The 72,089-nt window shown below is 43.2% G+C and overlaps 1 protein-coding gene across 4 annotated transcripts; it reads right to left on the bottom strand.

Annotated features, from left to right (window-relative positions):
- Positions 1 to 17,360: 17,360 nt before the first annotated feature.
- Positions 17,361 to 43,645, bottom strand: MMD (monocyte to macrophage differentiation associated). Of its 4 annotated transcripts, XM_040497076.1 has the most exons (10): positions 43,361 to 43,645; positions 38,227 to 38,448; positions 36,663 to 36,821; positions 35,630 to 35,711; positions 31,882 to 32,042; positions 28,912 to 28,986; positions 27,055 to 27,156; positions 25,927 to 26,027; positions 25,154 to 25,223; positions 19,134 to 19,246 (listed from the first exon to the last, which is right to left on the bottom strand). In XM_040497076.1, exons 2-9 carry the CDS (start codon positions 38,379 to 38,381, stop codon positions 25,162 to 25,164), a joined length of 897 nt encoding a protein of 298 aa, XP_040353010.1. In that variant the 5' UTR covers positions 38,382 to 38,448; positions 43,361 to 43,645; the 3' UTR covers positions 19,134 to 19,246; positions 25,154 to 25,161. The 4 variants fall into 4 exon arrangements, with proteins under 4 accessions (XP_040353009.1, XP_040353011.1, XP_040353013.1 ...); XM_040497075.1 differs by lacking the exon at positions 25,927 to 26,027 and having other exon boundaries at positions 17,361 to 19,246; positions 43,361 to 43,637; XM_040497077.1 differs by lacking the exons at positions 25,927 to 26,027; positions 36,663 to 36,821 and having other exon boundaries at positions 17,361 to 19,246; positions 43,361 to 43,634.
- Between the last annotated feature and the right edge of the window lie 28,444 nt (positions 43,646 to 72,089).

Below are 72,089 nucleotides of genomic sequence, written 5' to 3'. Positions count from 1 at the left end.
CTCTAAATGCAAATCTGATCATGTCTCTACCCTACATAAAATTCTCCAGTGTTCCCCCAATGCTTACGCAGCACTGTCTACTAGAAATATAATATGGGTCACATATGTAATCTTTTTGTGTGGCTACTAGAAAAATTTTAAAGTAAAAAAAAAAAACAAAATTAAAAATTAATTTGAGCACTGTTACAGAACCCAATATATCAAAAATATTATTGCAACCTGTACCTAATATGAGAGTCATTAATAAGATATTTTATATTCCTTTTGCATGCCAAATCTTTGAAATCTGGTGTATATTTTTATGCTTACGTATCTCAATTCCAGATGTTAAATTTTCAGTGGAGAGACTTGACTTATATTTAGATTTCATGCAATTTACAATGGAGTTGAAAGAGCACATGTGCTTATCCAAGTTGTTCCAAACATACTTAAAAGTTTTCCAGTAACCGAATTGAATCCATTTTTAAATTTAAATAAATTAAAATTAAAGATTAAACTGCTCAGTTACACTAGCCACATTTCAAATGCTCTATAATCCCATGTGGCTATTAGCTACCGTATTGGTCAGTGGGGTTTAGAGGACAAAATTTGATCTCCTTGGTATGGCTTCCTAGGCTTCCTGTGAACTAACTTCTCTCTGACTTCATCAGTATGTCCTATCTTCGTCCCTTGTTGCACATAATGATTCCGTTACACAGAAGTGCATCTCCTAAGATATTCCATGTCATTTTACACCTTGGGCCTTTTCCCATGACTCCTCCTCTTCCTCAATCACTCTGTCCCCCCATTCATGTGTCAAAACCCACCTATTTTTTAGATCCAGCCCAATACACTGCTCAATTGTTAAGCGTCCCACCTCTGCGTCCCAGGACTGATTAATCCCTCTTTAAATGGAATCAAACTCTCTGTAAATTAAATCTCACATAAGATTGTATTTCACTTACTTGCTCACAGGTCTCTCATTACTAGAGAATAAACTAAAAATAATAAAATAAATAATATAATATAAAAAATAAAATAAAATCTTGTTATTCATTTTTTATATCCCTAGCATTTAGAACACCATCCAATGCTAATAGACACTTAAACATGTATGTTGGGTTAACAAATAGTTAATATCCCAAAATTTGCACTCTTTTCTCTGTGACACACTCCCCTCTGTGGCCCTGCAGGGCAGTGGTTTACTAACACTGAAGAATTGGATGTTTTGTTGTAACTGTCACGTCATAACGATTTCCCCAAAGCTCTAGGAGTGAGATGGGCTTTCTGCCTTCCCATTTCTTCCTTCTCCAAACGTGATGATGCACACCTTTACACGCCTCACAAAGGATTTAGAAATAAGACTGTAAGTTCTGGGAACTGCTAGCATTCTCTGGTTTGCTCAGGCCGGGTCCCTTAACCTTTCTGAACCTTGGTTTTCTCATCTGTAAAAGGGGGGGAGGGGTGACAGTAGACACCCTCTTCACAGGGATGTGCTAACTGAATGCACTAAGTGATGTAACATGCTTGGCAAACTGTGACGACTTAGGCAAACCTAAGGGCTTATTCTCATTTAATCTCAGAAGGTCACCAACACAGACCAAAAGAGGAATCACCTCCTTTAGGCAAGAGTCTACACTGCCTAAAGAGGCATAAGAAGAAGGAAGTAAGTGCATGGATGAGGTGCCTGATGGTGAGGGTAGGCTGCCCCCGTCCTGCTTTCTTCATCACATTACATTCCTAGATGGAGAAGATGCTGTTTTACCCTCTCTGCTGGTTCTGGTGTGTCCCTCAACTACTACATCTGGCTTTTTTCCCCTCCAAGTCTTCTCTTATCCTCTTGTGATCTTTCTTCATGCAGGCTGCTAGAGACAAGGTCTCTGGAGTCAGGTGGAACTGAGAAGCAAGAACAACATTGTAAAGCTATTGGGTCTTAAGACTGACATTGCAGTCCAGGTATGAGCTGCAAAGATCTAATGGAGTACTTGCTGAGCCGGGCTCCCCTCTGCCCACATCCATCTCCCAAGAGGAAGGACCTCAGCAGGTTCAAATGAAAGCAGAGGCTGAGTGCACTGGGAAGGGGCCCTCCCCGGAGCCAGCTTCAAAGTGGGTAGGATGACAGTGTTCCCAGGTAAGTGAGAGTATGCAAGAGTAGAGGAACCCTTCCCTGATTCCTGTCTGGGACCGAGGAAGGTGTTTGTCATACCCTTGTGGTCTGAGGGCAGAAGGTAGAGATGATTATGCGAGAGGCTGAGAGCAAAGGGCATCTGAAACAGCCACTGGCAGTTTCCTAGGCTCCAAAGCAGTGTGGGAGAATTCCAGACTTCCCTCTGTCTCCAAGGCAGATGGTGACAGATAGCCAGCAGGTAGATCCGGACAGCGTCTGCGACATGAGGAAGCTGATGGGCAGGCAGCCACTCCACAGATAACCACAGCTGGGGATCAGGAAGAGGTGGGCTCATGGGTGATAGATGACACCCAGGTATTCAGTGCCACCCCCACCTCTAATGCCCACCCAGCACACGAGACCTTGAATGGAGACACAGCCCTTGGAAGTCCCCGGAAGGAGAAGAAAACATGGAATTGACATCCTGGAATTGGCTTGACTGAGGATTTCAGTAAGGAGGGGTCCAGGAGGATGGAGAGATTAAGTCAAGTTACAGAAAATAACAAAATAGGGATGCATTTTTGATACCCATGAGAGATCTCACATCCTCTGTGAATAGTTGTTTGTATGTCTGGATCCCTGCTAGACTATAAATCCCCTGATGGGATGTTCTGTGTCATGCATCCCTGCTTCTCCGAAGCCAGGGTTTGCACATCATAAGCCCACCTGACAAGTCTGTGAACTTGCTCTGAAATGAGCTGAGTTGGAGATCGTATGTTTTCTTGGCAAACCCAGGCTGTGTCCTCTCTTTTCCCTTGCTTATCTGCTGTCACAACTCAGGACGCATGTATGCATTCTTACACTCACGTATCCATCCATGCCTTCACTCAGAGAATATTTATTGAGTTCTTGAACTGTGAAGCTCTACAGATGTGAGTGGGGACGGGAGGCAGAGATTTAAAACGAGGTATTTGCATGTTTTGCTTTGTTTTGTTTTAAATTTTCGAGAGTCCTTTCTTATTACTTTATTCTGGCTTCACAGTCACAGCAGAGGCGAAGGGAAGCAGGTGGTGTTAACTTCACTGTTGAGGCGAAGAAAAAGACAAGTTGAGATTTGACCAAAGTGACACAGAAATTGATGGTAGAGATGAGGGAGGAGGGGGGCGGTAGGGGAGAGGAGGGGAAATTTAGTTCTTCTGATTCTTTGTGCTCTTACGTAAAAAGACACCAGAACATATGTTTGGGTTAAAAGTGCCATCAGCCAATGGAAAGAGCCGCCACCAGCCAGAGCTAGAACATTCTCAGCAACAAAATTAATCAAATAGTATTTAAACCCAAAGTATAAAATAAATATCCATGAGTCTATACCGATATAAATAAATGATTGAATAAATAAATAACCGTGGGAGAACAGCCAGATATCTCTGAAGAAGAACCCAGATCATTTATTTAGATATTCTGCTGTGAAGGAGGTACAGCATAACTCTCCACTCCTTAAGTGTGAGCTGTGCATAGTGACTTCCTTCCTAACAACATAGTATGGAGAGAAAAAAGAGTAACTCTGCGGTGAAGAAACTTGACCTCAGCCAGGTGATCCAGGTCAACATCAACAGTGATAAGTCAGGTTGACAGTATGTACCCTTGGTAGGATGTAATGAGAATGGCACTTGACCTCTGTGACTATTCGTCGCCAAACCTGTAACCTCAGTCTCACTATGAGAAATCATCAGATGAATCCTTGTTGAGGAACGTTAGACATAATACCTGACTAGTACACCTCAAAACTGTCAAGGTTATCAAAAACAAGGAAGTCTGAGAAACTGTCACAGGCAAGAGGAGGCTAAGGAAACAACATGACCTACTGTAGTTTGGATGTGATCCTGGACGAATAAAGGAAATTAGATACAAGCTAAGGAAATCTAAAGTATTGACATTAGTTAATAATAACATCAATTTGGGTTGACTGCACCTCGTATATCTCCTTAATGTAAGATGTTAATGGAGGAAACTGGATGTGGAGTTATAGGGGAACTCCCTACTGTTGTCACAACTTTTCTGTAAGTTAAATTATTCCAAAGTTAAAAGTTAATTAAAAGTTGGAGAGCCTGTCTGGGCTGATGGCTCGGAGCCTGGAGCCTGTTTCCGATTCTGTGTCTCCCTCTCTCTCTGCCCCTCCCCCGTTCATGCTCTGTCTCTCTCTGTCCCAAAAATAAATAAACGTTGAAAAAAAAATTAAAAAAAAAAAAAAAAAAGAATTAAAAAGTTGGAGAGCCTGGGTGGCTCAGTCGGTTAAGCGTCCGACTTCGGCCCAGGTCACGATCCCATGCTTCGTGTTTTCAAGCCCGGTGTCGGGCTGTGTGCTGACAGCTCAGAGCCTGGTGCCTGCTTCAGATTCTGTGTCTCCCTTTCTCTCTCTGCCCCTCCTCCACTCACGCTCTGTCTCTCTCTCTCTCTCTGTCTCTCAAAAAATAAATTAACAGTAAAAAAAATTTTTTAAGCTAATTAGAAGTGAAGTGAATTTCAGGGGTGTCTACATAGCTCAGTCAAGCTTCCAACTCTTGATTTTGGCTCAGGTCATGATCTCACGGTTTGGGAGTTCAAGCCCCACCTGGGGCTCTGCACTGACAACACAGAGCCTGCTTGGGAGTCTCTGTCTCCCTCTCTTTCTGCCCCTACTCCCCACTCTCTCTATTTTAAAATAAATAAATAGACATTTAAAAAGTGGGATAAATTTTTAAAGATAATATTCATTGTACAGTGAAAAAAAGCACAATAAATTTATTGCCAGCATGATAAGGGAAAGGATGGGAGGAAAGAGCTATATGAGATTTTACCCTGCTCTCCCACAAAACTGTAGCGTTTACAGCCAACCTTGGTTGAAGTAACACAGAAAAGGGTCCTCGTATTCCTGTCACAAATATGTGGCTCCTCCAGTGTCTGGCAAGTCTGGACAAACACAGTTTCCATGCCGGCATCTCCACAATCTTTGATTTCCAAGGTCAAGAAGCCCATATATTACTCTTTGGTAATTCTTCTGGTACCTGGAACTTGAATGTCTATCATATCATCCAGTTAATTTTCAGAATCCAGGAATCAGTGAGAGAACGGGGGTCAAAATACCTTTGAGTATCACCTAATTGCCATGCCCCTGACTTGATCCTTCTCAGTTTGTATTCCTTCATCCATAAAATGATGATCCCTGGGGTAGTACAAGGTTAAATGATATAAGGTATGCGAAAGCTTTCTGTGACCTAGAAAAGGCTGTGAAGTCTTATTTTGGAATGTCCTTGTCTTTTGGGAGACTAGGACGGCCTGTGTCTTTTCTTCTTTTAAACCGTGCTCTGGCTTGACCACTCACTTCAGTTCAATAGGCATTTTTCAAGTATCAATATGTTAGGCACATTAACACGTGCCTCACCTGGGTAATGGTTTCCCTGGAAATAGAAGATGGAGACACTTCAGTTTTTCAGAGTCTTCCTGGGAAGAGCTGTATGTGGCCGGATGGATAAGTTGCCTGGGGTGGGGATTATAACCCACAAGAGGCATGCATCAGTTACAACCCCTTTGGTTTTTGCGCATTGAAACCCAAATCAAAATGGCCTGAATGAGTTGTTGGCTTACCTAACTGGAAGGTCCAGAGTCAGGTAGACTTTAGGGTTCAAGAGTACAGTGGCTTAACTATAGCATTAAGGATGCAATTTTCTCCTTTTTCTGTTCTGTTATCTACAGTGATGGCTTTATCCTAGAACTGGCTCCCCTCAGGGTATGGGATGACTGCCAGCAGCAGGCGGAGTTCTTAGCTTCCTTGTTCACAGTAAGGTGGGGTGGGAGGGCACTTATAAAATTAGAGCCACTACCCATGACCTTGACTACCCTATCTTAATCAGACACTCCTACCTCCACTGCCTTGCCAGTCCCTAACTATGTATGACTTCCTTGTCATCTTGAAATATTATTTATTTTTAATTTTACTTATTTGTATATTTACTCATTTATAGTCAGCTCCCCCACTCCCCTGGCTCCGTAAGGTCATGGGTTTCATCTTGTTCACCTTTGGTCCCTTCTAAGAGAGCAGGCCCCTCCTTGTTGACCTACAGGAAAGACGCTGGGTCTGCTGTGAGGGGTTTCTTCTCTGTCCTCCTTCCTAAGCCCATGCTGATTCCTGCCTGAGTCCTGATTGCTGGGGTGGGGTGTAGGGGGCGGAGGAGTGCTACCAATCAGGACTTCACTAGAAACAGAGGACCACAGGTGCCCTGTGGAGTAACACCTTTCTAAACAAAGGCAGCCCGAGTTGATATAGTCCGGGTGGAAAAAATAGGAGGTGAGTCGAACAGCCTGGGAAAAGATGGGAAGATAAGACTGGTGGACAGATTGTCCTCAGGGAATGGAGGGAAATGAGTGGTGGGTAGCAAAGTTGCTAATCCAGTGGGTGAAGAGCAAAATGACATAAGAGGAAGGTTCAGGACCAAGTGTGAACAGAGGGTGGGTATGGCAGAACTCCTGTCATGCGGGCCTTCTGTCGACATTCCTGAGCGTGCTAACCACGCTGTGCATGGCCGTGCTCCAAGAGCCCTGTGAAATAGTAATAAGAGCTCCTCACATTTTCAGAGCATTTCATAAATTACAAAACACATTTGCAGACATGATCTCACTTCATTGTCACAGCCATCCTGGGGGGTTAGTGGGATCATTCCTATTTTGCAAGTGAAGACACCAGCCCTCAGTGTGATTTTCCAAAAGCCACACGGTTCCGGAGAGGGAAAGCTGGGTGCAGATACTCTCTTTCGAGTCCTGAGTTCATCCTATTTCAGTGCAGTTGAAGAAGGATGGGTAACAATTTCCTGAGATGGAAATTCATCTTAGGCTTAGGTTTTTCTGCCTTGCATTATGTGTCTTTCTGTGTAGAGTGGAGTTGCTGTCTAATTCAGTTACACAGCTCCTTCTGTATCAACATGAAATTTCTCATAATAAAAAGTTTAAAAACATTATAAGAATAGAGTCACGTTGTTTGGTCAGGCCCTGGCAGAGAAAATCAAGGGAAGGTCAGGCCCCAACGAAGTCAGGTGCTCAAGGGTTTGGGCTTCAGTGCTTTAAGATTTGACTGAAAGAAAGAAAGAAAGAAAGAAGAGGGAAAAAAAAGAACATTTGGGAATAAGGAATAAGAAAAATCATGTGTGTGCTCAAGCAGCTAAAAAAAAAAAAAAAGGCACAAAGGAATGAGTTGTTCCCTCTGGGTTTTATATTCTCTTGCCAGATCCTTTAATTATGCTTCTATTCTTTTTTCCCAAATTTAATTTCCCCCCAGACTTAAATAAAGAGCAGATGATGTTTCGTAGAAGGCTTAGTTGAGTGGCCGTTCGGAAGTTATTTTTGTCCGGGTGCGTGTCCTGGCTTGATCTACAATTCACTGTGTGGTCTTGGGTTATTTACTACCTAGGAGGTTCACTTTCTCCAACTGTAACAGAGGAATTAGAACATTTGCCACCAAATGGCCTCCCAAAAAAACTGCAAAAGAAGGTGAGGTGATGGCCATGAAGGCACTTAGAACACTTCCAAAGAGGAATGTCTCAAGCTGAAAGATGTTCTGATCACAGCATTTCTCAGAATCACCTGGGTTTGTGGGAGTGGCTATAGTCCAGGGCTGTCTGCTGCCCAGGAATTAAAGCTGGAAGGACGTTAGTAAACCTGGCTGGATCCCGGCTGGCATGGGACTTCGGGTCTTTTGAACCTGTGCTCTTTCTGCTTCTCCAGGATGTCTCCTGGTTGGACTGGCTGGTTTGACATAGCTTTCATCCCACCGGAAGGTGTTATCAGTTGGCTCTGATTGCTTCAGGGAACAGTATTGTAAGAAAGGGATGGGGTCAGTCCTTGATCATCCATGTTAAGGGGTGAAGCACGATCTCAGAGAGCAGGTGATCTCAAGGAGTGTGGGTCCTTTTAATTCAGCATTGCAATTTAAAAAAAAAAAAGTTTTACTCTCTTAATTTTGTTTTGCTCAAGCTGAACTTTACAAGATGGAAGAGGGAGGTGGCCCAGACAGACTCTGGGTGGTGGGAGGGAGGTTATCTAGAGTTGAGCCTGGCTTAAGGTTTTCTCTCTGCTGTCACTTGTGAAGACATCAGGACACATCTGACAGCCTGGTCTCCAGTTTCTTGTCTTCTCAGCACTACTGATGCCCTTTTAACAAAAGGATGTCATTGACCATCAAGTCTCTATTTAATCATGCATTCATTCACTTATTCAATAAGCATGTTCTAAGTAGATCCTATGTGTCAAGAACCTCCCAAGGATCAACAGTACAGGGATTAGTAACCTGCCTTTACTTGATGGTTGTTGTACGGATCAGATGAGCACAATGCAGTAGGATTAATAACTATCACAGTGGAATTCCTGAGGAGAATGTGAAGGAGGAGCCCTTTCTAAGCCCAGCAGAGTCAGAAAAGACTTCCAGGAAGAGGTAACACTTGAATTTGGACTTGAGGGATAAACAGGGATGTTCAATGTGGATGGTGGAAGGTGAAGGCAGGGAGGGCATCCAGGAAGAGGGAAGAGCATGTACAGAGGCATGGAAGCATGATGAAGCAGTGGTATATTTGAGGAATAGCAAGCCTCTTGATTGGCTGGAGGCTACCTGGGAGTGGGGAGAGGTGAGTCCACACAGGTAAGTAGGTACCAGATCCAGCACTAGGCTTATCCTGAAGAAGAGGAATGATATTAGAGAATCAGACCAGATTCTCATTTTAGAAAGAGCCCTCAGGTAGAAATGTAGAGACTAGATGAGAGGTATGTGAGATGGAATGAGCAAGGTGGATGGGATGGGGTGGTTGGGGAGGTGGATGAAGTGGATGGGTAGGGTGGGTGGGATAGATGGGATAGGATGGGACGGGGTGAGGTGGGTAGGGTAGGGCAGGTGGGATGAGGTGGGTGGGGCGGATGGAATGGGATGTGCTGGGGTGGGTGGTGTGGATGACACTGACTTTGAGGTGGGTGTGGGACATCCATGTGAAAATAGCCGGTGGGCAAATGGGTTTAAGAACTTGGGAGACAGGAGAGTGTGAGGCTAAAGATCCTCACTATGCATGTGGGTGAGGCCACTGAGGATTAGAGGGCTGAGGAAAACCCTGGAGGAACCAATATTTAAGGACCGGTAGAGGGGGAGGAGCCAGGGGGGGAAAAAAGACTCAGACCAGAAATTTGGGGAGGTGTGGAGTGGAAACCAAGGCACAGCAATGTTAGGGAGGCCAGGGCTGGGGAGATAGAAGAAGGGAGGACAGGCAGTGCTAGCAAGTTCCTCAGAGAGGATAAGAACAAGACAGGCCCCACACGGGGCCAGGGAAGACCTGGTTGGTAGAGCCAGCGCTTGGCAGCAAATGTGCCCGAACAAGAATCCCAGTTGGGAGCAGGGCCGCCATTCATACAGGATGAACCGAGCTGAGGAGGAGAGCAATCCGCCTGCACCCCTTTGCCCTAATTCCTAGCCAAGGGCTCTTGCACAGTCTTCAGAGCACCTCTGATGAAGGATAGTTGGGAACAGAATTCAGCACTGATCGACTGGCAGGTCCTGTGTTAGGTACTTTATGCAAGTAATCTCGTCATAGCCCTTTGAGGCTGAGAGCACAATCCTCCCTTTCAAAATGACGAAATCAAGGCTCAGCACAGCCAAATCACTTGGTCCTCTCTTTCCTCTCCACTGGTTGCCAGGTCACAACCCCCAAAACACATCGGTGAAGAACCATAACTGTGCTTCCCATCTGTGGAGAGCCAGTCTTCATCTCTGACAGGCTCCAGCTCCTAAAGTTGATGAGTGAAGAAGAGAAACTTGGGCCAGATCTAGGAAGAGTCTTACTGAAGGCAAGCCAAGGTTGTAAGATATCAATGTTGGTAAATGAGGGATTTCATTCACTACTGAGAGTAGGGGGATTTTCACGGAGCTGACACAGCAGGATACTTGCTAAACTTGAACTAAATGGGCCAAGGACAGAGCTCAAGGTCAGGGACTGGCCAGAAAGAGGATTCAAGAAGCCAACTCAAGTTTGGTTGAAGGAGAGAGTCTTTGTTACCCCTGTGTCCTCTTAGCCAAGGCTGTTCTCCGCACACTCAAAATACTCAAGTCGTGCCTTCTGTGCCAGGCATTTACTGTGGCCTCTGCTGGAATGCCTTTGCCAGCAGGTGTCTCTGTGGCCAAGGTCCTTAGCCACACCTCCTCCTCCTCTGTGCAGCCTTCCCCAAGTGCCCTATTTATGAGCTCACATCCCCACCCCTGCTCAGTATCTCCCTTGCCTTTTTTCTCCATAGCACTTATTAAAACATTACGAGATGTTTTACTTAGACATTTTATTTATAGTCTGTTCCCCCCCCCCCCCCGCCCCCAGCAGCCATGTCAGTCCCACGAGGCAGGGACGTATATCCGTTTTGTTCACTGCTGTATCCCTAACAACTGGACCAGCATCTGGCACGTAGGATGGGCTCATTCTTTGCTGAATGAACTGGATGCCCAGATGAAGGTCTCCACAAATACCCTCAGATCTTGATTACCTACGTCAACAGGAAAGGATAATAATCCCCAATGACGGATGATCTGCCCAACCAATTCATAATGTACTTTACCATGTGTTATTTCAATTTTAATACAGGACTGCAGGGATTTGCCTTCCGTAAGAATTCGATGGTGTTACGTGGCTCTGAGGGGTGGAACAAAGGAAACGGAAGCCCAGAAATACTGGGACAAAGAAGCCCATCCGGGATTCAGTTTGCTGCAGAAAAATTCACATGCATACGAGATCATCTTCCATATATATATGCAGACTCCTATATAAGGGACCCTCAGTGGGCACTGAATAGCTATTATCTCCTCTTCCACACATCCTATGCAGCATTTCCCAAGGGCACCTCCTGCTGTTCCTGAACCAGTTCGGCCTCCCCCTGCCGCATGCGCCTGCACATGCTCCTTCCTATGCTTGGAATGTTGTCTTTCCCCTACCCTGTGTCCACCCACTGCCCCCTCACTTCTCCCCTGTCTGTAATTCCTCCCTCACCCTTCAAGTCTCAGCTGAGATACTGCCTAGGAAGGACTCCCCTGGGGAGAGTTAATCACTTCCTCCTCCAATAATAGCATCCAATACAAACACTGTAATTATGTTGCATTATAATTGCTAATTTGTTCCCAGTCTGTCCTTCTCCCCAGAAGACTATAGGAGCCTGGAGGGCAGAGACTTACTTTACTCTGTACTGTAGCCCGGGCAGCTAACGTGTGTGACTCACGGCAGGACTGCGGTGAATGACCAAGGGGCTGTAGGCATCCCAGACGCTGTAAACAGGGAAGGAAAACATCTTGCCCGGAACAGCGATTTCTCAGTCATCATTCCCCGCCTGGGAGGCCAGGTAAACTCTGCTTCAAAGGAACCTGACATGTTTAACACACATGCTGCTGAACGGAGGGCTGTCATTCAGGCTGGCGGAGTATACATTTGAGGGCAGAGTTTACCACAGGGTTCCTTTAAATAAGGAGTTTCTTCAGTGTTCTCCAAGGCAAGAGCTGAATCAGCCAGGGAATCCGAACTCAGCCCCGCAGACTTTCGCACAAGGGCACCCCAGGTGAATGGCTAGCTTGATCATCGTCACTTTCTCCTTGTCTGTACACACTGGCTATGGGCATCTGGATGGTGCCCAAAACCAGATCCAGAAAAATCTATAAGGCCTCAAATCCAGATTAAGAGAGGAGGGGCAGAGATTCACAGCAACAGGCAAGGTTTTCGTTTTGTTTCGTTTGTTTGGTTTTGCATTATAGCATCCCCAATGTCTAGACCGGGTCCCTGGCACATACCTGATACTCCCAGAATATCTGTTGAATGAATGTGTGACTAAGGGACTCTAAAATATCACCAAGAATGGAGAAGACGTGATAGCACTGCAGTTAGAAATAACTCTTTAATGAGCTTTGAAGGGTGGGTCTGGTGGGTGAGTCTCCCAAGAGGCATACTCTCAGAAAAGCAGATGGTGACCAAACTGTTGTCCAAAGAGTGTGGGTCCAATGAACTAAACTTTGGTCTGACAGTGGAGTATGCACGTTCCCATCTGGGCACAAAAGAAGAACTGCCCAGCTTCCTCCTTTTCTCTCATTTTCCATGTAGTGCTCAGCTCCTGTCTCAAGAAATAGTATTTGGGGTGCCTGGGTGGCTCAGTCGGTTAAGCATCCGACTTCAGCTCAGGTCACGATCTCGCCGTCTGTGAGTTCGAGCCCCGTGTTGGGCTCTGGGCTGATGGCTCAGAGCCTGGAGCCTGCTTCCGATTCTGTGTCTCCCTCTCTCTTTGCCCCTCCCCCGTTCATGCTCTGTCTCTCTCTGTCTTGAAAATAAATAAACGTTAAAATAAAAGTTAAAAAAAAAAGTCGTGAATATTTGAGGAACATTTGCTACAAAGGGCATAAAATCATTAGAAAGCTGGGAGTGACCACATGCCTCCTTATAGCCTTGGCTATAGCTTGACCCAGGACCAGTTTTTATTTTTATTTTTATTTTTGAGGGAGAGGGCACAGGGGACAGAGGATTCAAAGCAGGCTCTGTGCAGAAAGCAGTGAGCCTAATGTGGGGCTCAAACTCACAAACTGTGAGATCATGACCTGAGCTGAAGTCGGATGCTCTACCAACTGAGCCACCCAGGTACCCCGACCCAGGACCACTTTTAAGAGCTAAAAGATCACAAGATTTTTTATTGTATTATTTTTATTGTTTTTTGAGTGCAATGAAACTCTTCCTTCAGGTTGACTTTGCATGAAAAATCTCTGCAGGTGGGCTATAACCATAACGTTTAAAGCTTGGCCATATGGGAAGAAAGCTAGCATTTATCCAGTGCCAATCATACGCCAGAATGCATAAACCAGACACTTCTGGTAGATTATTCAATCCTTATGACTGCACTATGAGGGAAGTGCTATACCCCTTTTGCAGATAGGAACTGAGGCTCGAGGGTAATCTGTAACTTGCCTCAGCTCACCCAATCTGTCACAGGCTGGTTGATGAGTCCACGCCAACTCAGCACACAGCTCACAGATGGGCTTCAGAAAACACTCGTGATTTTAAGAGAACCACATCCTCTTGATGAATACATTTTCTTGACCTTTTCAGCGACGGACACGTTTGATTGGGCATACGGAGACTGGCCTGGTGCAGAATGGCAAGAAGGCCTGTGATCCCTCCAAGCAGATGAGGTAAGTCTCCAAAGCGTATTTCCCCAAGGCCCTCTTAAGCCCAGCCAGTCTGAGCTTAAGCCTTCTGACTGCAGCGCAAGTGTGCGGGATAATGAGCTGCGGAGGAAAATGGGAGGTGAACAGGCTCCTGATGAGAATAGCTTAACTCGCCTTGCAAAGCGGCTCGAGTGCACAGTAGCCCTGTTTCTTGGGAAAATAACATCACGGATACATTGCAGAGATGTAGGTGGTAATGGCACAGAACGTAAGAACATGTTGGCACTGTCTATTTAAAATAGCAAGAGGGGGGGCGCCTGGGTGGCGCAGTCGGTTAAGCGTCCGACTTCAGCCAGGTCACGATCTCGCGGTCCGTGAGTTCGAGCCCCGCGTTGGGCTCTGGGCTGATGGCTCAGAGCCTGGAGCCTGTTTCCGATTCTGTGTCTCCCTCTCTCTCTGCCCCTCGCCCGTTCATGCTCTGTCTCTCTCTGTCCCAAAAATAAATAAACGTTGGAAAAAAAAATTAAAAAAATAAAATTAAAATAAAATAAAATAAAATAAAATAAAATAAAATAGCAAGAGCAGCAGAAAGGCATGAATGCAGTAATTCTAACCCCGTTAAACTAAAAACATTCCTTGGGCCCTTTATTTGGCTTCCCAAGGAGGGAGGTGAACCAGCCTCTTTGTGGTCAGTTTCGTTTGGGGATAGTCCTGTTCCACTCTTCACCTAATTGGCATAGGAGAAGAGTAGACATAACCCAGAGACACCCAGTAAAAATGTGGAGGTTTGGAATGAGTTTTATTTGTAAGAGGTCTTCCCTTGGGTAGACCCATTAGGAAACCTTTAACAGGACTTGCGCTCCTGAGAATGAAAACAGACGCCAGGCTTCCTGGGTTCAGTCCAGTTCTGCCACTTGCCTTGGACAAGGAAACTCATTCATCTGTGTTTGTTTCCTCATCTGTAAACTGGGGATAATAAAATTACCTACCCATAAGGATTTTTATAAAGGTTAAATGAGATAATCCATGCAAACAAGCACAATCCCCAATATATGGGAAGCCCTCAGTTGTTTATTATTATTACCTTACACAGCCAATCACAAAGCTATGCACTGCAGCCACTGCAGTACTGTTTATAATAAAAACTGGGAACAATCTAAAAATCCAAAATTGAGGTGCCTAGGTGGTGACTCAGTCGGTTAAACATCCGACTTCGGCTCAGGTAATGATCTAGTGGTTTGTGGGTTCCAGCCCCGCGTTGGTTTCTGTGCTGACAGCTCAGAGCCTGGAACCTGCTTCGGATTCTGTGTCTCCCTCTCTTTCTGCCCCTCCCCCACTCTCTCTCTCTCTCTCTCTCTCTCTCTCTCTCAAAAATGGATAATAAAATGTTTAAAAAATAAATAATAAAGTAAAAAATAAAAATCCAAAATTAAGTCAATTATTAAGCAAAATAGACTGCATATCCAGTCCAGAAAAAAAAGAGCCTTTGAAAATGCCGGCTATGACAAAGCATAAGAGACTCTTAAAAACTGAGAACAAACTGAGGGTTGATGGGGAGTGGGAGGGAGGGGAGGGTAGGTGATGGGTATTGAAGAGGGCACCTTTTGGGATGAGCACTGGGTGTTGTATGGAAACCAATTCGACAATAAATTTCATATATTAAAAAAAAAATGCCGGCTATGAAAGCTATAGAAGAATATTTTTTAAGTGTTTATGATAAAATAAGTGGAGAAAAGAGCGGCATACAAAATTACATATATGGCATGTTTACAATCATATAGAACAAAAACCAAGTCCTATAAATTGGGGGAAGGGAGATTTATAGGAAATACATGAAAATGTATCAGGATGAGTGAACTCTGGGTAATTAAAATTTTTTCCGTGCTCTGTTTTCCCAAGTGTTTTATGTATTTTCAGAGTAAAAATATATGAAATAATATTTAAAAGTTATGTAAAGTTGCTGCTTTTTGAGGGCAATTTACACTAAGGCTTAAGGAACTGAGTGCTATTTTTTTTTTTTTAATCAATACTTTCAGAAAAAGAGGACCTAAGGGAAGTAGGTAGTAAAATAATTTTCCAGGCTTATAAATCGGTGATAGTTGGTTCTCTGGAAGCTTCAGTAAATAAGGTTGGAGTTGTTCCCTTACTTCAGACACACTATCTAATATTTTCCATGACGATTTCTCATCAACTTTTCTGCGTTTGCTATGGACATTCTAGCTGACCCTTGGTCAGGGACGCCACTCAGGCCAAGGGACCTAGAAATAGTTATCTCCAGGGAGTCAGTGAGAGCCTGCTACAGTGTTCATGATGGACAAGAGGTACTTGGTCCAAACCAGGTCTGTCCTAAACACACTTCATCGTCGGTCTTTCTCCTCTAACCCGCCCCTCCCTCTCTCCTTTTGCTCACTGCACCCTTCTGGTAAGCCCAGTGCTAGGCCACAAGTGGAGCAGAGGTGGATGAGACTTGGCTCCTGCCTTGAGGGAGCCCAGCCCCAGGACAAGAAGGAGCAAACAAACTCAGCCCCAATGCAACACGACAGAGGCCACCATATTAGTGCTGTGCAGCCATAGAGGAAGGCATCTGATGGCGGCTGGGAATGAGGAAATGTTTGCCAGGGTAGGAGAAAGGCTGGGATAAAGGCATCCTGGGCGGAGGAACAGCAGCTACAAGGGCAGTGCAAAAGCACCAAGAGGGCATGTTGTTGAGGGGGAAGGTGGTGGGGCTGGTGTCTTGTAGGCTTTAGTCTGAGAGAGAGGATCAGGAAGGAGTCAGCATGTGAAGACACCATGCTTAGGGGTGGACCCAAGTCTTACAGGCTAAGGGTCAGTGGAAGTTTTAAAGCAGGAGAGAGCCGTGCTTAGATTCTATTTTGGGAAGATAATGCCACCTGCAGTGTAAGAGGCTGTGCTTGTTCAAGGGATGGAGTCAGTGGCAAGGGTACATGGGTAGTAGTGGTACGTTGAGGTGGTCTCAGCAGTCTGAGGGCAGCTCACTAGGGCTTGGTAGCTCCTTGCAGCAGGAAGGGGTGGGGGGAGTGGTAAGGAAGCAGATCAGAGAGTGGTGACCGAGGCAGAGGTGACAGCTCTGGCTGGCTGGCTGGATCTGAGGGTGACACGAATCAAGGATGGGCGCGTGGCTCTAGCCATGCCATGAACTAAGATAGGGAACGTCAGAGAAATGGGCTTGGCGGTGGGTGGATAAGGAAAGATAACGAACTCAGTTTGGGACAGGCAGAGTGAAACGTGCTGAGGGGCCATCTGGGCAGTTGATGAGAGAGGTCTGTCTGGTCTTCAGAAAATAATTTTAGGCTGAGGATACTGATCAGGAAGGTAGAGAGCACAGGAGTAGGTGGATGCTCTAGAAACAGATGAGGTTACCCTGGTGGGACTAGGGGACAGAATTATAGGGAATAATAATGTTTCAAGATACTTGGTCTTCAAGATTAGGTTTGATGGAGGGTTGCCTGAGGGTCTACTGAGGCTCTAAACTGCATGAATAGTCTTTTCTTTCCCATGGCCATTGCAGATGGATTTTCAGTTCAAGTTTCTTGACTGGTTTGTTTTTGCTGGCTTTGAAAATGCAGTGGTGTATGGTGAGTAGGAGGCTTTGGAACCAGAGGGACCTGTGTGCCTGTCCCAGCTCCCTGACTCTGGAGAAAGGAGTCGAACCTCTCTGACGCTGCACTGTGGAAAAGAGAGTGAGCTCGGACATTCACACACTTGTTTGCGACATGATGTAGGTTTGGTTGCTTATACAAAAGTGTGTGACCTCAGCCTTGCAATGTATTCCATAAGCTAAACCAAAAGACTTCTCTTCGTAAAGATACATCATTTATAAAATGTATAATCTTTAGCATATTTTAAAGTGAAACGTGTGCTAATTTTAATGTTTGAGCTGGCTCTGGCATTTCAATGATTAAAAAGTGGGCTAGAAAGTTCTAGAGGACAGGGCACATTTGTTTCCCTTTTCATCCTGACTTTTCAAAAGAAAAAGAAAAAAGGCGAGTATACAGATTACAACACTAGATGAGCTCAAGCTCTCAAAAATGCATTATCATCTCCACAGTCATCTAATTCAGAGACAGTGGAACAAATCCAAGTAACAAGTTTATTCTAGTCTACAGCACAATTTTTTACATACATTTTAGTGGTTTTGACAGTGTTACTTTTGAGCAGACTTTAAATTCACAAAAGTTAATATATTAAAAACAGAATACACACAAAACCACAGGCATCAGGATGGTCAGAATCATGCAGGTAGGGGTGGTCTGGTTGGTGTTATCACTGGGCGCCTTGCCTGTTTAAGAATTCACCAGCAAATACCAGTTCTTCCCAAATGAGAGAGTTCTACATATGCACACCCAAAATAAACCCTCTTTTGAAGCCGCATCAGTACAAAACTTCAATGAGTAAGCCTAAATGTTTCATCAAACCAACTATTCCACTGATCAAACCCAGTACTTGCAAACAGTCAATACCAGCACCAATCTAAAGGCAAGGTTATTTCATTTATTAAAACACCAACAGGAGATTAATAAACAAAGCAACTAAGGTTAATCTTAATATAAGACACTGAGGGCAAAAACCAAAAATGATATATTAAATACCACTCCACTGAGCTAGGACATAACCCATGAACTACAGATGCATGGGTTTCTATCTGTCAAACAATGCTTTTAGATATTTTGCTACAGAAAAGAAAAAAGTAAATCAGGAGATGCAGGGGAAAGATAGGAATGTGAATTTGTGCATCTAGTTCCACAATTGAAAATGAGTACCAAACTGATAATAGTAAGCTAAGTGACAGTGACTTAACTGACGGGCACCAAGCAGGCAGTACCACTATTCACTGTAATTCATAACACGCTTCAGGAGTCTCGCGTGGATGGCCCCTCCAATAATACCATCATAACACAGACATGAATGCTCATCCACTGTTGAAAGGGACCCTGAAGAACACATAGCAAAGGCATAGAGAAAAAGTTGAGTCCTTTGAAAAAGTTAATGATATCAAAATACTTTTCTATCACTGGTAAACCAAACGAGGTCAAGTATATGGCCCAAAGCAGCATGGAATTCAGAGTCAGAGGTTGGCAGAAAAGTTTGGAAAACCGCAGTTTTTAAAAATTGGCAATTTCTCTATGCTTAATAAAACTATCAGAAGAGGTATAATGTTTGTTCATTTGTGGAATGTTGACAGCTTGCTGCAAAAATTCACATGAATGAGGAACCGCAGAGATGCGCTTCGATGAAATATTCTTTAAAAATTTACAAAAAACGAAACTTTCTATTTAAAAAATAACCATGTTATGCCAAGATGAAACATGGTAAAAGTAGTGTAAGTTCTGTCCATGATTCTTCACACAGCTAATGGGAAAGTGATAGAAACAATTTTCTCCTAAAAAGGAAGCTTTGTTATTGCACTGACTTTTACAACCTGACCTAGTAATTTAGAAAAATCATGTAGTAAAATCTGTAAAATTAAAATACAAAATTCTGTTTTGTAAACATCAGTTGGCCAAGTCTATCCAGAGTCCTTCATGATAGTGGAATGGAATGAATAATTAATTCACTACCTTATTTATCTGCTGTGAAGAGGGAAATTCCAGAACACAGCTTTTATACTTTCACAGTAATTATATTCAAAAGATATAAAGGAAGTCAGTGCAGTTGTCTTTGTTTGTCTTTTTCCCTCTGTGCAACCTTCGGCTCTTACCCCACTCCCAAGTGCCATAATTGAAATAATACTGGTTTCGAGACCTAGTACAGATTGGTCATAAATGTCGCATAAAGTCTGTAGGACTGCGATACAGGTATTTCCAAATGGCATAGTAATGTACCGCAGCTGCCGTGGCCACAAACAGGTGCCAGATGGCATGGGCAAATGGAATGATGCCATCACTCTTGAAGAACACAACTCCCAGGCAATAAATTAAGCCCCCACAGGCAAGTTCGTGAAGTCCATCAGTGTTATTCTGTCAACAGAGGAAAAAGAGAAAGAGGTTTTGATGTTACTCGATGTGACAAACTAAAGAGATAATTGCAATTCCCCCTGAGCCTGCTGATTTTCTAGACAATGAAGTAGCTGCACAGGCTGAATCCCGGTCCGTAATCATGAACTTAACTTAAAAGCCTCTCATCCATCAACCTGGATTTACCCTGGGGGTTGACCATCTTGGACCGGAGCAAGCAGTCGGGTTACGGAACCCACACTCTACTCATCTACAGCATGTTGAAGCAGATTACAATCACATCCAGACATGGGAATTCATTTTAATAAAGTATAATCCTTGGCTTTCATCTTCTCCTTTAAGAGCTTTCTTCCCTACTAAGGCACGGCCACACCACTCCATTTAGAATTTACATCTGGGCCTGGGGTTTCACTTCCCTTATCCTCCTCAAACGCTGGACCACACCGATTCCTTTTCTGAGACTCCCCCGTGCTTGTGCGAGCTTACAGCTTCCTTATGGCTGACACAGGAAATCAGAGCTACATGTGACCTCGGAGATCAGAGAGCGTGTAAGGATAACATACTTCCTAACCTTCTACATGTTGCCAGGACTTTTTGTCTGTGAGCCTGGGCGTTTCTTAGCTTAGCAGGGAGTTTTGTGCTTTAACATAAAAAAGAGAATTTTTAGGTTGCTCTTGGTTTTCCAAGACCTCAGCCCATCTTCAAAATTAAACTGGTCTGTGTGAATGAGGGAAAGAGAACAGAAGCAGGTTTGGTGGAGGTGGAGGGGGGGGGTGGATTGATGAAACAAGTCAGTCCCCTGGATTCCTGAGGACTAGGAATAGAAAAGTCTCAGGTTCTGCAAGGTGGTGGAAACCTAAGCCAGATTGTGGCGAGGCCCTGGAAAGGGACAGGTGTGTGGGTGTCCCAGAGGCCTGGGCACTGATGACTGCAACCTTGTGAGCCCTGGAGCCTTGGACTGCAGCCAAGTCCAGCAGGGAGCGTGGGAAAACTCTAATGCAGCCACCAATGTGAAGGGGTCCCATGTGCCTAGACAGTGGCAGCAATGGACAACCATGAGCCAAGAACCAGGCATGAGGACCCAGGGCCACAGACGAGGATCAGTCCTTTCTTCAAAGTTCACATAGGCCCCCTGGTTTTTGTAGGATCAAAAGATGGGAAGGAGCCTACCCAAATCGACTGATTCCAGATTTTTCATTAACCTTGGTAAGATGGAAAGTCAGCCAGATTGATTTTTATCAGAACAAACAAAAAAAAACAAAACAAAAAAATTCCAATACCACACATTTATCATTTCCTAAAGGTTACAAAGCAATTAATATCCGTTCATTACACAAAATCCTCTAGTATGTGCATTAGGGGCATTTTTTTTCTAGAAAGTATTCATCACATTTTTAAGGAGGCATATAATTCCTAAACAGTAAAAGCCACTCATCTAACATTACACAACCTCCTCATTTTAGAGATGAAGAGAGTAAAACCAGAGGAATGAAGTAGCCTGAACAAAATCATAGAGCTGGTCACTGCCCAAAAGATACCACTCTTCTTTTCTTTCTGCTAAAACAATAAGCATGAGACCAAGCCAAGTATACAGGTTGGTTCCGACATAACATTCTGTTAAAGATAGCTCCCTAAGACACCACATTTATCAACTTTCAAAGAACTAGACCATAGGTAATCCTAAAACACATTTTCATCATGACCCATGTCATTACTTTGTTACAGCAGGCACTGTTTGAAGCATTTCCGTGTATTTACTCAGTTAATCTTCACAACCCTAAATTAGGTACTATTATCCCAACTTTACAGATGAGAAAACGAAAACACAGAGAGGTTTCATAATTTGCTCAAGGCCACATAGTTTTTAAGTGTCAGAATGGGGTTTGAATCAAGGCAGTCTGGTTCCTGAGCTTATATTCTTTTGGGGGGTGGGGTGGGTGGGTGGGAGGGATGGGTCAGTTTTTGATTGATGATTAATTTACAGGGTGTAATGCATAAATACTACATGAACACCATGGGTTTTGATAAATGCATACACCTATCTAACCCATACTCCTATCAAGATAGATAACTACCCCAACACCCCCTCCCAATCCTGGACAATCTCTTTCACCAAGGTAACCATTATTCTTACTGCATTAACACAGACCAAATCTGTTTTAGAACTTCACATAAATGGAATTATAATGTATGTATATTTTTATGTCTGTTTTTTTGTATTTGTGAGATTCCTGCATGTGCTTATGTATATCAATCATTCCTTCCTTTTTATCACTTAGCATTCCCTTAATTTATTTATTATAATTTGTTTATCAATTCTTCCCATCTGGGGCTTATGGAGGTCTTTCTGTATATGTTTTCATTTCTGATGGGTAGTACCTGTTGAGTCATAAGTTTATGCTTAATTTTATAATAAACTGCTAAACAATTTTCCAAATAGTTATACCATTTTATACTCCCCGGAACAATGAATTAGGGCTCCAGTTATTTCACATCTTTGCTAGAATTTGGTGTTGTCAGTCTTTTTGATTTTAACAGTTCTACGGGATACATTCTGGTAGCACACTGAAGTTTTAATTTTCATTTCCAGGATGACTAATGGTGTTGGGCACTTTTTCAAGGGCCTACTGGATACTTGAGTACATTTCTTTGTGAAGTGCCTGTTCAAGTGTTTTACTCATTTTTATAGGACTATTACTCATTTGTTGGAGTGTTTTATATATTTCATATACATGTCTTTTACCAGATACATATAGAGAAAGCAACCGCTGTATTTTCCCCCAGCCTGTAGCATGTCTGTGCATTTTCAAGTTCATGGATCTCTTCTTTTGCAGTATCTAATCTGTTGTTAAACTCTCCAATGAATTTTTTTCTTAACATATCATTTTCAAATCTAGAATTTCCACTTGGTTCCTTTTTTATAGTTCCATTATCTTTTCTGAGATTCTTCATTTGTTTACTCATTATGTTTGGAAGTCCTTGTATGTAAATTTCAACATCTCTGTCCTCTTTGGATCTGTTTCTATTGACTTGTTTTTCCTTAGGTGTGTGGTGTCACCTTTTCTTGTTTCTTGTTTATCTAGTAATATTTGTTTGAATAAATGGACGCAAGCTGTTGGGAGTACAGATTCTGTGGTCTTCCTTTTAGGAATGTTGAGTTTTTTTCTGTAGGCAGTTTATGTACAGAGGATCAGGTATATTTGTTGTGGCAATTCCAGGGCAGTCCTCACTCTAGACCTAGAGCAGTTCTCCTAAGACATGAAGGTCACCTTTCTAGGTTCGGTTGAACACCTGAGTTTTCAGCATGGCCACTCTGGCTGGTTGGACCCTGATATCTTCCAGCACCAGGCACCTCTGGAATCTCAATAGCTACTCTTGACCTGGGCATGCAGAGTCTTGCCCTGTGCAAATCCAGCTTAGTATCTGGGCAAGGATTCAGGGAAACCCCTTTGTAGATTTCTGGAGATGCCTCTCTGTGAAGCTCCCTCCTTTCCAGGATCCTACCCCAAAACTGCAGCAGGCTCAGTAGCTGAAATGCTGATTTCTGTTTCTTCCACGCTGACTGCTGCTTTCTGGCTCCCCTTTCTTTTGTCGCAGTTTGGAAAGTGTCCCCAGGGAGAAAACTGGGGCGAATTTGAAGCTCATGTTTTGGTTTCTGTTCCCTCAAGGAATACAGTCCTGTGTCTGCAGTCCAACACCAAGAAACAGTTGTTTCATCTACTTTTTCCAGTTTTATATCATTCTTTATGGCATAAGAATAAGTCATTTGGTTCTGACCAGAACCAAAGCTTAGAGTGTCCAGTCTTACTGTTGTTAGTTCATATGGCTTATGAGTTTCTTTTTGATCTGGTCTCTGTCTAGCTCTCCAGCTTTATCACAAGACTTGTGCTACCTGCATACTTACCTACCTCATGCCCAGAGGCACACTCAAACAGGTGCACACCCTCCTGTTCCGAACAATGAACTATTTTCAATTCTTCAAAGGTGTTAGTGCTTTCTCCTCTCAGGGGTCCCTTCATGCTGTATTCTTTCCTATTCCACTTGTATCATCCTTACTATCTCTAGGCCCTTTTTTGTCTTTATGAATCAGCTTGAACACCATTTCCTCTGGTGCTTGGCTCATGTGCTCCCACAGCAGCCTACACTTTCCCCAAAGACATAAAAACTTCAAGATAGTTTCTTATTGAACATGAATTGTAGTTTCCTGCTTGGTGCTAAGGTCTATGGGGGGAAATGCGAGGATTATCCTGTTTGACTATCATAAACATTAGTCACTGACTACTGTACAACTTGTGAAAATGCCAAGATTTAGGCTAGTAAAAATACTGGAGAAACCTGCTCTTATGGTAGCCAGAGGGAATTTATTTGATGTCCTACTCTAGTGATTAGTAACCTACACATACAGACCTTGCTTAAACTGTTTTGGGTGTCCTGATTTGCCCTCCAACGAGATGGCCTGCAAGGCAGATTTTCTCATTTCCATTATTCATCTCCTTCCCCTCACTACTCCCTGTTATACCTTTACCAACTAAACTATATGGATTTCTAATGCTAGGTAATTATTAAAGCTACCATAAAGCTCTTTAATCCTAAAGAAACACAACTTGTGACATTCTCATAAGACATATTACTGAAAACAGCAAGCAAACCTGTAACTCCTAAACCTTTAACAGGTATTTTGGTGACCAGGGCAGGACCTATGTACATTCTTATAACATGCCCATGAGCTCAGGAGTGAAACGGTAGATACAAGTCTTCTGACCTCTATAGACTGAGAAAAGAATTCAAACTGGACACAGTGTGAGTTCCTTAATTAACAACATAGTGGCTAATGCCAAACAGTGTAGAGCGTAGGATAGTGGAGCTGATGGTACTAAGCTAATGGCACAAAGTAACCAGTTGGATGGGATCACAAGGCCATAATGCTGTTTTTCTTTCAAATTGACAGAGGGGTGCCTCATAGTTCATGAGTTTGAGCCCTGCATCGGGCCCTGCACTGACAATGTAGACCATGCTTGGAATTCTTTCTCTCTTCCCTTCCCAGACTCGAGCTGTCTCTCTCTCTCAAAATAAATAAATAAACTTAAAAAAAAAAAAATTAACAGATAGGGCCTCCTGGGCAGCTTAGTTGGGTAAGCATCCAACTTCGGCTCAGGTCATGACCTCATGGTTCATGGGTTTGAGTCCTGCGTCAGGCTCTGTGCTGACAGCTCAGAGCCTGGAGCCCGCTTCGGATTCTGTGTCTCCCTCTCTCTCTGCCCTCCCCTGCTCGTACTCTCTCTCTCTCTCTCTCAAAAATAAATATTAAAAAAAAAATAAAAGAAAATTTCAAGCAAAGTTAAAATAAAAAAGCACTTTTATAAGAAAGAGAAATAATTTGACTTAAAACCAAGTGAAAGAAAAGTAAAAGTGAAGACTTTTGGGAAATATTAAATAAAATGTTCACACAACTGAGCTCTTCTGGTCCCTCTAATTCTTAGGATTTAAAAAGTCAGTAATTTATAGTTTTTTCATTTTAAGACATAAAAAAATTTACCCTCTTCTGTGGATTTAGGGTTAAGACACCATTTCGGGCAGAAATACCCCTCTACCCATAACCTCATGGGTTATGGTTATGGTTATCCAAAAGATAACATAACCCATGAGGTTATCCAAAGAAACACATACAGAAGATTGCCATATGGAAAGAAACACACTTCAGTGTAGAACTTCTCTAAACTCCAAACAGTAGCTAAATCACATTGTTGGCGCTTTGCTATTTACATACTTTTTCTTTGGAGTCTCTAGTTAATGGACACGTCATAATTTCAGAAAGAAAAACTACATATCGTATCTATACACACATGAAGAATCCCAGCAATTAAAAAGGAAATTAGGTGAAATAACTAAAATTATGAAGCCATTTCTTACCATTGATGTCACCACCAAAGCTGGAGAAAACCCCATTGTGAGATAGAAAAAGAGCTCAACCACCTTATACCTGCAGGATAGAAAGGCAGTTCATTTTATGTATTCCTATAATACCTAGTCCAGTCCCATACCAGCTTTCCCTTTTTTCTTTTTAAAGAGAAATGCAAAGTCTTCAACTATCCCAATGAGCCATATTTTCCCAGTAGACCATTTAGGGCTCTAATTAAAACACTATAGTTGAGTGAGTGAACTAGCATTCCTCTCAGGACTGAAATAGCATCAAACTCCATTAGCAACTTGGAAAATGTTTTCTGCCAAAAGGAGTTACTGTTGCATCCGATCCACCATGCATTTTCCCACTTCCAATCTCCCAGTGTTTTCCCTCATTACTGCCCCAATCCACAGCTACAAGAAGCTGAAATTATCATGATGGACAGGACAGGGATGCCATATGGGGCCAGGCTTATCAGTGGCGGAGGGGCAGGAGCCCTAAGGAATGAAGAGCATGTAGTTTTCTGTCTCTTTATTTTTCATCTGCACAAACTCCCAACTTGTAAGGCTCATCCCATGAGGCTACAGAATGTCCGAAAACACTAAGAAATATACTCCACTGAAATTTAACTTGCATTTCAGCCTAATCAAAGGAGGCTCTACGTTCCCTGGAGGCAGGGGCCAAATTTCATTTATGTTTGGATGTGCAAAGCCTACCACAGTGCCTGGCACTTTAGGCACTCCCTAATATCTGCCCAACCGAATGGCCATAGGTGACTCACATCTCATTCTCCATGTTTTATACTCAAGAGTCCACCATGAAGCAACCTTATCAGGGACCTGGGGAAGAATGGGTTTGTGGGTTTGCTTTACATTAGGAAGCCTGGAATAGGAGAAAAGATAGTTGTTTTACTCTACTTTCTATTTTATCCAAGGATGTAAGCTAGGGGTGCAGGCCCAAGAAGCAAACTGTTCTCTTGGATTTATATACACTACATAACACCACTCAGAACTGCTAATTGTAGTAAAAAATGCATTTAAGTGAATTTCAAAGTCAGAAGTTAGTGAAAACTACCATTTTCTTCTGAAAAGAGAAAATAACTTAATACTTTGTGATAAACACAACATGTTCAATTCTGAGAGCCATTCTGCCAACAACAGGTAAGCTAATAAACTGTATTCAAAGACAATGATTTCATGCTTGTGGGTTTCTCAAATTCAGGCATCTGAAGTAATGAAAAGAGCCATGGAACAAGAACTAGGACACTTGGGTCCTAATTCTACATGAATCGCTAATTTGATGCACATCCTAAATGTTCTCATTTTTTTTTTTTTCTTAACCATGAGGCAGGAATAGATGACTTTGCAGGTCTCCTCTAGAGCCATGATGCTAAATCTCAATAGGCTTTCCTTTTTATATTGCTTCACATTTCTGACTATGGGCAATGAATAATGGGTTAAAAAATGTGCCCTGTGATTAGGATGCCTCTCCAAATATCCCCTTTCTCAGGGAAGCTTAGTTTGGAACATCTTCTGGGTTCCTGTCTAGATAAGTGTTGTTCTTATCTGTTATCTTCAATCTTCACAGAAAGCTTGAGAAGCAATTACTTTTCTCATGGGCTAAGCGTAGATTACAGAGAATAAGGCTAAGTTCGCTGATAAGGCCAGTCACCTGAGGATTGTCCCTCAACTGCTTCCTGTCACACGTGTGCCATTCAGTTCTTTCCACAGCAATCTGTCCACCAACAACGAATACCAAATGGTTTCCAAGATTTGTTAAAAGCAATATATATTCTATTTATGTATTTCTACTATTTTGAAGTGCAAATATAAAGCAAATTATGTTGTAATGTCGATAAAATTTAGGCAGTTAATTTTTAAACTATCAAATGTAAATTACGTTCTCTTACTTTTCATGGTAGAGAAATACATAAATGGTTCCTCCAGCTGCCATGAGCCAGATAAACCAACGCATATGAGATGCCAGGGGTCCAAGTTCACGGAGATTTAACCTAAAAAATGTAAACATGACAACAAAGAACAGAAGTGATAAATGAAGGGAATTCACAGGACCCGTGTTTTCCTCTAGGCCTGAACACTGGGGGAGCAAGCGCTAGCATAAAACCAGGAGGAAAAGGCATTCAACATGCCACGGAAGTAGTTAGGCAGTTTGGGCAAAATTAATAAAGATAAAATTGTCAGTTGACCTTTAAGACTTCGAATTGTTCCATGTGGTTTAAAAATAGAACCAGCTAAAAGGAGGTATGAAGTGAGTCCCATCACACCTGTGATGCCTGACTTGCCTTATAAGGCAGACTGCTGTCAGATTAGCTTAATTCTGATAATGTATCTGCAAGCGGACCGCTTACAGAGCTTAATGAGAACCCTGAACAAAATCCTGAGCCAGGATCACATACCCACAGCGGATACCTAATACACAGACCAAGTATCTGCATTACCAATCTCTCGGCCAAGAGAGAACATGAATTAGCCCAACGTATGTTATGAAAGACATTTTGTCAGAATTTTAACTGTGGACTCTTGTAAAGCTTGAGTTTTAAGATGCTGCAAATTCATTTGTACTCATTTCATATTAAGAATGGACATGAGAAGAAAACCAAACGTTATTCTGATTGGCTACGACTACAAAACGATTATTTCCAGATGGAAAAGGCACCACCTGCCTATTGAAAACTACATGAAAACAAGTTCCTTACTGTAATATTTGATTCCTCAGCCAACTTTAAAAAATTTTATTTACTTAAATTGGGGAGCACTTCCCCAAAGCCTGTAACTGTTCTCGCTCCAATATAATACAGACCTATAGTTTAGTGACAAGTATTAGAGAGGGAACACACTTTTTACTCCAACAGACAATTAGGTTTCTTTTTAATGATGGATGCTGCGTAAGTCAGAATGTAGAGGCCTGTTGTTTCTAGTGACTCTAGCAGTTCATGGCACAACATGAATTTCTGAGTGTTTAAAACTGGATCATGTCTTCATAGAGGGAATCGAATGTTCCTTTAATTTAGGTTTCAAGGCAACAACAGATTCTACCTGATCTGTACCAAAAGAGCAGAAAGATTAAAAAAAAAAAAAATGAAGAGAATACTAGGTATTTTTTTTTTTTTTAATATATCATTTAAAAAAAAATAATCTGTATGCCCAGTGCGGGGCTTAAACTCACAGCCCTGAGGTCAAAAGTCACACGCTCCACCCACTGCGCCAGAATACTAGATATTTTAAGCAGCTAATTTGTTTAGTTCTTCTACTCATATAAGCTAAAGAAGTGAGACATGTACTCCATATATAGTAGCTACCGTGCTGTGAAGTGAATTGAAAACGGTAAATTTCAAAAGCGAGCTTGTTTTCCTCACACGTATTTACAGCATTTCCACTGAAACAATTAGATGTCCAAGTATTATGAACAGCAGCAAAAGCAGAAAAAGAATGTGGAATGCAAGGGTGACATATTTCAAAAGACAGAATGCTACCTACGAACAAGTTCTTAGCGCTTCCTCTTGAATAACCCAGTGCCAGGTATGTATTCTGAACAGCAGTAACATTCTCCCCTTAAAATCTGCAATCTGACCCAAGTAAATAAAAAATTTAAAAAAGCATGTATGCATGTGTACTGGCAGGAGGTGGGGGTGGGAGGGGGGGCATATGCATGGGGGCTGGGGCAGGGACCCGAGGAAGGGAGGGAAGGGGGACAGAAATTCTATCCCCAAAATGCTACCTTCAAAAATAGAAAGAAGGTATCTTACCATGGAGCGTAAGAAGCAGCAATGAAGAAATAAATAACCATTCTATCACACATGTGAAAACAATGTTCCACTGTCCTAGTGGGGGAAAAACAAGTTAGCAAGTTTTCAGAAAAGTTTCAGACTGGCAGCATGGGTTATCACTCCAAGGTGTTGTAATTTCCATTCCTGTTCTAGCTCCTTGGGGCAGTTATAACTTGGCTTTCAAAGGTATTTTTAATATTATGAAGCCACAAGTAAAAGCTTTACATTACTCTTAAGCTTGCACATGCGATACTCACCATATAGGAGATACAGTAATCAGGAACTCCAAAGTGGTTAAAAAACAAACAAACAAAACCTGTCTTTTCTGAGGTTTTCCATTTCTTTTAGAGCCTATGTAACTGAGAAAGAAAACTCCTCGAGGGCAGACCACCCCTCAACCCCTGTCATAGTGCAGGATGTGAAGTGGTTTTTCATGCCTTTTTAGAATACCTTCAAAGAATGTTTCACTTCAAATAGCTTAATGTAGATGATAAGTTGTAATAAAGGAAATTCAGAAACTAACTTAGGAACAACAATGACAAAAACAAAAACAAATAAACAAAAAATTAAGAGGCATATTTGCTGCAAGCAGGTAGCCACCTGGATTTCTAAATGAGTTCCTCCTTCCAAAACTGAAAATTCAGGAAGTGTACAAAGATCTGGCTCACTGAGGTCTAGTCCCCAAATGGATTAGACAGAACCTGTCCTTTACTGAAGTGATTTAAAAGTGTGAATGCACTGCATCGTCTTGAATCCATTTTCAGTGTCCAAATGGTGAGAGCTGTGATTTGGTGGAGTGCTACTGTTACATTTTGCCTCACCACACACACAATGTCGACCAAACCAAGTTGAGGACGTTTTAGTCACGGTTAGCGTTAGTCATGTTAGTGAAGGCAAAATAATTTAGGTCACAGGTCTCAAAGGCTTACACTGCATTAATGCTTCTCAAACTTGACTGCGTATCACCATCACCTGGGAGCTTATAAAATAGTCACAAACTCCAGTCCAGAAGATTGTAATGTATAAAAGGGCTAGAACATGGGGTAGGGGATGGAGGGAAGAGAAGAATCTTATTATTATTTATTTTTTTTTTTTTAACTCTTTGGAGGATTGTGATTCCTAGCCAGGTCTGAGGCCTTTCTGATTCTGCTCTCTAGATTATTAGGCTCTTGGTACAGAAGGTAAAGTCAGACCTGTAATGTTATTCAAGATCCATGACCGGCTTCTCTGACCCTTACTCTCCACACAGGGAAAATAGACATAACAACATTTCTATCATAGAGTGTGTGTGAGCATTAAATGAGATCACGTGGACCATGTGTTCATTAGCATAGTATCTAGCACATAGTAGGTACTCAATAAATGCTCATTCCCTTGCCTTTATAAATTAAGGCTATATTTGGATCTATAAAAAAATTAAGACAGAGCAAAAATCCACACGTGGCTCATGATTCTAGCAGTGCTATTTCAAGGTTCAAGAGAGCCTGGTTTCTGTTACACCTTCTTCTCCGGCCCCTGGGAGAGAGCCCTGAATACTCAAGTATGCATCTACAACTCTTTATTGATTCAGAAGTCTAGACATCAAAGCCAAGTCAGCCGAGACAACCACAGGCACTGGGTTGTGCCAGGACAATAACGAAGTGCTCTGGCCTCTGATCTCTGTGACAGTGTGTGCTGGAGAGACGGGTACTTTTGGGGCTCTCTTGTGAGTATGCCTCAGCAAGCCCTCATGATCTGATGCTGTGGTTTCATTTTTGGCCCAAGGACCTGCCACCTTCTAGGCAAAGGTGGCCGGCTGGTAACTGTAAGCAGCACTGAGAAGGGTGTGGTGAAAAACTCCTCAGGACTGGGAGTCAGAGGTCCTGGGATGATCAGACACTGCTGGGGGTCACTGACCTGGGCAAGGTAGACCACTTCTAAGCCTCAGTGTCCCTTGGTGAAAATTAAGGGGTCTGGATTAATGACCCCTAAGAATCCTTCCTGCCATGAAACTATGACTCCACACATAAGGAGACCGGTAATCATCTCACGAACCTCAAACCCTGTTCTTAAATACTGGATTGTCTGAATGTTTGAGATTTTTTTCTTTGGACATTCTGTAAAACCGAAAGCTATATTCTATTATTTTAAAGCACTCTAAGTCTGCTCGGAATACTCCTTTTCTGAGAAGAAGTGTTGTGCTTTGGGGTTGTACAGAATCTATTCCATAAGCAACTGAATGGTGTGCTGCATCTCTTGTATTCCCCCAAATTAATCCTTCACCCAGAGGAGGAATGCTTTTACGTCCTCGTTGGGAGGCTAACGGGCTTGGTATGGTTTGGAAAGTACCTGACAGCTAATCGTAGCAAAATCTGTGAACTCTGTTTGAACAGATACACAGCACCCAATTCTGGAAGCTGAACTTTGCAAGACAATAAACCCAAACTGTAGCAAATCTCCTTACATTACAAAGTCCTGGTCATTTGCAATTTTCAGATGATTCTGGCATGCACTGTCTCATTCACCTATCACAGAACCCTGCAAGTCGGGCATTGTTAGTCTCATTTTAGTAATGAAGACACAGAGGTTCCGTGGGGTCAGGGGACTTCCGAAAGGGTAAGTGGCAGGGCTGGGCTGACTCCAAGTTCACTGTACTCTGTCACTACCCCACAGCTGCTGCGCTCTAAGGGCATCCTTGGCGCACCCGACAACATTAAGAGGTCTCAGGATTCCACATCGTAAGTCCTGGGGAAACAGTGCGGTTTTGTCGGCGGCTTCTGAGAAAGGCCAGCTTTCTTAGATACATATGGGGGTCCTCAGAGTCTGTCCAATCCATAGGTAATTTCCTGAATACAAGGCAAGAAGACATCTAGCTCCTCTACTGCTTCAACCCGACGAAACATGCCAGTACGGGAGGCTAACCTGAGTCAACTATTCTGATCTGTTGAAATAGCGTGCTATCCACAGTACCTTAAGTGGCTCTTTTTCCATGATACAATGTGAAATACTGTGGAAACAATGAAGAGGGCACAGAGGCCCATTCCATAAATCCATGCAGTTATCTTTTCCCAGCAGTCGTCAGACAGCCGATGGAGGAGGGCACTGCCCACAATGGCCGGAACAATGAGGAACTGAGGGAAAGGCAAAGAAAAGTAAATACCCTGGGTTTTCCTAAATTGAGACCTTTGTTAAAAATACACAGGTTTAGCAGGGACAATTTTAGAAAGATAATTTTAGACATTTGCCTCTCCTGGATAATCCTCACCAGAGCCACACTGAGTTGTCAGCTATGGCTGCTCAGGGCCCAGGAACCGTGCCCACCAGCAGGTACTGAAGTCAGCAGTAAACGATGTGACATTACTCAGTTGTTGCAAAGCAGATGTTCTTTATCCTGATTTCATCACGGAAGAACAGATTTCATCCTATTGTCTAATGTGATTTTGAGTAGGTACTTCAAATATTCAAATGCCAAGCATATACCCAGATTTCCCAGGGAGGTCTTGCTTTTAAATGTTCTTTCCTATTTCCCCCATGAACTACTGACATCTCAAAGGGTTAAGCCAATGAATCGAGTCAGTAAGTATCCTAATGCGCACACCACACACACCACACACACACACACACACACACACACACACACACACACACACAAATGAACTGTGCAAGTCATATGTCCCGATTTTTAGTTTGGATCATTCCACCAATTTGGGAACTACTGCAAAGTGAAAGCATTTTTGGGTTATTTCATTTTTAATAGCACCTTTCAAGTAAGCAAGGGTAATCCACTCTCCTGTCACCCACTCGAGTAATTTTAAGAAACCAGAACCTTACAGGGATTTTTGTTTCCTGTACCATAGTTTACACTCCACATGGACACCGATTTCAATGTCTGTCGTAGGAGTATGAGTATGACTAGTGAATTTTTTTCTTTTAAAGACTCCATCTTTTTAGAGACGTTGTAGGTTCTCAGTAAAATTGAAGAGGAGCAAACATTTTATATTAACACACATCCTCAGGAAAAAATAAACTACTTTATTAGATATTAGAGTACACGTACCTGGCAAAGAATACAAAATTTAGCAATCTTCTCTCCACACCCCCATCACCTACTTTTGCCCTCTTGCAACAAAAATATCCTATCCCCTAGATAAGATCAGCACTAAATATTCAAATGCTGAAGTTTTCACTGGCCCAGACAGTATGAGAAAAATCAAAGACAATAAGGTAAGTTCTTCATAAGACAGAACTTCAGAGGCGCCTGGGTGGCTCAGTCGGTTGAGCGTCGGACTTCAGCTCAGGTCACGATCTCACGGTTCGTGAGTTCGAGCCCCGCGTCAGGCTCTGGGCTGATGGCTCAGAGCCTGGAGCCTGCTTCCAATTCTGTGTCTCCCTCTCTCTCTGCCCCTCCCCCATTCATGCTCTGTCTCTCTCTGTCTCAAAAATAAATAAACATTAAAAAAAAATTAAAAAAAAATAAGACAGAACTTCATTTATTCTGAGATTATGTCCTTTCTACTTTTTCACGTTAAAATAAATACCCTCTCTTTAAATGAAATGATGATGATGGAAGAAATGTTACTGCTCTCTGAAATTCAAAAATTAGGGATACAGTTTAGTAAAGTTTAATAAGGTGACATTTCTCTTCTAAAAAATTAACATGGAGGTTTTGTCAGTTTTTCCCTAACTTTGTTTTTTACAAGTATTCCTTAACTTATGACATACCCAGAAGACACGAGGGACCAATCTGGTCTGTCTCTAGCAAATAATATTCCTAGAGGTGAACTGTGCATCCCTATAGCCAAATTATGATATTTAAGTAGTTTAAGTGCTCGATATAATGCTAAGTAAAAAACACTTCGTTGATTACTTTTATTGATCAGTGGTATGGAAATTATCAAGGCACTATACTTGTAACTTTCATCAGTGTTTTGTAATTGGTAAATAGAAAAAAATAATGGATATATATTGGAGCAATGAGTGAAGGAACAGGCCACATAAATTATTATTCAGTCTTTTATATTCCTTATATCCTAATCTTGCCCTAGATTTACATACACACATACAAGCACACAACTTTTTCTTATGGGTCTATGGGCAATTATCTTCAGAAGTAATAATTTACTTTTAGCTGTTAAAGTCATCGAACATCTGGTCAAGAATAAAAGCTGGATATCCTGCAGGTTTGGGAGACAATCAAATTAGGTGTGCATTCTTTAGTCCAAGTTGGTACTCTAAACATTTTGACCCTCTGGTGAAAGCTCACTTTACGTAAGTGTGTCACTAAAGTGAAGACAGGGGTCACATCAAGTCTAGAGAATTCCACTGAATCTTTCCTGTCCCCAGAATCTAAGCCATGGGTCTAAGGAGACTGTCCACTAGAGAGGTTACTCCAAATTTCATTAGTGAAGCTCTTCTACAGAATCCAGGGCAAGCATGTCAGCTAGTAATTTTTCTCATTAGCTAGATTCAAGCATATTAATTATTTAAATAAAAGTCTTTTTAGCACCTAAGGCACAAGGACATCCAGTGATAAATGAGGATGATGTCTCAGTATTAAGTAATATGTGAATTCCATCATTACAGTACATAAAACCAATGCTTTACAAACTTTGATTTATGCTAAGGAATTACCAAATGGTGTTGTTCTATTAGATTATAAAGGAGTCCACTGGAAACCACAAAGTTTATTTGGGGGTTATTTGGCATCATTGTTTTGTTACAGAAAATACTAGAACTATTCTTTAGGGAAGATTAAAGACAAGAAAAGGCACAACTGGAATTCAGGCAAATTTAATTCTTAAGACATATGTATGTAACCTATGTATTGTACTAACGTTGTCTAAAATAGTTACATTAGCCTATTCTAAACACTGGTCATGAAAGGATTAAATTGGCCTCCTTCTCTATTTCGTATCTTCAGACTATGCAGCCACAATCTTTCCTTCAAAAGTCTCAGTAAATGCAACTTTCAAAGGGAATAATGAAGCCATAGATAAAAGGAAATTCACAATGACACAAGAAAATGTCAATAATACATTAACAGGAAAACCATGAAAATACACGTTCCTGAACACAGCACGCAAGTAGAAGAAATGTACCAAAGTGTTAATTTATGTCTGGGTAGTTTTGTTTTTCTTATATATTCTTCAATATTTTATAAGTTTTTTATAATGAGCATGTTTTGCTTTTTAAGGAAAAAAAAGTTCACTAAGAATTTAGGGATCAAATCAGCTTTTCCTTCAAAATGTGAAATAATATGGGCACTGCAGAGGTTGGGACGGTGTGCCTACCTGTTTCAAAGGATCATTTAGTAAGAAAAAGCACCCTTTTCATCAAAACCGTCAACTCTCCTGGCCACACGAACACAGTTGATCGTCTTGAAAGGGTGATTCACTTCATGTCAGAGGTGACAGTCCTCATAAATTAGTTTTCTTTGGTTTTCCCATAACTAGAGTACTTACTACTATTGCTCTTTTAAGGAAGATCTTGTCAGAGAAAGTCAGTTTAGGACCAACATTGCTGACTGTAGATCAGAGCACTCAAAGTGTTCGACATGTTCACAGTTTCTGGTAACATGACCCAGCACCGATATCCTGAGAGCGAAGGTCACAGAGGTAGGCACATCCAACTAACTGGGCTGAGGGGACTAAAGATAATAGCCCGCCCTCCCACCAGGGCCCTTTGGGAAGGATGCAAAAGGCAGACAACGCATACTCACTGCATGCGTGTAACAGTTAGCAGCATGTTCATAACAGGTTGGTTTGTAGCGGCCATTGGCTGGGGCCCGGTGGTTCATGAACCTGTCCAAACAAAAAGACATCACGTGAAAAAGCTCAAAGCGTGTGAAGAACAATGGGGAAGGCTGCCAATATTGTTTGGTCCATTCTAATTGCAGAGGGGACTGCTAGAAATACCTAGTTATGGGAACAAAAACAAAGCCACCAAACAGGTGTAAACTGAGCCAACAACCATGATCTGAAAGCAAATGCCTTAGTTCACTGGATTAAGTATTCTTTCAGTTTAGTCAAAAGAAAAACCTTCTACCAACCAAAAGCAAATAGAAATCCTATCCACCCTCTTCAACTCATACCCCACCCCTATGCTAAAAAAAATTACAAAGAAAAAAAAGGCACAACCAAATCTTAAATCTTAGGGGAAAAAAGCAAGGGAATTTTTCTAAACTTTAAAAGCCTGTAGCTGCCATTCGATGAAAAGGGACACAATACAAGGCTTCAATTTTCTCTCTCAAAATGCATAAACCTTTATACATGTCGATCCTTACATCCTACATTCCACAATTAGCAGGCCCATCCAACTAGTTTCCCTATATTGTATTACCTGTGCCAGCACAGAGAGCTTAAATAAATGATGCTGGGCTGCATCTAGGCTGCCTAAACAAGAGATATGTTTTTACCTGCATTCTTCCTGAATTAAAAGTTTGCTTCCAAATCCAAATATATGACTACTACCTGATACTCTGGCTATACAATTCAGATATACTTGGGGCGCCTGGGTGGCTCAGTCAGTTAAGTGTTGGACTTCAGCTCAGCTCATGATTTTATGGTTCGTAGTCCGAGACGCCCATCAGTCTCCTCGCTGAAAGTGCGGAACCTGCTTGGGATTCTCTTTCTTCCTCTCTCTGCCACCCCCCTCCCCACCCCAAGTAAATAAACTTAAAAAAAACAAACATATACACACAAATATGTGTATGTATCTAAATACCAATATCTGTTATACATATAGACACATACCCATATTCCACACTTCCCTTTGGGCCAACTCTGTGGAAACAAGTGCACAGTGAAAACCATGAAGCATTCTTCCACTTCAGTGTGTAGGTAAGGCTCTCCCCAAATCCAACCCACACCCGTGCCATGTTTTCTGAGGGATGCTGGTTTATTCTGTCTGTTCTGTTGGAAAAGGGGAGATGTAAGTTCAGGCAGATAAAAAAAAGCGGCTGCCTGAAAGAAGCAAGCAGATGCAGAGAAACCAACAGAGGTAAAAGAACCCCAACAGCAGGCAGGTCTCAGAGGCGCCACTGGATTCCTGGGCTTGGAGCCTGCAAGATGTCAACAGCCTTTGCAGGATAAATTATCCTTTTGCTTCAGCTAGTTTAAGATGGGGGAGGGGGGAGATTTTGTTATTTGCCACTAATGAGTTCTGACTAGTCACACCTTATTAATCGCCATGATGAAAAAATGGTACCAGGCTGAACCAAATGGCAGAGCCAGGATGCCAAAAATTGGCTGAAGCACATGGTCAAGGCATCCTAATCAGTGCCTGGCTTAGGAACAAAAGACTAGCATTTTCTCCCTGAATTAAAAGGGCCTGTTATCCTTACAGCAAATAAATAAAAAAGAAGACAGCAGTTCCTGTTAACCCAATATAGAGAGTTCAGATGGAAAATCCACTGGGGAATGAATTTGGGACAGTGAAGATATTTCACTTGCACCACCAATGAGTTAGTTATCTAACTCGTGTGCAGAATATGTACGGATTGAATGGAATTCGCCAGATGGTCTGAAAACTGTTTAACAGAAACGTGCAGTTAACAGCTTCAGATTTTATCCAAGACATTCTTGCACATACATAAATAAATCTTTTTCTCCCCTGATAATCCTTTAAATAATTTTACTAATTTCCTAAGGGGCAAGAGTGTTGCTACAGAGCTGTTATTAGTAAAGGGGAAAATAATTGCACTCTTGGGAAGAATGCTTTCAAAGTGTCCCAAGCATTCAAGGATCTACCTCATCATTACTCCGAGACATAACAGAGCTGTAAGTCGCATAACCTATTAGGAATTTTATATATATATATATATTTTTTTTTTCAATATTTATTTTGAGAGAGCACCTGTGAAAGCGGGAGAGGGGCAAGAGGGAGCGAGAATCCCAAGCAGGCTCCATGTTGTCAGCATGGACATGGGGCTCAATCCCATGAACCATGAGATCATGACCGGCACTGAAATCCAGAGTCTGATGCTTAACGGACTGAGCCACCCGGTCGCCCCCCTATTAGAATTTTAAAGGGTAAAGAACAAGATGGTGGAGGGTAGATTGAGAGTGTTCTGTTTAGGGTGCAGTAAGTAGGGTTTGTCTACCCACCACCAGGCTGAGGACTAAAATAGCAATTTATATCTCTGGCAGCCCAATCTAAAAATAGTCAAGCCATTACACAGCAACAGGGATAGACTTTCACATTTTCTCCTAAAAGCAAAGAAGCTGGGTGGCCACGTTTATGACAGCTTAGTCCCTGCCCACCCGGAATCACTCAGGGTAAAAATAAACTCGTAAGTTGTAGAGAAAAATATCCCACCCATGTGACTTCAGGTAGTCTCTCATGGACAGAGCCAGATTTGCTTCTAAGACCAGCGAAGAGCAAGTCTGCAAGAAGCCCATCACTGTCTGGGGCTCAGTGAAAACCATGGCACAACATGTTCTGCTGGGAAATTGACAGTGCAATTTGTCCATTTGTCTCTGATCTGCCGGGTAGAATCAAGCCTCCAACATAGCCTCCTGAAGAAATCGTTCCTAAGACCTAAATGGAAAGGCAGAAGTAAAATGCAAATCAACGCCCACACAAGGAACCTATTCTATTCTCTTCCTTCAAAAAGAATGAGAAAGGTCCTCAAGTGTTATGGAAAACAGTGCCCATGTATGGAAGCTGCCTCTACTTCAGGCGGAGTAACCCTAGAAGAGAGTTTCCAGAGGGTTTTACTGGGTTTGAGGGAAGGCGATTTAATCCTGGGTGTGGGAACCACACTTCTATAAAGTTTTTAGTCACGTTTGTTCACTCATCTCCTCACTTTCTTTCAACACTCTCTCTTGCTTCTCCCTTACTCAGGGAGAAAGAAAGGTGACAAAACTTCAAAACTCTGGAGAGAAAGAACAGATAGCCCAAAGCACTGGGCCTTCTGAGAGACTAGATCCGCATCTCATCTGTAGATGTCTGAGGCCCAAGGTCAAATCCCAGAAGCTGTCTTTGATTCCTAGGTGTTCCCCATTCTCCAAATACAAGTGCTGTCAATACCACTTCCAAGTATATTCCAGATCAGCCTACTCTAGACAGTTCCACAGACCCCACCCTACATCAAGACATCGACCTCTCTGATCTATAAAACACGAATCTCTTCATCAGTCTCCCTACTTGTCCCCCCTATATACTGTCTTCTTCATTTGGCACCCACAATAGTCTATGAAAACCAGATCATAGCACACACCCCAACTCTAGCTTAAAACCTGCCTTTGGTGGCCTGGGCCCCACCACTGCTGCAGCCTCAGGGTGCCACCTTCCTCCCACTTTCCACCCTCCAGCTACACCACCTCCTCTCTGCTCCTTAAAACACCAAGGTCTTGGGGCGCCTGGGTGGCGCAGTCGGTTAAGCGTCCGACTTCAGCCAGGTCACGATCTCACGGTCCGTGGGTTCGAGCCCCGCGTTGGGCTCTGGGCTGATGGCTCAGAGCCTGGAGCCTGTTTCCGATTCTGTGTCTCCCTCTCTCTCTGCCCCTCCCCCGTTCATGCTCTGTCTCTCTCTGTCCCAAAAATAAATAAAAAACGTTGAAAAAAAAAAAAACACCAAGGTCTTATCTGGCTCAGGGCGTTTGTGTTTGCTGTTTATTTCTGCCTCTAACGTTCTTCTCCAGAAGGTTCAACCTTCCTCACCTGTCAAGCTCAGCTCAAGTGTCAGCTCCTCAGAGGTTTTCCTGACCATCCTACCTAAAGTATCATTTCAGCCCTCCCCACCCCACCAGGACCCTTACCAGAATTAGTAAAAATTGGGCTTTTTTTCCCCACTTTTGTATTTTTTATTTCATCTTTCCCCATGGTAATGTGAATTCCACGAAGCCCTTCCTGTTTACCATTTCTTTCCAATCCCAAGCACAATGCCTGGCTTACTATTGGAACTTAATAAGTGTTGAGTGAATAAATAGAAATTCTGGCTGTCGCTTAACTATTTTGTCTTAATCGAGAGGTATCCCCTTGTCAATTAGTTTCACTGGGGATCCAACAGGTTCTGTATGTAATAAAGAGAAACAGGCAGTCTTAGGGCCAAAAGAACCTTAAGTCTCATGAAAAGGCAAAGACCATGGACGTTCCAAGGGCTCTTTCAACATCACTTGATGGAGCAACGTAAGCCAACCCCGACACACAGCACCTTATTATTAGCCAGTTTATGAGTGAGCATGGTGTGGTGTTCAGGAATAGTGTCCACTGCCAGAGGTGATGATAGTGGTGGAAGGCATTTAGTTTAATTATTGAATAAGAGAGAGGCATATATATAAGAAGACTACTCCATGCCTGTAATTCAGTGTTCTGAGAACATATTTAAAAATAAAAAATAAAATAAAATTTAAAAAAAGGCAACAGGCTGTCCTGGAAGACATCCTAATGCTCACGAATCAGGTACTTTACCACGTTATCAGATCACAAGGCTGGGGCTGGGGAAAGGAGCATCCTTCTTCGATTTTCAGTAGCAAGGCTGGAGAAAGGGGTATATATACCAATACAATACAGTAGAGGCTCTGCGGACCCTCAGCCTCAGCGCTTTACACAGGGATGCTGTGGTGTGGGCAGGGAGACAGAAACAGGCGAACTGGCAGCGGTGGTGGGTGGTGGAGAGGGACAAAACACTGAATTGAAATAAATGGGTCTGCCCTTTCCCAGCCATGTGATTTTGGCAAGTTCCCTTTAACTCTCTAGCTCGATTTGCTCTTCCATGAAATGGGTATAACATTTATCTTCCAGGGTTAGAGTTGAGAAGGAGACGAGTAATATGCAAATACCCAGCCACTGCCTGGCACAAGTAAGTACTCAATAAATGTTAGCAGCTATTCTGATCAGTCAGGGATGCTGCCATAGGGAGAAAATGACTCTGGGTGGGGGGGAGGGCGTGGAGTGAGACTCAAATGTGGAAGATATGCTCTGTGTCCCAGTGGCACTTTTCATATCCTAAACTTTTTGAGAAGCCATGCATGCATAAAACCCTCCGCTTAGCACAGTGGGCTGCACTTCCTTACAGCCTTCTGCGGAAATGGCAGAACCATAGAAGTTTATCCAAAGCCACAATGACCACCGAGTTTCTATTAAGAACAAACCAGCAAGGTGTTCATTTCTTGTAATTTAGGCACAGCCACAAACTACAGCCTAATGAAATGTTTTTACTGCAATCAAATGCTCTTCAAGGGAGTACCGATAAATCTATCTGGAGAAGCAGACACATGCATTCAAAGACAGTATGTCCTTCCCTCCAGTTTTTCTGTAACTTACCTGCCTATAACTTTTCTGAATGCTCAAAAGATACATAATGAACAAGGCTCTAAGGGGTGATGAACAGCACCCTCAACATTTTAATGTTGTAGACCACAAAAACCAGGATTTTTCTTAAATTAATTTGTATTTGCAGGCTTCATAACCAAGTACAAATTTGTCCTTAGAAATGGCTTTCCAGTCTAGTCTGTAATAGAAAAACAAGCAATTACGTGATCATTCAATCTTCAGAGAAAATCAGGGTAGGTGTAGATGCCATCCAAAAAATACATGTTAAATATCCATTCCTATTGTGCAGTCACTGAGAAAATTACAAAGTCTATGCCACACCAAAAGAAAATACCTCTAGTTTTCATTTTTAAATGAAAGAAGTGGAGTGCAAAATCACATTACTGCATTGATAATAAGGGATGGATAAATTAGCATGCAGCAAAAAGTAGTTCAACCAACTGAGATAGTGGGATCCTAAATGAAGGTGTTTTTTTTTTTTTTTTTTTTTTCATTTTTCTGAAGATTTGTTTTAACGTTTGGGCAAAAAAAGGGGGGGGGCTTTTTTTTTTTTTCTTTCTAAAGGAGAATTCAAAGGACAGGAAAGAAATACAAATTCAATCAAATAAGGAAGGGTAATTTCACAGAATATTTCCACTGTTCTCTGAAAACAGGAAGAGCACAAGATGTGCAAAGAAGTAAAACCAAATCAAACAAACCACATGCACAGGGCTTTACCAATCATGTCTCAATGCAGGTTCCTTTCTCCCTTAAGACCCCTCCAATCTTCATTCCTGACTTCAGTTCTAAAGCCAGACATCATGGTTCTTTTTTGCCTTTAGAAGCACTGATACCATGTTCCCACCTGGGGAATATTGCCAGGCATTCAACACCCTGAGTGATGAGCAATATTCAGAAGTTAATCCAAGTCTTCAAACTGATTCACCCTTCTAATGGCACAGCCCACCCCAACTCTTCCTATGCATTTTTTGGCTCCTTTACCTTTGGGGCCTGGGGGGAGGAATGAGAGAAGCATACTGGGTGAGTGGGCATGGGAAGATTAGGAGGTTGGAAAGAAAAAAAAAAAAAAGTACAGTTTGAAATTCTGAAATAAAAGGCAACGTCTAAAACCTCAACAATAACCTCCTTGGAGGATTTCATGCATTCCTTGTCTTCTTTCAAATTCCCATTACTGCACACCAAGCTTGCCTGCTAGTGAAGGTCTGGGAATGGGGCCACGGCTGACAGATTCAGACAAAGGATGGAGAGTGAAACACAGGGGAGATGAACTTTCACCCACTTAAACGAAGAAGAATTAGAAAAAAAGCCCAGAGCTTCCTCTCGGAACCATGGGCCAGCCCCCATCCATGGCTAAATGGCAGACACCCGAGTCGGGATTAAGGCCACGGTGCCTCCCTAGGCTGGCGTTCCCACCAGCCCTCCAGTGAATGAGCTGCCGGCCAACCTTCCGGTGGCGCCTCCTCGGTTCCTCCTCCTCGTTTCCTAACACAGGCGCCTCAAAGCAGCTCTTACCACCCGAATGCTAACTTGCCCCTTCGCAGTGCCCAACACAGCACCGCCCTTGGACGCTAAGCCAGCAAGCTCAGAGAACCAGCAAGGCCCGGACCTGGCCGGGCAAGGCTAACCCAGTGGAGCATGCCTCAGTTTCCCTGTTGCTAGGACCGATCACAGACAAAGCACTAAAACGCCCAGCACCCCGGTTTACGACAAATCAAACTGCAGGGCGCAGCGGCTACCCGACCCCTGTTCCGCGCGCCCCGGGGGCCCCCCACGCTGGGGATTTGGGGTGGAGGCCACAGCCGGGGTTGGCGGAACCGGGGTCGGCGTCTGCGGCTGCGGCTGCGGTTTGGGTCCATAGAGCAAGGCACGAGCACTTGCCGGGATGGGGGTCGGCAGGATGCAGTCGGGTGCGCAGTGGGATCCCGAGGGAGGAGGGCAGGCTCGGGGTTCGGGGTCCGGGAACCCGGGTCAGGCACAAGATCCCGATGCTGGGAGGAAGGGGATCGCCCGGGGACGGCAGGGCGGGGAATCCCCGGGGAGCTGGTCCCCGGCCAAGGCGCGGGATCCGCGGGGGGATGGATCCAGGTGAGGAGCCGGGACCCACGCCGGACGAGGCGGGATCGGGGACCCGCTGCCGGCACGGCCGGCGGGGCAGGGGCGCCATCCCTCTCACCGCTGGAATCGATTCTTGAACCGCATTGATCCTCCGCTCCTCCTCGGGGGCCGGGAGCTCCGTCTCGTCTGCGCCGGCGGCAGGGCGCGCGGCCCTCATGGGCTTGGGCTGCTCCGGAGGCCGCCCGCGTGCCCGGCGGACCGCTCGGTGGGGCAGGCTGGAGTGGGCCAGGCCGGGGGTCGGGACAGGGTCGGGGCCAGACCGGGCGGCTGGGGGCGGGAGGGAGGCCGCTTAAACGGCCCCCGCGCCTCCCGCCTCCCGCCTCCCGGCTCCTCCGCCCCCGGGCACCCGCGCCCCGCCCCGGAGCCCGGCTCCACCCCTGCCCGCTCCTCCGGCCTGCGTGCGCCCGCGGCCGCCAGCGCGTCACCGAGCCGGACGGCCAATCAGCACCCGGAGCGGCGCGGCGGCAAACCTGCCATTCATCCCGCAGGGTCCGGGCGGAGGGGCGGGGCCTCGCAGCTGGGGGCGGGGCCTCGCGGCGGAGGGGCGGGCTTAGGGGGAGAGGAGGAGGGCTGGAAGGGCGGCGCTCTCCTGGAAGGGGTCGAGGTGGACCAGGGAAAGCGAAGGGGCAGAGGGGAGAGGAGGAGAAATTGCGAAGGAGAGGATGGACGAAGACTCTTCAAAGTTGCTGTGAAGAAAATAGCAGCAAACAAGGACTTCTGTCTGCGTTCTAGTCCTGGCTGTGTGTCATTCATTCATTCTTCACCATTCATTTCTCCAGAGCTCCATTCATTTATTCCTTCACAATTTTGAGAGCCAGCTCTTGCTACTGTGCGAGGCTCCAGGGCAGAGTTAAAAACCTTTCCTTGTGTGCCATGTGAGAAGGTTGGTATCCCTAAGAAACGCTGAGATTAAATGAGAACCACAGATGGGGATATCCTCTACAGAGATCTTTTTATTGACGTCCTCCTCTTCTTCTTTTTTTAAATCTAGGCAGTTTCCAAACAGACCGTACAGTAGACATGAATCAGGATCCTGTCGCTAAACCTAAAACTAGAGGGCTTGCTGGAAGAGACGTTCAAAGGAAAGTGAATGATGGGTGACCTCTTGATCCTTTCCCTTATCACTCCTGGAATTTAGGTATGCTCCCCTCTAGGTAGGTAGCCTGTCCACACCCATCCTCCCACACCCCAAACCGGTGACTCTCAAGGGGCTATTAGGCCAGCTTGTTAGGAGTGTTTACTCTGCTGAAATTCTTTCACTCAGAATTCTAGTTCCCTTTCCTTGAGTATTTCCCAATGGACAGGTGCATTCCATGGTGATTTCATTAATTTCCCAAAAGAACTCCAGGAGATAGGCATTATCTTACTCATTTCACAGATAAGGAGACTGAGAATTTTGGAAACTTGCCAAAGGCAAATCTAGGATTTGTACCCATCTTTGTCTAATATTAAAGCCTCAGATCCTTTTGGTACACCACACTGTCTCTCCCTAGGATTTTAAATAGTATGTGTCTAAACAAACAAACAAGCAAACAAACAAGCAAGCAAAACTTTTTTTCTATACCAAGTGAAATATATATGAGGATGGATTAAAAGTTTTCTCATCTGTCTGGCCACCAGGCTGAATAAATTGATTGGGGTGGGGAAGATTACAAAGGAAATAACTAATAAAAATAGATCTAAATAACAATATGAAATAACTCTAAGAAGGTTTAAAAAAACACAATGAACCAACAGATGATTTCAGGTCACATTCTACTAATTACTTAGGAATGTGCAGAGAAAAGAGGCTATGAGAATGTGGTGGGGCTAATTTGGGGAAAGGGTACAGGAAAGAAGGAAGTCTGGAGATGGGTTTTGAATGCGATGATGGGCATGATTTGGCACAGCCTTTCATAAGGGGAGAATGGCTTGAACAAAGATGAGAAGTGGTTAGCGTGGGGAAAATTTGTGCGGGGCCACCTAGGTTTAGAAACATCAATGTGAATGGTATTTGCCCAAGAGAAAAAATGAGCAAGATAAAAATCAGATTAAACTAATAGAATAAAATTCCGTGACCTACAGGGTCATTTCTCTGCATATCCACAGAAATGCAGGAATATTAACTGGAAGTGGCTTGTGTAAACAATATGGTCACACATTTAAATCAGCCTCATTGTTGGTGAAACCCATCCCCAAATGTAAAAGCAATCTTGAAAAGATAAAAATAAAAGACAAGAAACAGCTTTGAATTAATTATGGAAACACCTGGCACATTATTTTTGAAAGTGACATGTCCGTTTGGATCTGTTTCTGAGGACAAATCCCAAATATTTTTGAGGAAAAAAGGTACTAGATTCAACTGAGAGATTAGTGTTTGGGGAGGGGAAGAAAGTGCACTAGCAGGATGTGACATTTTTGTTGAGCTCAGAGATACAGTTCTTTCTGCAAAATGGCAGACCCACACTTGCAGGGGCATGGCCTGTGCCTAGGAGAAAGAATTTGTGATGCACCAGGCACCAGCTGCAGAGGAATCTCTTGGAAGAACACCTGCTCTGCTAGCTGAAGGGCGCAGAGTTTCTGGACAGGATGCTGACCATACTAGGAAGCACCTGGAATCTAGTCCTCTGGCTGCCATCATCCAACCAGAAAATAGCAGCTCTGCTCACGACTGTGATTTCATCAGATGCCCAGGAAGGTTGCCGAACTTCTGATTTCAAGTCTTATTTTGTGAGTGGCTTTTCAATCTGTCTCTTCACCAATATGACCAAGTAAAGCAGTTACTAAAATGTAAAGGAGAGAGAAAGGACTGAGGTAGACCAACTACCTTGATTTACGTAATGAAGCTGAGTGAGGGAACAATCCACAATCTGCAGAATATTAGTAAAGGTGTTTTGTGAGGTGTGGAGGGATTTAGCTCAGTGAGAAAGTTCATAGAATTGTGGGCCATGAGAGGAATAGGCAGGGATTGTGAGAAGCTCTGCTACAAGTATGGGTTAAATTCTAATATTTTCCAACAAGTAAAGTTTAGAATCCCCATTTTATTATCTCAGCTGTTCAGTTGTATTTATTTGGAAGTGATTTCTTCAGAGACTGGACCACATGGAAGGCGGATATAGAATAGTTACACAGATGCAACTTTCTGTTGAATTGCCTAACGTGGTCCTAGAATTTTTACATGTAGGGGGGCTCATTTTATCCTTAAAACCATCCTGTAAGGGACAAAATGTCATATCTATTTTATAAAGTAGTGAAAGTTTAGGAAGGCTTTCTGAGTTACTTAATTTTGTAAGTGTAAGTGAAGAAGTAAGGTTTAAGAGTATGCTGGTGTGAGAACCCACGAACGTTTCTAAACTTGCACACACTGAAAGATGATGCCCTGAAATTTCACCTGCTACTGGAGCGTGTCCACTGGGCCCAGCATCATTAATTTATTTGTAAACCAAATGCAACTAGGCCTCCTTGGACGAACCCTTGCACCTGCTGTATGCATTTCTTCTACTTGGAAGAAACACAAACCTGGATGATTCTCTAAAAGCACAGATGAGTAATGGCAACTGTTACTGAAGTTTTGGTGAATGTGGAAAAGGGCATTACGGTGTGTATCACTTTTAAACATCTATTTCTCCAATGTCCTATGTCTTATGGGAGCTGCCATTTCTTTTTCTCTCAAACAACCCCATTTTCCCACCCAGCATATTTTTTTCCATACCAGTGGGGAAAACCCTCTACCCCAAGAAGGTCTGTCACTATGTTTTCTCATTGCAAAGAAATTAGGTCTTTCTCTTTTGGCTTCTGTCATTAGCAATACCAACCATCACTCTGTGGGGCAAAGCAAAGGGTCTTCATGGAGATCTACTTCTTTAAAAGATACAGAAAAGGAAGGACTTGAAAATAACAAATAAATTATTATTTTTATTTATCATACATTTATTGAAAGTCTAATGAGGTGCTGGATACAAAGTAGTAAGAGATGCCCTAGCCTCAAAGAACCTCCAGGTGGTAGGAGACAAAAACAATTGATCTTAAATCACTATTCATTGTGGTTAAGTGCTATGATGGAGTATTGTTCATGATTCTTTAAGGGCACATGACAAAAATCTCTAATGATATTGAAGCTGGGTGGGGGAGGGGGACTTTTCAGAAGAGACGACACTAGGACTTAGTACCCAGTGATTTGATGAGAAAGAGTAACTAAGCTAAGCAATATAGATGTTGATATTCAAAGAAGAGAGAGCATAGCATATGCAAAAGCACTACATGTTGGAAGACACGCAACTCCACATAATACAAATGAAAGGTGTTTGCGGAGAAGCATCATAGACAGATATGGAGGAGTAAGAGGGGTTCAGATTAAATAAAGTGCTAATGTGCTAAGCCAAGGAGATTTGGAGTTTATACTGCAAGCAGTACAGAACCCCTGGCAAAATTTGTTTGGGAGGGGTATGGATAAGAATATGGGTTGTCTATATCAGCTCTAACCAGGAGAACTTTGAATGATAGAAGTGTCCTATGTCTGCTCCCCAATACAGTAACAGTTAGCCACTTATGCTGTTGAGCACTTGAAATTTAGCTGGTGCATCTGAGGAACTGCATTTTTACTCTTGTTTAATTTTAATTTATTTAAATTTAAATAGCCATGTATGGCTAGTGGCTACCATATTGGACAGTGCCACCATACATCTTTCTCCTCTCTCTTTCTCTCTCTCTCCCTCTCTGTCACTCGCTCTCGCTCTCATTTAAAGATTTTGTTATTTATTTCAGGAAATATTGTTTTATTGCACACTACAGTTGACACACAATGTTACGTTTGTTTCAGATATACAACATAGTGATCCAGTAACTCTGTCTTACTATGCTCGCCACAAGTGTAGCTACTATCATGTGATTATCCTTCTCCACTTTATCTGTGCTAATAGAGAAACTCCAGTGTATAAGCTGGGCACGTGGCTGCCCAGAGTAAAGACTGCATTTTCTAGCTTGCCTTATAGCAAAGTATGGGCCACATGACTAAGCTCTGGGCAATGGGATGCGAGCTGAAGTGCGACTTCTAGGTTACGCCTTTAAAGGTACACTTTGCCCGGGGTGCCTGGGTGGCTCAGTCGGTTGGGCATCTGGCTCTTGGTTTCGGCTCAGATCATGATCTCATGGTTTAGTGATTTTTAGCCCAAGCACAGAGCCTGGTTGGGGTTTTCTGTCTCCCTCTCTCTCTGCCCCTCCCCTGCTCACACTGCCTCTGTCTCTCTCAAAATAAATAAACAAACTTAAACCAAAAAAAGGCATACTTTGCCATTCCCTTATCAATTTCCCTGTCTCCACAGGCTGAAGTGTGGGCATGAAAGAGAAGCCTTTGGATTATGTGGCATAGCAGAGCAGTGAGATAGGATCGTGGGCACTAATGGCTTTGGTCCAGCCCTGTCATGCCAGTCAGAATTTTAAGAGCAGGACACCTTAGTGGCTCAGTCGGTTGAGCCTCTCAACTCTTGATTTTGGCTCAGGTCATGATCCCAGGGTCATGGGATGGAGCCCTGCATCAGGCTCAGTGCTGAGCATGGAGCCTGCTTAAGATTTTCTCTCCCTCTCTCTCTCCTCTTTACTCCTCTCCTCTCCCTCTACCCCTCTTCCCTGCTGTCTCTCGCTAAAAAATAAAAAAATAATTTTAAGTGCAAGAGAGATGAATTTCTGTCTCATTTATACCACTCTTATTCTGAGCTTCTGTCACATGCAGGTTACCCTAGCAGACACTGAGTAAAGCTGGAAGTAGAGTGACCAGTTAAAACAGGATTAGAATAATCCGGGCAAGAAGTGATGAAGAACAGAACTGAGACAATGCCAATGGGAGGGGAAAAAAAGGAGAGAATCTGAGAAGAATAGAAGGACTCTTTGTAGAAAGCCTAACTCTGAAAACTCAGAGAGGAATGCAGTTTCACCCATGACTGCTTCTGTGAACATTATGTTAAACTCACAATTCAGTACCATTTAAAAATAGAAATCTAATGAGCAAAAGAGAAACAAAAATAGGACATATACTCTTCCCTAGACCCAGCTCAGATCTGCTGCAATACAGATACAATTAAGTCAATATAGTACCCTGACCTATTCAGAAACTGAGAAATCCTTGTTTGGGACTAAATGAAGGAGGGCAACCTGAGAGCTAACATACAGTACAAGTTCTAGAATAAATTAAATGTATGTAGGTCGTGCCTGTAGATCATCAGCTCCACGTCAATAAAAACGCTGATGGCATGCCTTAAGAGATACCTTCATGAAAAAATAAAACTGATTAAATTTTTTTTTTAATCTTTATTATTTATTTTTGAGAGAGAGCATGAGCAGGGGAGGGGCAGAAAGAGAGGGAGACACAGAATCCAAAGCAGGCTCCAGGCTCCGAGCTGGTAGCACAGAGCCAGAGGTGGGGCTTGAACCCATGAACCGTGAGATCATGACCTGAGCCGAAGTCGGACGCTTAACCGACTGAGCCACCCAGGCGCCCGAAAAAATAAAATTTATTTTAAACTGCCAACAATTTCTAAGACTTTCAAGCAAGTTTCCTAATCCTTTTTTTTTAATCCTCAGACTTTATAAATTGTAAAAGAATTCTGGTTGGATACATTTTGATTATGAAGGGTCTTGTGGTATTTTGAATAAATAAATGAATGATCATTTGATAAGCACAAGTTCCTATGCCAGGCACTTTGAAGGTGAGAATTGCAAAGAACTCTAGGCACATAAGGACTCCATCCCCAAACCCTGCATTTAGAGGCTTGATCAACTCTCTAAAGGCTCCTAGCAGCCCCAAAGGCCTAATCCCTGGGACTACCCAGTCCCCCTTTGAGTTCCTACCTGGAAAAACTCTGAGCTGTCAAAATAATTGACTGTTCTAGCCAACACCCTGCAACAACCCTGACCTTCCTTTCTATAAATCCTTCCTCCATCCCTTTGAGATGTATATGTGCTTCCTACATCAGGAGAGTCTTTCTCTAGGACCTGAAATCCATTCCTTTGAAATGCAATCATCAGGAAGGATAGGGCCTCCCTCTCCCAGTCTCTATGGGAGGATATAATCCTGGCTTCAATAATTGCCAGCTTGCAGACACAGCTGGCTTCATTGCATTTACACTAACAAACCTTTTGTAATTCTTCACTTCCAGACTCTACTGGAGCCCTGATTGTTTCTCCACCCCCATTCCTCATTCTCCCTTTTTAAAATTTATTTTTTAATGTTTACTTATTTTTGACAGAGAGAGAGAGAGAGAGAGAGCGCAAGTGGGGGAGAGGCAGAGAGAGAGGGAGACACAGAATCCAAAGCAGGCTACAGGCTCTAAGCTGTCAGCACAGAGCCCAATGTGGGGCTTGAACCCATGAACTATAAGATCATGATCTGAGCCGAAGTTGGACACTTAACCGACTGAGCCACCCAGGTGCCCTGCTCATTCTCCCTTTAAACACCCTGTACACAACAGAATGGAGCTCAACTCTTTCCCCACCCGTCAGTAGTTACTGAAGAAAGTCTGTTTTCACCACTTCAACTAACGTTGGGCTCTTTCTGTCCTTGACACAGGTAGGAGCCTGCTGCATGTGTCTATCTAACAATTCTGTGACATGGGCTTTATCATCCTTATTTTGAAGATGAGGAAATTGACCCTCCTAGAGATTAAATAACTCACCCAAGATCACATTTTGTTGTTCATTAGTATTTGAGTCATAGAATTACACAATTATTCAGTGGCAGGAGACTCTAGTGTTCATCTTGTTTGGCCTTTTCATTTTACGGAAGATTGTGAGGACCGGAGAATTTAAATGTTACCTGTGATAAGAGCTGGAAACTGGGTAGGGATGTCGGATTTAGTAAATAATAATACATGGTACCCAGTTAAATTTGGATTTCAGTTGACAAATAGTTTTTCTAGGATGAGTTTGTCCCATGCAGTATTGGTTGTTCATTTATTATTTACCTGAAATTCAAATTCAACTCAGCATTCTGTATTTTATCTCAGGAATTTTTCTTCCCAGGGTCCTTCCCACTCCATAACTTAATAAAACAAAAAACATCAACTATCTCATAATTTCTTTGTAGGAAACTGTGATCTAGTGACTTTTGTGGTTTTGATGAGACACTAAACCTTTCTGAAGTTGGGAAAACCCCACAAAGTAATATTTATGAGGGAGAGACATGGTTCATTTACAAACAAATCCACCAAAAAAACCCCCAAAAAACTGAATTTAAAACTCCTCTGTCTTATAAACTTAACTGTATCAGGGAGTCACATAGTTGGCTGGAATCTCAAGCTAATATCCATCTGGCCCATCTCTTTGTTGCCATGCCAGTTTGTCCCCAAGCAATTAGTTAAGGGTCCTCTGAACAGGAATCACAATCCTTGTTGAGAGGTAGGGAGGGGGCCATCTAGGCCCATGCTGGCAGGGAAGATAAGGTTTGGCAAAGCAAAGAAACATGGGAAGACTCAGAGCCAAGACTAAGGAAGAGTCAGCCCAGGAGAGTGTCTCTGCTGAGAAGTAAACAGAGCTGTGGAAAAAGAGATCTGTCTTACTGTAAAGAGACTGGTGTTTCCAGAGCTGACTCATTAATGATGTTAAAAAGAAGACAGCCCACCCAAAATGGAGTCATTTATGCTAAACCCCACCTTGCAAACCAAGACTTAATACCTAACCTAACTGCAGTTTCAACCCTCCAGGAAGGTAACCTTTAACCAGTTGACGTGGTTACCTGTTCAGCACTATTGAGTTAACCTGCCAATAGACCTTTTCCATTCCCCCCCTTGAAAGGCCACTATGCCTGAAACAATTTGTGCTTTGCTAATAATTTCCTTTTTTGGTCCCCCTTCCACCTTCAAAAGCCTTTCCTTTTCTACAGCTTGGTGGAACTCCTTTCTATTTGTTAGATGGGATGATGGCCGATTCATGAATAATAAAGCCAATTTGATCTTCAAATTTACTCAGTTGAGATTTGTTTTTTAACAGGGAGAGAAGTAAAGAGAATGTATTTTTCTGACAATACCCGTGACCTTGTAAACAGAGACATGAGTGAGGGAAATGCCATGGTGATAACAGTACCTTTTTCTTTACTGACTGGCACAGCACCACTGATAAAAGCCATAGTTTACATGCAAGCCCTAAGGAATGCTAAGCTTAAAAAAATGCTCCCTATTTACACAGCCTTTTCACCTACTCTATCTTAGGTAAGCCACAGCCACAACTCTTGGCTGGAAGTAGGAGACAGGACAAATGTTTTGTTATTGGCCATCCCCTCCCCCACACCCATTTTTTTTTTTTTTTCCATACAGGAAGCTATTGAGGTGTAGACACATCGAGCACCAGTTCAAGGTCACACAGTTAATGAGGTGGCAGAACTAAAAAACTGTTGTTAATTGAGATTCAAGTTTAACTTGGTGTTCTGTATTTTTATTTACTAAATCTGACTCTGAGTAGAGAATTCTTTCTGAGCAGGAGGGTCTGAAGAGCAGGAGGGTCTAAAGAGCTGCAGCTGAGCTGAGCAGGGGACTGTGCAATGAGTGTGACCTCTGAGTCCACCTGCTGAATATTCAATATGGTAACACGGACTTTGAACAAGTGCACAGGGTTATTTTCATCACACAGAAGTCCCACCTGATTCAGCTCATGCAAAGTTCAATTTATCATAAGAAGTCATTGGATTCACGAAATCCTAGGGCAGGAAACACAATATTGCCAAGCCCCTGGGAATTTTACAGCTGACGGGAAATGAGATCTTTCTGTGGCTGAGTGATATTTCATTTATGCAACTCTTTTTGCTTCTCCTATTGTTATTGTGCTTTCCTGCATCGACTGGCTTCCTCTGCTTACTCCTCGGCTTGTGTGGGACTTTCAAAGGGGTGCACCATCCCTGTGTCTTTAGGGCTTTTCATCTGGCCCGGCTCTGCCCTAGAGAAACCAACATTTCAACACAGAGAAGAAGGGCACAGACTCTAGAGACAGGTTGCTTGAGTTCGACTCCAGATTTTCCACTTAACTTCTCTGGTTCCAGTTTCCTCATCTGTAAAATAGAGCTAATAACTGCCTCAACCTTATAGGATATTGTGAGGAGTAAGATAATGCCCTTAAACACAATCAGCTTAGTGATGACACATTGTACATGCTCAATAAATATAGTAGTGTTGTTATTATTATAACAACTCTGGTGTTTATAGCTCCTGGATGAGTGTTACCAAGTCCCAATTTGAAATTCTCAGTGGAAAGAGCCATTGGCTGAGCTCGACTTATCTCCTGAGGCCACAGGCTTTCTATGAATTGGCTGTCCTGATCCAATCAACTCGGGCTGGAGGATGGACTATGGTAGAACAAACACCAGTGATTCATCAACCATTTCATCAGGATCTGTGAATGGGGGGCAGTTGTTTTAGAAGGGGGGGATGGGTGTGGCTATTACCTGAAAAACCCTTAGCACTTAGTGTATGCAAGAATTTGTTCTCAGATATAAAATATCTAATTTTAAAAAGTGCTCACAGGCCCTGGGTTATAGGCATCTCCTTTTCATTGCCCCATTTGGGCTAGAGAGGAATTCTTCCCAATCTCCATTCCATTTATATGCTTTCCAACATCCCGGAGACTCACATAACTCCCATGATTTTTGTCTAATGCCTGCAGTATGTAAGGTACCATGGCCTACACTGCACATATTGCAAAGGTGGTAATGGTGTGGGTCAGAGGATGGGATTTAAAGATAAATAAGAAGCAATTTCTGTCTTTTCAGACACTTGAAATCTGGCGGGTTTCACAAAATAATTCTATACCAATATAGTAATGGAGGCACAAAGCATTCAGACATCACAGAGAGGGATAGACATTCTGTCTGCTGAGGTTTTACTTTTATGGAGAATGTATCTGGCCTGGATGATGAAGGATGAGAGGATACTGACCAGCAAAGGCAAATAAAAAGTATGTGAAATACTGGGGCAGCTGGGTGGCTCAGTCCATTAAGCATCTGAGTCTTGATTTCCACTCAGGTCATGATCTTACAGTTTGTGGGTTCGAGCCCTGCGTTGGGCTCCATGCTGGTGGCTTGGAGCCTGCTTGGGACTCTCTCTCTCCCTCTCTCTCTGCCCCTCCCTGGCTCTTGCTCTCTCTGTCTCTCTCTCTCAAAATAAATAAATAAGCATTTTTTTAAATGTTTACTTAGAGAGAGAGAGAGACAGAGAGAGAGACAGAGCACAAGTGGGGGAGGGGCAGAGAGAGAGAGGGAGACACAGAATCCGAAGCCGGCTCTAGGCTCCCCGTTGTCAGCACAAAGCCTGACTCAGGGCTTGAACTCACAAACCGTGAGATCATGATTTGAGCTGAAGTCAGACACTTAACTGACTGAGCCACCCAGGCACCCTGTAAATAAATAAACTCTTTTTAAAAAGTTCTTGTTTAAAAAAAAAATGTACATGACATACAGGTTGAATTAATATTATGAAGTAAATTTTCAGAGGTAGGAAGATACAGAGCCCATTGGGATGGGAACACAGTTAGTGGTCTGGTTTGGTTGAATTATAAGTTACTGACTTTTTTTTTTTTTTCAACGTTTTATTTATTTTTTTTGGGACAGAGAGAGACAGAGCATGAACGGGGGAGGGGCAGAGAGAGAGGGAGACACAGAATCGGAAACAGGCTCCAGGCTCTGAGCCATCAGCCCAGACCCTGACGCGGGGCTTGAACTCACGGACCGCGAGATCGTGACCTGGCTGAAGTCGGACGCTTAACCGACTGCGCCACCCAGGCGCCCCTGTAAGTTACTAACTTAATGAGAAGAATGTGTTACATGTGTAGAAACATTGGCGTCAAATCGTGAAAGACTTTGATGCCAAGCTAAAGAGTTGGTTCTTAACTTTATAAACAGTAGAACCTGTAAAAGAGAGGTAATGAAATACCCACCACCCATTTGGGGTTTTGTTTTATGTTCTTCTTTTGCTGGCTGCATGTGTTGTTAAAGTGTGTCCATGTAAGTGGATCTTTCCCCCAGCTCCTAGAGGGCAGGGATTCTATAGTAACTAACATAGCCTGAGTACTCACCTTTGTACTTGGCAGGTGCTAATCTAAGCACTAGATGTGTATTATGTCCTCGTAATAACCCTCTGAAGTAGACATCATTGTCCTCCTTTTGCTGACGATGAGGCTGGCACTGCACAGAAAGCAATTTATCTCAGGTTGCCACGTGGAACATGGTAAAGCCGATGCCCGACCCTAGGCCTACTGCCATGTCACACTGCCTCCTGCTACCTATGAAATCCTTTGCAGCGCCACCTGGTCTAGCTCGAACAATTCTGGGCTTTAAGGAACAGGGTATATTGCAAGCTATGTACGAGGTGACACTTTTGAAAATCATGAAGCTATGAGATGGAGGCAGCTGAGATATTTATGTGTGGCCTTTCTTTGCATCTGAGAGATCAAAAATGCAGCCGGTGCACCTGGGTGGCTCAGTCAGTTAAGCATCTGACTCTTGGTTTTGGCTCAGGTCATGACCTCGCGGTTTTGTGGGATCGATCCCCATGTCAGGCTCTGCGCTGGCCGTGCAGAGCCTGCTTGGGATTCTCTCTCCCTCTCTCTCTCTGTTCCTCCCCTACTCACACTGTGTCTGTCTCTCTCAAAATAAATAAATAGAGTTAAAAAAAAATGCAGCCTTGACCCAGCCTTATCCCAGACTTCGGATATGGGGGACGATCCCTGCCTGAAAGACCAGAGAGCAATTCCCCAAAGGACTTCAAGCCCTGAATAATTTATGTAGTCTCTCATATTCCCTCTCACATGGAACTTTCACTTTCTGCACCAGAACAAACAAACAGAGCACAGGTATTTTTTTAGAATTACTGAGTTTAGGGGCGCCTGGGTGGCGCAGTCGGTTAAGCGTCCGACTTCAGCCAGGTCATGATCTCGCGGTCCGTGAGTTCGAGCCCCGCGTCGGGCTCTGGGCTGATGGCTCAGAGCCTGGAGCCTGGAGCCTGTTTCCGATTCTGTGTCTCCCTCTCTCTCTGCCCCTCCCCCGTTCATGCTCTGTCTCTCTCTGTCCCAAAAACATAAATAAACGTTAGAATTACTGAGTTTAGGAGTTAGAAGGACTTTTAACCACTGCTCCGTTCAACATCCCCTCCCTGAATTCAGTTCTTGGTTCCTCCAGCCACGTTGCCATCTGTCTCAAGCAGCTTGCAGCCCTTTTTCCCCATCACCCCACACTTGAGGGATAATGCTCACGTATGAGATACGTTATTCTGCGGACGAGCTAAGACTAGAGCGTATTTTTAAACTTGTTCGTTTGCAAAGGTTGGCAGTTTAACAGCTGATACCAAAATTACTAGTAATACCCTGCTCGACTGTTCTTGATATGTAGGTTTTGTGGATGAAAGTGCTGATTTCACCAGTGGTTGAAGTCATCCAGTGGCTAGGAGTTCACCCTTTCTGATGGGAACCAGTGACAACTTTGGACAGTTTTACTGTCAGCAAATTCTTCCTTTCATTCTGTTGAAAAATGTCTCCAGCCATAACTGGCCCATTACAGCACTGAGAAGTCTAAGTTTGCCCCCTGCTCTGCATTCTCTATTAGTGTTCTTAGAAACTACTCTGAACTTCCACGGCTTTCTTCAAGTCCTCCACACTGTTCCCCACACTCAGTAGATGACCTTCCCTGGGACACACTAAGTGCTCAGAAAGTGTTTGCTGGTTGAATATCTCTCCCTCTAGAGAACAGTTGACATGAATGCCCCGACTTCTAGGCTCTACCCTAACAAAATCTTGTGTTTTCCTTCTTGCCCCAATTTCAGAGGAAGGGGTTCATCCCCTCTATAAGGCTTATTTATTGGTTTGGGCTCTAAATCTAATCCTCTAGCTAATTTGGGGACTTGTTTGCTTTACACATAAGAAATAGTGTCATGGGGTGCATGGGTGGCTCAGTTGGTTAAGTGTCTGACTTTGGCTCAGGTCATGGTCTTCAATTCATGAGTTCAAGCCCCCATCAGGCTCTGCACCCATAGTGTGGAGCCTGCTTGGGTTGCTCTGTCTCTCCTTCTCTCTCTGCCCCTCCCCCACTCTCAGAAGAAATAAGTGAACTTTAATTTTTTTTAATGTTTATTTACTTTTGAGACACAGAAGACAGAGTGTGAGCAGGGAGGGGCAGAGAGAGAGAGAGAAAGACAGAATCTGAAGCAGGCTCCAGGCTCCGAGCTGTCAGCACAGAGCCCAACGCGGGGCTAGAACTCATGAACCGTGAGATCAGGTCCTGAGCTGAAGTCAGACGCTTAACCAACTGAGCCACCCAAGTACTTCAAATAAATGGACTTTAAAAAAAGAAAAAGAAAAAGAAAAAAGAAATAGTGTCATTCCTGTTGGGTAGAAATATTTTCTTTCCTCAAAGAATAACTTCACTCTGAACAAGTGTGCCATTTTAGAAATTTGAGTAGTGAATTTAATGTTTATCAAAGAAACCGCTGAGTAGTTTATTCACCTGCTATGAAGTATTCTTAATTTTAGCCACATATCAAAATTACCTGGGGAACTTTTAAAAATCCTGATGCTTAAGCCACAGCCTGCATCAATGAAATCAGGATTTTGGTGTGTGGGGATAGCAACCAGGCAGTAGTATTTTAAAGCTCTCCAGTGACTCCAGAATTCCAAGGTTGGGAACTACTGGTTTAAATTCCATCCTTGCTACTCAGAGCATGGTCCCAGACCACTAGCATCATCATTATGCAGGAGCTGGTTAAAAATCTATTGAATCAGACTCTGCATTTTAGCAAAGTACCTTGGAGATTCCTATGCATATTCAAATTTGAGAAGTGCTCATCTAGACCAGACTCTAGATCAGCCAGCTAAAATCTATAGGTCCAATACAGCTCTCTGCTTGATTTTGTGAATGAAGTTTTATTAAACAAACCACTCCCATTTATTTGCATATTATCTATGGCTGTTTTTGTGCTACAGTGGCAGAGTCAAGGTAGTAACAGAGATCTTATAGCTGACAAAGCCTGAAATATTTACTATCCGGCCCTTTACAGACAAAGTTTGCCAACCACTGCTTTAGAGGATAGAGTGGTTAAGTCCCGCCAAGAAAGCCTCTCTGGGCTTTTGTCAGGGCACGGGTGGAGGGGAGGATACGATGTATCTTCCTTTATGCTGGTGATGTCCCTTATGGGGACAGTTCTTCTAGCACACAGGCCTTTTATATCCGTTTTCCAGGGCTATCCTGCCAAAAGAAGCCTGTTGTTTCTAATAGAATTAATTCTGGATATATTCTCCGGAGAAACAGATGGGCTGGCACAAGTCCGCCCTCAGAATCATGCTCAGACACAAGCAGACATTTTATGTCATTTAAATGATGTTACAGAATCATTTGACTAATGCAATATTGCAGTCTCTACTGGAAAAACAGGATGCATGAGTCAGGAAGATCAGCTCTCATGTCTGACTGTCACTCTACCTTCCTTTAAAGATAAGAAGGTTTCTTCCTCCCCCCCCCAATGTATCAGCTTGATTATATCTTTTTACAAATGTGTGTCCTTCATATTAAATTAATCACTGGCCTCCAGTTGGAATGTCAGACCTTACTTGGTTTGCCCAGTAAAGGGACTCATGGGCCTGCTCTAGGGGGCAAACTTTTGCAAGATGGCTGGTATGGGCGAGGTTCCAACCTTTCCTCTGTAATTATGGAACAGAGAGAAGCTAACCAGCTCATGGTGATACTCATTTGTGACCTTGCCCCAGGGGACACCATATAGCGCTGCTACTCAAACTTGTACATATTATAAATCAGCTGACCATCTTGCTAAATTACAGTTTCTGATCCAGAAGTTCTGGGCCTGGGCCTGGGCCTGAGATTCAGCATGTTCTAGCAGGATTCAAGGGGATGTGAGTGATCCTAGCATCCAGCTTGCATTGGATAGCAAGAGTCTAGGGCAAGGGTTGGCGAAGCATGGCCTATGACCGCATCCAGCTCACTGTCTGCTTCTGTGAATAAAGTTTTATTGGAATTCAGCCATGGTCATTTGTCTCACATACTGTGACTGCTTTCGTGCTACAGTGGCAGAGTTGAGTAGTTATGGCAGAAACAGTATGGCCTGCCAACCCTAAAATATTTACTATCTGCCCCTGGCTTCCTGAGGGAGCCTATCAGAGTCCTTTATGGGAAGGACATTCTCTCAGCCTGAGAGGCATTTCTTTTAAGGAACTTAATTAGGCGCGTGAATCTGGGTCCTGAGGCCCTCTGTGGCGTGCATGTTTCTTTTTCCTGCCATCAAAGTCCTGATGGAAGGCGAGCTGTTGGAATCATGTGGTGCTGACTGGGTCACCCCCGCAGGGTGACTCTGAGGTGGAAATTTGTGTGAAGAAGGTTTACTAGGGAGAGCTCTTGGATTAACACCTGTAGAAGGAAGAAGGGTGGAGGGGAAGGGAGGGGAGAGGAGGAAATGGAAGTAGGATTGGAGAGAAGGAAAGGATAGGCTGCAATAAAGTTTCAAGGGAGGCCTTAGCCAACCCAATGGGGAAACCCTGAATCTGAGATAGCCCTTCAGACTAAAACTGGGTGAGAGAGTCAGTCCTTTTTTTTTTTTTTTTTAATTTTTTTTTTCAATGTTTATTTATTTTTGGGACAGAGAGAGACAGAGCATGAACGGGGGAGGGGCAGAGAGAGAGGGAGACACAGAATCGGAAACAGGCTCCAGGCTCTGAGCCATCAGCCCAGAGCCTGACGCGGGGCTCGAACTCCCGGACCACGAGATCGTGACCTGGCTGAAGTCGGACGCTTAACCGACTGCGCCACCCAGGCGCCCCGAGAGTCAGTCCTTTTAACCACCCCCCACCCCCCAATCCCCAGCTTCCCAGGGGGTGGGACATGTCTTTGGGACAGATGTTTCTCTTCAGCAAAGACATTTTCTCTCTCTCTTTTTAAAATGTTTTTATTTATTTTGAGAGAGAGAGAGAGAGAGAGAGAGAGAGAGAGAGAGAGAAGGGGAGGGGAAGAGAGAGAGAGGGAGAGGGACAGAATCCCAAGCAAGCTTCTCACTGTCAGCACAGAGCCCAATGTAGGACTTGAACTCACAAACTGTGAGATCATGACCTGAGCTGAAATCAAGAGTTGGATGCTTAACCAACTGAGCTACCCAGGTGCCCCTGAGACAGTTTCTGAAAAGAGCTGAGAAGCTGTCTCCGGCAGCCTTCTCAGAAGCTGGGGAAGCAAGTCTTTCCTTTATTCCAGAAGGGGATCTAGAAAGTGCCTCACAGCCCTCCATTCCATAAAGTGTCATCAGGGCTCCCATCAGGGGCCAAGCAGTAAGTTTGCTTATTTCATCCTCAGTACCGTGGTGAGGTTGGAATTATTTGCCTATGTTTGAAGGTGGCAAACCAGAGACTCAGAGAAGTCATGCAAATTTCCCAGGGCCTCACAGCAAGGAAATGGTAGATAGTGATTCCCACCTAGATTTGCTGACCCAAAAGTTCACAATTTCCCATGAAACCAGCGTACTCCTCAGAACAGATGTTACATAAAAGAGATTTTAGGGATCCGGGTGGCTTAGTCAGTTAAGCCACAGCTCAGGTCATGATCTCACAGTTCGCGGGTTTGAGCCCCAAGTCAGGCTTCCGCTCTGGCACTGTGGAGCCTGCTTCAGATTCTCAGTCTCCCTCTCTCTCTCTCTGTCCCTCCCCTGCTTGCATGGTTTCTCTCTCTTTCTCTCTCTCTCTCAAAACAAATAAACAAATAGCATGCTACTAAACCATGAATGGGTTAACCAAGAAATCAAAGAAGAAGTAAAAAAAATTACATGGAAACAAAATAACTAAATAAACATTTAAAAAAGATTTAAAAATGGGGCGCCTGGGTGGCGCAGTCGGTTAAGCGTCCGACTTCACCCAGGTCACGATCTCGCGGTCCGTGAGTTCCAGCCCCGCGTCGGGCTCTGGGCTGATAGCCTGTTTCTGATTCTGTGTCTCCCTCTCTCTCTGCCCCTCGCCCGTTCATGCTCTGTCTCTCTCTGTCCCAAAAATAAATAAATGTTGAAAAAAAAAAAGATTTTAAAAAGATTATATGGTCAAATAGCTTTTGGAAATCTTGCATAATTAAACAGAAGTAAGTTTCCTCACAGTAGGCTTTAACATGCCAATGCACAGCGTGAATCTCCAGGAGAGTTATTAATATGCATTTTCCCCAACCTTCCCTAAAAATGGAATTGTTTTGTAGCAGAATGTACATTGGACTGCATTTGGGGACACAACACATTACTCTAACCAGTCCCCTTTTGAAGTCTCTTTCCATGGGCAGATAGAATTTGCCCTGAAAACATGTTCCCGGGACAGCTGCCCGCATACTCCTCCACCTTCCCCTTTTCTAGAAGGGAACTTTCCCAGTGCTTTCCTGCAGAAGGAATGGAATGTAGAGTTTATACTTTGTTGCCTTTGGTCCTGATTTAGAAATACTGGTGTCCTGGGCAAAGGCAGGGAGGCCAGACTCTAAGCCAGGATGGCACTAGCAAAATGGAACAAGGCTTTTCTATGTTCCCACCCACGCTTGGCAATGAGCAAGGTCCGTTTCCCACAGCCTGCTGGGTAGAGTGGTGAAGAGAGTCCTCCCACTCTGCAGGGCTTCTTGGGTTTAGTGCTACATCTTGAAGTGGACGAACCCACTGTGTATTTTAAGAAGCAATGACAGACAACTGGCCACCGGAATTTGAAATCCCTTCCCCCAAAACATTTGACATGCCTTCATTTCAAAGTTTTTTTGAAAGTGTGTGAAATAAAGGTGAAAAATCAATCACAATGCAAAGTTACTGTTGCTATAAGCTTTTCCCTAAGTGGGAGAATGCTGAAGAACCACTCCATGGGGGGGTGGGGGGGTGGGGGTGGGGGTGGGACTGGCAGCAGCCGGATGGGTGGAGGGTGGGCAGCGGGGTGGGAGTTAGCTTCGTGCCTTGATGTCCTTCACCTGGCCAGGTTCTGCAAGGTCATCCACACTGCAGTTTGCTCTGAGGTTTCCACCTGCAATATGGGGGTTGTCACAGACCTGCATGAAACTTGTAGAAATCAAACCCAGGGCCCATTTTCGACAATTCAGTTACAAGATTAAAATCCCATCACCTGGGGTGCCTGGGTGACTCAGTCGGTTAAGCATCTGACTTTGTCTCAGAGCATGATCTCGTGGTTCGTGAGTTCGAGCCCCAGGTCAGGCTCTGTGCTGACCGCTCAGAGCCTGGATCCTGCTTTGGATTCGAGTCTCCCTCTCTCTCTGCTCCAACCCTGCTTGAGCTCTCTCTCTGTCTCTCAAAAATGAATAAACGTTAAAAAAAAAATTAAAAAATACAATAAAATCCCATCACCTGGAACTTGGAAGACTTGGGCTTGGCCATTCTTTCTGACTTGAAGATGGCTAAGCTCTTTGGCTGATACGGTTTTGGAGACTGAACAGATTGTAGCAGAATTCTTACGCGTTCCACCCACCAATCTGACTACTCCTAACCTGTAGGTAGTTGAAGTTTCACATAATGCATGAGACATGAAATTGAGGAAGGGAAGAAGGTTGAGACTTGAACTAAGCATACTAGACCATTTTGGGCCAGAGGGACAGACTTGGCAATTTAAAATGCCCCCCACACCCCACTGTTTGAACCTTGAATCTCCTGCCTCAGCTCACAAGGCATTATCAGATAAACGGACTGATGGGATGGAAAACAGGTCAGGGAGTGGCTACAGAGGACACTTTTAAAATAGAACCATAAAACTTTAGAAGGGAAGTAATTTACCCAGCGTGAGAAACTTTCTTTAAAAAAAAATTCCATAATTGAACAAAATCAGATTGGTGCGAAACTGATTTTTCTAAGCCCTGGTTACAGCAAGTCTCATTTGGAAAGGGCCTTATCCTTTCTGTGGCCAAACTCTCCATTTCACAAGGGAAGGGCCCAGAGAGGTAAAATTATGTCCCCAGATCCCACAGCTGTTCCACAGAGAGGTGGGAAAAACGGCCCAGGGTGCTGTGCCTTCGCTTGACTGCTTCTGTTTCCTGCTATCAGACCTGAGCAAGCTGACCCCTACATTAGAAACTAAACAGTATTCTGGCAGGGTTGAGGTCATTTTATTTCACAACTTCCTAAAAGATGGTGCTTTAAGCAATATCAGTAGCTGCATTAATGAATATTTAAGTAATGAGAAAAGGAGGACATGAGTGTCCTGGGTCAGGAAAGGAAAGCACTAAATAATCTGGAATTCCTGGTGGGGGTTTTTGTTCCAAGCTTGTCTCTTATTATTTTTTATTTTTTTATTTTTATTTTTTGGCATTTATTGTAACTGAAACACTTCACTACAGCCCTGTCGGGAAATGGCCTTGAAACAGCCCCATGTTCTTTCCTTGAGAGATCTGTGCTGTATAATTGAACGTTTTCCTCAGGCAATGTTCTAAAGCTTTATATTAACGCTTATTTAATCTCCAGAACAACGCTATGAGACAGGTACTAAATATTCTTCTCATTTTAGTGATGAGGAAAATAGTCACTTAATAAGCATTGCCTATTTTTTCCCCTAATTTTGATGTTTATTTATTTTTTTTTTAATTTTTTTTTCAACGTTTTTTATTTATTTTTGGGACAGAGAGAGACAGAGCATGAACGGGGGAGGGGCAGAGTGAGAGGGAGACACAGAATCAGAAACAGGCTCCAGGCTCTGAGCCATCAGCCCAGAGCCGGATGCGGGGCTCGAACTCACGGACCGCGAGATCGTGACCTGGCTGAAGTCGGACGCTTAACCGACTGCGCCACCCAGGCGCCCCTTGATGTTTATTTAAAGAAAAAATTTAATGTTTATTTTTGAGAGAGAGAGAGCGTATATGCACGTGTGAGTGGGAGAGGGGCAGAGAGAGAGGGAGACACTGAATCTGAAACAGGCTCCAGGCTCCAAGCTGTCACTTCAGCATGCATGCCTTAAAAAGAAGAATCACGCATAAGAAAATAAACAATAATTCTCTGATACCTAATTTTCAGTTCGTAATCAGATGTTTTTAATTGCCCATTTTATAGCTTTTTTTTTTTAAGCCAGAATCCATTGAGAGCTCATGTTGTGCATTTTGATTTTATATCTCTTTACTCTCCCATAATCTAGAACAGCAGCCCCTTCCCCATCTTACTTTCTATGGCACCAATGTTTTAAAGTAAGGCCAGTTGTCTTGAGGAATGTCTTACATTCTGTCATTATTTAATTGTTTGTGGTGTTGTTTAACTTGTTCCCCTGCCTTGCATATTTCCCATAAATTGGAGACTAAGTCTAAAGACTTCGTTAGATCCAGGATAAATATTTTAGGCAAAAATACAAGGCTTCATAGGTTATGTTGGGTATTCCATATTGCATTATTTAGGTAGGCACATCATGTCAGGCTGTCAACATTAGCTATTAATGTTACCAGGAAAGGATACAGTACTTAAACCTTCTCCAGCTATCCTTTGATAAACATGCCTAGGATATGTACTAGAAAGGAGACTTAATCTCTGTTTGCTATGGTGGTAGAAGGGATACAACCACCACCACCACCAAAGAATTTATTTAGATCACTGATTCCCATTAGAGACTTTGGATTACCCAGTATCTAGGCTGGTCCTATGGAATGTCTCCTGGCAGGTTTGGGGTTGAAATTTCAAAATTTCATTCAGTTAATTAAAAAAAAATTCAAAATATTTCTCTGGGCCAGATATTGTGTCAAATACTTGGGCCGGGAGACAAAGATGAACTTAAGAGTTACAGTCTAGTGACTTCTCAAAATGCTGTAACAGTGGCTAAAGGGAATCACCATATTTACTCTCCTTGAGACGATTATTTGAAGGCTTTCAGGGCCATATTTGCTTTTCTTTTCATTCTTTAATTATTCACAAAGTTCAAACAGAGGTAGAACTAGGGGCTGACACAACCAGGAGGCCATCCCCCAGAGGAGACTTAATGAGGATGTGGTTAGATAATATTCAAAGAGTGATGTGTTAACATTCTTTCCACTCACCCAGCTGTCATCCAAAAAACAACCACAGGTCAGGAAATTAGCTTGGAAGAGACATGAAAGGCTACTGGTAATTCAGTTGCAGTTTCTGCTTTGTCTGAAGATCAGTCCTACCATTATCTACTGAATTTTTTTCTCCACATGATAATTTATTACATGTCAGACAGAGTTTCAAACCTTGGCCTCAAACTGTGTGGTTGGGGACAGTTAACTTTATGGTTTCCGTGTCCTTTTTTAAAATTGTAGTGAAATATACATAGCATAAATTTTACCATTTTAACCATTTTTGAGTGAATAGTTTGGTGGCATTCAGTGTGTCACGATACCACTGTTTATTTCCAGAACTTGTTTGTCATCCCAGACAGAAAGTTTCGACCCATTAAATAATAACTCCTATTCTCCCTTCCTCCCAGCCCCTGATGTTCTCTATTCTATCTCCCGTCTCCATGAATTGGCCTATTCTAGGTACCTCATGTGAGTGGAAGGATATAACACCCCTCTGTGTCTGACTCCATTCACTTAGTATAATGTCTTAAGGATCTTGTCCAAATGTTTCATCCATGTTGTAGCATGGATCGGAATTTATTCCTTTTTAAGTTTCAGTAATATTTCAGTGTATGTGTATACCACATTTGGTTTATCCATTCATCTGACAATGGGCACCTAGGTTGTTTCCTCCTTTCTTGTTGTTGTGTCTGTATCTTTTAAAGAGGATGATCAGGTCTAATTCCACAGGGTAGGTGTGAGGGTAAGATAGCCAGGAAAAGGCCTGGTACACAATAGGTGCTCAGTTAGTATTATGTTCTTCCTTTCCTCTGGTTACTAAAGTTCATATATTTCCTTTAGATCTTAAGCAGAGGGGTGTGATGAAGAGGACAGGGTCGTTTTTTTTTCTTTCCTTGAGCCTTTTCTGGTCCTCTGTTACAATGTCTCCAATTGATAGCTTGGATATTTAAATGGTTTACCAGGAGGAGGGTTTCTTGAGGATCTGCTGGGATGTGGGGAGGAGGATGGAGGGGGACAGGGTGAGGGTGGGAGTCCGAAACAGTCATCCAACCCCTATATGTTGCTAAACCTAAGAACATTTGTTAGCTGAAGGATTTGTTAACTTTTTTCCAAAACAGCAATGGAGCTTGCTGTAGAGATAGTGATCTTTGAAACTTGACCCTCCTTATTGCAAAAGCCTCAAGTGTTCAGATCTGGGCTATCAGGACTGGAAAATGAAGATTTTTATCTCACTTCAATACTTCTATCTAGGGCAGATGTGTTCCTCCAAATTGTAGTGGGAGGGGGCAAAGGGCTATGCTTTTCCTTTGTAACTTAGAAGAAATATGTGCTTCAAAGGATCCTGAGAAAGAATGTATTTAATGTTGAATTTGAAGGGTATTCAGAGCATGCAACTCCAAAATATGCCACTCTGTATATATAAACCACATCTTCTTTATCCATTCATCGGTTGATGGACATTTAGGCTCTTTCCATGATTTGGATATTGTGGAAAGTGCTGCTATAAACATGGGGGTACATGCGCCCCTGTGCATCAGCACTCCTGTATCCCTTGGGTAGATTCTTAGCAGTGTTATTGCTGGGTCATAGGGTAGCTCTATTTTTAATTTTTTGAGGAATACTACTTAGCAATGAGAAAGAATGAAATCTGGCCATTTGCAGCAATGTGGATGGAACTGGAGGGTATTATGCTGAGTGAAATAAGTCAGTCAGAAAAAGACAGATACCATATGTTTTCACTCATATGTGGATCTTGAGAAACTTAACAGAAGACCATGGGCAGCAGGGGGGTGGGGGGGGTGGTTACAGAGAGGAAGGAGGCAAATTATAAGAAACTCTTAAATACTGAGAACAAACTGAGAGTTGATGGGTGGGGGAGAGGGGAAAGTGGGTGATGGGCATTGAGGAGGGCACTTGTTGGGATAAGCGCTGGCTGTTGTATGGAAACCAATTTGACAATAAATTATATTTTTAAAAAAGAATGAAATAAACAAATATATGCCACTCTGACATAAGGTTTATTTTGAGCTAGAGGAAATTAAGAAAAACCAAACACGGGGAAAACTTTCTGCCTTCCCCTCTCTACTAGGAAGGACAGGATGATTCTTAACCACTGGAGACAACTCTGGAGACTCTTATCAGCTCCCAGGTGGCACCAGAGGAATCCACATAAGAAACTTTCCTAACTAGCTCTTATTCCCCCTTAGTGTCTCCCACATATTTACCTTTCCACAATTTACCACCGTAAAAACTCAAAGTTCTTTTCCTTCTGAACCTCAGTCTTGTCTCTTCACTACAAATTTATTGTTCTTTTGTTAACTGCTATATAAGCCAAAATTCTAACCACCCCTTTACGGTACTTATCACCGAATACTCCCGTGTGTATGTGTGATACACGTGTGCTAATAAAACTTCTGTATGGTTTTCTCTTCTTAATCTGTCTTTCCCACTCTAATATGCAGGGCCCCGGCCAATGAACCTGAGATGATTAGAGGAACACAATTTTCTTTTTCTCCCCCTAGAAGTAAGAGCTTCTAGAAGTCAACTGTGCTAGGCCCCTGTCTGTAGAAAGTCAATTCCCAGACAGCTGGAGAGACTTGCCTAGCCAGGGTCATAAAACAGATTGGTACAGAGTAGGGACTAAAACCCTTATCATTTTTTTGCTGCTTTACAAGTCAGCTGATATCCACCTGATTTTCCAATCTTTGAGTTGTAAGGGAAGTGCCCAGGAGACTCTTACTGCACTGTTTCCAGAAGTTTCTATTTGGGAGCAGTACTCCTCAGAAAAAAAACTACCTACCTATGCAAAGTCTTTTACTGGGCTCCATGAAGGAGAAATGAAAGAAAAAAGTCATGCTGGTATGGGGATTCTGGAGATAAAGAACAAATATCTGAAAATAGCATGAGGGCATATTTGGGGTGGGGTGGTAGTTGATAGCTGTAGCAGGCTTAATGATGCTCCGCCTCAAATATGTCCACGTCCTAACCCCCAGAAACTATGAATATTTACTTTATGTGGTAAAAGATTGAATATTGCTATATATGGCAAAAGACATGATTAAGTTAGGGCTCTTGAGAGTAGGAGCTAAGCCTAGATTTTCCAGATCGGCTCCAAATGCAATCGCAATGATCTTTATAAGAAAGAAGCAGAGAAGAAAAAAAAAAAGCAAGAAAGAAGCAGAGGGAGTTTTGAGGCAGAAGAGGAGGTGGCAAAATGCCAACAGAGGGAGGCAGAGATTGGAGTGGTCTGGCCACAAGCCAAGACCTCCTGGAGATGCCAGAAGCAGTGTGAGACAAGAAGGACTCTCCCCTACAGCCTCTGGAGGGAATGGCCCTGCAGACACCTTGACTTCAGACTTTTAGCCTCTGGAATGTGAAAGAATACATTTCTGTTCTGAGACACTCAGTTTGTGGTGATTTGTTACATCAGCCACAGGAAACTAATACAATATCTAATCTTTTTTGACTCTAAAAATATTACACATGTTTAATGTATATAATTAAAGTATACAAGTAGTGGGTTTGAACATGTGTGTGCCTCTGTGAAACTATCACCACAATCAAGGTCGTAAAATATCATCCATCACTTTCAGAAGTTTTCTCCTGGCCCTGTGTGTGTGTGTGTGTGTGTGTGTGTGTGTGTGTGTGTGTGGTAAGAACACTTTAACTTGAGATTTACTCTCTTAACAAATGTTTCAGTATGTGATACAATGTTATTAAATGTAGGCACGATGTTGTTCAGCAGATCTCTAGAACTCATTCATCTTGTAGAACTAAAAGTTTATGCCTGTTGAAGGGCAACGCTCATTTCCCTCTCCCGTCGGTCCCTGGTCACCACTATTTTACTTGCTGCTTCTTTGAGTTAGACTATTTCAGATATTTCACAGGTGAGGGATCATGCCATGTTTGTCCTTCTGTGACTGGTTTATTTCACTTAGCATCATGTCTTCTAGGTTCATCCACGTTGTTGTCGCAGATAGCAAGATTTCCTTCTATTACAAGGCCAAATAATATCCCCTTGAATGTATTATACCACACTTTCTTCAGCTATTAATTGGTCAGTGGACACTTAGGGCGTTTCTGTATCTTGGTTATTGTAAATAATTCTGCATTGAACATGGGAGAGCAGCCATCTCTTTGAGACCTCATTTCAATTATTTGGATAAAAGCCCAGAAGTGGGGTTGCTGGATCATATGGTAGTCCTAATTTTCAATTTTTTTGAGGAAACTCTGTGTTGTTTTCCACAGCAGCTGCACCATTTTGCATTCCCACCAACAGTATACAAGGGGCCCCAGTGTCTCCGTATTCTTGCCAACACTTTTTTTTTTTTAAATAAAAGCCATTCTAACAGGTATGAGGTGATACCCCATTGTGGTTTTGAGTTGCATTTCCCCAATGATGAGTGACATTGAGCATCTTTTCATGGATCTGTTGGCCATTTGTATGCCTTCTTCAGCCAAATGTCTATTCGAGTCCTTTGCTCATTTTTACATTGGATTACTGTTATTGTTGTTGTTGCTTTTCTATTTAGTTGTATAAGTTCCTTGTATATTTTGGATATTAATCCTTTACCAGATATATGGTTCACAAATGTTTTTCTTCCCCATTCTGTAGGTTGCTTTCTCACTCTGTTGATTGTTTCCTTTGTTGTGTAGAAGCTTTTTTGTTTGACATAGTCTAGCTTCTCTAATTTTGCTTTTGTTGCTATGCTGTTGGTGTAATATCCAAGAAATCATCGACAAACCCAACATAAAGGTTAACCTTTGACCTTTCATTTTTCTTCCTTGCTATCTCTCAAGGGATGGGGACAGATCCCCATTCCCCCTCTCTCTATTTGTCTGGTTATGTCCCTCCCTGACTTGAGAGGCATAGAATGTAGATCTCTGAATGTTAGAAGTAGATCACTTAGTCCTTTGTTTTCACTTTACAGATGAGGTGCCTGAGGTCCAGAGAGGTGAAGTGACTTGTTCATACTCTCACAGCTGCTTAGTGGGAGCCCAGACTTGGTACTTGGGTCTTCTGATACCCAGATATCTTTGCTTTCTTTTTATTTTTGAGAGAGAGAGAGACAGACAGACAGACAGAGACTCTTAAGTAGGCTCCATGCCCAGCACCAAGCGCAACTCAGAGCTTGATCTCACAACCGCGAGATCATGACCAGAGCTGAAATCAAGAGTTGGATGCCCAACCGATTGGGCCACCCAAGTGCCACAGGGTATCTTTGCTTTCTGTTTACAGCCTACAGAGAGAGAACTTGCAGTTGAGCTAGGAGGCAGAAGTTCACAACCGCCATAGGACAATACAAGAATAGCACAGATAATGTGCTTAGGCACCAGTAGTCAGGCAATAAAACTAGAGAACCCCAGAGGTTCTCCCACCAAGACATATTTCTTTCCTTTTTGCGGGGGACGGGGGGTGGTTTGAAGAAAACACGGGCTTGTTTTATTCTGGTATGGGCAAGGAGGGGTGTTTCAAGTGATATTCCAGAAGAGTTAGAATTGTACGTCTAGAGCTCAGAGGGTAACTTTCTGCTTTGGCGTTTGGAGGCCTCTCCACACACTCAGTCTAAGCTGGGCCTGGGATGTGAGAATCAGGGCAGCTGGGTGCTAAGGCTTCTGTGTTGGGGCACCTGGTCCTAGTACACCAGGGATCAGGGTCACAGGCATCAGACATGGGATCTGAGGGATTGGCATTTGAGTTTCAGGTGCTGGAGTATTAGGGCTTGGGAAACAGGCATTAGAATTCAAGGGTTTGAGGGCTCCAGGGTGGCTCAATCGGTTGGGCATCTGACTCTTGATTTCGGCTCAGATCATGATCTCAGGGTTGTGGGATTGAGCCCTGCGTCGGGCTCTGTGCTGAGCACGGAGCCTGCTTAAGAGTCTCTCTCTCTCTCTTTCTCTCTCTCAAATTGAAAAAAAAAAAAAAAGAATTCAAAGGTATGGAGTCTGGGGAATTAGAGGCAAGAGTTTTCCCACCAAGACACATTTTTAATCCACCTACTTCCCCTATCTCCTTTTGCAGCAACTCACTGCTTAAAGTCCCCTACTGGCTTCTCACTGTCCTTAAACTAAGATCCAAATTCCTGATTGTTCCCCACAAGGCCCTATGTGATCCAATATCTGCATCTTCCCCAACCTCATTTCTTACCACTGTCTCCACCCCTCACTACCCTCTAGCACCACCAGCCTGGTCAGAAGTTGACCTGGTCTTGGAGGAGCCCAAAGTCTTTCCCGCCTTTGAGACTTTGCAGTTACTCTTCTGTTTGCCCAGAATGCTTTCCTCATAGCTCTTCCTGTGGCTGACTCATGTTTACTGTCAACTTTCTGATCAAATAGCTCTCCAGAGACACCTTAAAGTAGTCCCTGGCTATTCCTCTATATGTTTGTTACTACACGCTGAAGCTATCTTGTTTATTGGTTTGTTATCGTCTCTTGCCAGTAGAATTAAAATGTTTTGAAAAGGATCGTGAGAAAGATACATCCTCTCTGTGCCTGGAACAGTACCTGACACATAGTAGGTACTTCATAAATGTTTGTTTGAATGAACGAATTTGCCAGTTTTCCTAAACTAGGTGGCCTGAGAAATTACCATGAATTCCCTACAAAAAAGAGTGAAGAGTTTTATATCCCCTTGAACATTCATAATCATATCAAAGGCTCTGAGAAGTTCCAAAGTAAACACTTTACCAAACCCAGCATTCCCCAAATATATTTGGCCACATACTCTTTTGTCAAGGGATTTGTATAAGTATCCTGGAGTATAGGTGTTCTACAGAGCACATCCTGGGAACTTTTGGTATAAAAATCCTGCTGCATCCAG

The sequence above is a fragment of the Herpailurus yagouaroundi genome, unplaced genomic scaffold, assembly GCF_014898765.1.
Source record: "Herpailurus yagouaroundi ecotype Mexico unplaced genomic scaffold, PumYag 189, whole genome shotgun sequence".
Classification (NCBI taxonomy): Eukaryota; Metazoa; Chordata; class Mammalia; order Carnivora; family Felidae; genus Herpailurus; species Herpailurus yagouaroundi.
This window is presented reverse-complemented; position numbering and strand designations above follow the sequence as displayed.

Coding starts and splice junctions, on each gene's coding strand:
- MMD (XM_040497075.1), bottom strand. CDS start 38,381: ATGGACAAATTGCACTGTCAATTTCCCAGCAGAACATGTTGTGCCATG. Junction 36,822..38,226: donor GACTACCTGAAGTCACATGG/GTGGGATATTTT, acceptor CTTTTCCAACAG/AACAGACAGAATAAACCAGC. Junction 19,247..25,153: donor CTTTGGTGGTGACATCAATG/GTAAGAAATGGC, acceptor CTCTGTTGACAG/AATAACACTGATGGACTTCA.